The sequence below is a fragment of the Miscanthus floridulus genome, chromosome 19 (assembly GCF_019320115.1).
Source record: "Miscanthus floridulus cultivar M001 chromosome 19, ASM1932011v1, whole genome shotgun sequence".
In the NCBI taxonomy this organism is placed as follows: domain Eukaryota; kingdom Viridiplantae; phylum Streptophyta; class Magnoliopsida; order Poales; family Poaceae; genus Miscanthus; species Miscanthus floridulus.
In genome coordinates this window covers 47765217-47837305 of record NC_089598.1, presented here as the reverse complement: position 1 = coordinate 47837305, position 72089 = coordinate 47765217, and the positions used below count along the sequence as shown (strand labels likewise).

General features: G+C 45.4%; 2 non-coding genes across 2 annotated transcripts; both read right to left on the bottom strand.

Annotated features, from left to right (window-relative positions):
* Positions 1 to 20179: 20179 nt before the first annotated feature.
* Positions 20180 to 20286, bottom strand: LOC136529998 (small nucleolar RNA R71). Its single transcript, XR_010777509.1, has one exon. It is a non-coding gene; the product is annotated as a small nucleolar RNA R71 (small nucleolar RNA).
* Positions 20287 to 32873: 12587 nt separating this feature from the next.
* On the bottom strand, positions 32874 to 32982 carry LOC136530046 (small nucleolar RNA R71). The gene has a single exon (XR_010777554.1). It is a non-coding gene; the product is annotated as a small nucleolar RNA R71 (small nucleolar RNA).
* Between the last annotated feature and the right edge of the window lie 39107 nt (positions 32983 to 72089).

Sequence of the window (72089 nt, the reverse complement as noted above, 5' to 3'; positions counted from 1 at the left end):
AGTTGGACATCCACGTACAAATGGCTAGGTCGAGCGTGCCAATGGCATGGTCCTCTAAGGACTTAAGCCACGCATCTTTGACCGACTCAACAAGTATGCCGGGCAATGTGTTGCAGAGGTCCCAGTGATCCTTTGGAGCCTGAGAATGACCCGAACCAATCCACAGGGTTCACACCCTTCTTCCTGGCCTATGGAGCTAAAGCAGTGCTGCCCTTGAACCTCGATCACAGTGCCCCAAGAGTGAAAGCTTTCAACCGCGACTGGGTTGCAGAGGCTCAGCAAGACACTGTCGACCTGCTCAAGGAGGCCCACAAGACAACCATCATCCACTCCGCTCGCTACCAGTAAACTCTCTACAGGTACCACGAAAGGAAGATTAGAGGAAGAATCCTCAAAGTCGGTGATCTCATACTCTGGAGGACCCAATCAATGAAGGAGAAGCACAAACTATCTCCACCATGGGAATGTCCCTATACGGTTACAGAGGTGATCCAACTGGGCGCCTACCGACTAAAGGATGACAACGGCAACATTCTCACCAACACTTGGAACATTGAACAGCTACGTCATTTTTCTCCTAAATTCGGTCTTACCGCTTTTATTCAACACTTGCTCCTGTAAAGCACCCTAGCCTGCACACTTTCAGCCCGGGTCGCTTGGGGGCTCCATGAGGGTACAATACTACCTCTCTTTTTTACTATCACATGGTAAAAACTTTTTACCCAAATGAAAAGGCATTGCCTGAACGAAAGGGCATTCCATTCCTTTGATTACCGTACGTGACTTTGTTTTTACTCCTAACTGAGTGCACCCCGCCATGACCGAGGGTTACGAGCAGCCGAGCCTCATGGGCCATGCTCGGGTTCTTAAAGTTGCAGCCTACGGAATGAATGGGTAGGTGTGAAAAAGAAAGACTAAAAATAAAGCTATGCTAGGATAAAAAAAGGAATGAATAGTGATTCTATCACAAAGCAGAACTTATGTATTCATTGATACAAAAATTGTTCACATGGGGGCTCCCTCATGAACTTAACAGTTTCATTTGCTGACTACTTCTACTCCAAATGCTGCTGTGGCCACTCGGTGGCATCGGCCAATGCCAAAGGTGAGGCCACGGCACATGCTGTCGGACATAACCACCACTGCAAGGGCCCCACCCAGTTCTGCTCCCTCGACTTTGACAAGCGCAACGGGTACCTCAAGGGTGTCGCACCCATAGATGCTCAGTAGAATTACATGGAGCATCGGACCTTCTCATGTAGTTGAGGCAGCTCCTAGACAGGGATGCTGCCCGCCAAAGTATGGCCGCCATGGTTGAAGGATGTCTCATCAAACTTTATGAACTGGCCAACTTGAGTAGCTGCAAGGGTGAAACCCACCACCAGCGCAGTCTTGAGTGGCTTCCCCTCTAACAAGACTTGCCTAGAGAAGATTCACCAGAAGGAGTCCACGTGCGGCTCCATCCCAATGAAAGCCTCGTAGACGGTGATGAAGCCAACGACATGTAGTACCCTCTAGTACACCACCTCCTCCGGCGAAAGTAGCCCCTTCTCAGCGATAGCGGCCAACACCACCTCATCTATGCTGGATGACCTCTAGCTCGACATTGCACTCCAAAATCACGAATGGATCTTTGAGTTCTCCTTTCCCTCTCCCTTCCCATATTTAAAGAAGAAGTAGAGTAGTTGAGGAAAGGCGAAAGGATTGGGGCGAGAAACCCTCTCCCTTCCCCTGTTCAATGCGGATGGGATACGATGGGATGCGTCCTGACCGATGGGACGCACCCTACCTGACACAATGGCGCCTGGACAAATGAGATGTGGCCTAGGCATGGCCCACCACTACCGCATGCCGGGCGTGAGAAACAAGGTGCCACTCTGCGCAGGCGCCCCCCCCCCACCTTCCTAGGCAGGAACATAGAAAGGCCCAACTGTGGGATTGCTGCCCAGGAGAGACCAATGGGCTTCCTGTGTCGATTGAATGGCTCAGGCAAATGCCGAGAGACAAGTAAGGAGCAGAGGGACACCCCATGTGGGCCATGCCGACTCCATCACGAACAACGAGCGTGGATCCTAATCGGACATATCCTCTAGGAGCTCCTCAAACCCCATCACTCGAGTCATCATGGTCACATTACCAACCCCCACTATTTCTTTATATAAACATTCATTCATCCATGCACACATTCATTCATTCCATACATCCAAAACATCACATATGCAGTTAAATGCATCACAACACTCCATTTTGCATCATGAAGCGGCAGTTGCCTCATTCAACATGAGCAACGACCAACTGGGGTTCGAAGGCCAACAAACAAACGGCTCGAGGCCACCTCGTGTCAAATAGAGCTAGGGGAGAAAATGCAAATGAGCCCCGAGCGGCCATCGCCCAGTCTACCCCAAAGTAGACAGGGTCATCTCAACCTTCTCGTTCAATCCTAACCTCAAGACAAACCCACAGAATCTCCATCGAGGGGGAGGCCAGCAGGCCACCTAGGTCAGTCCCTAGAATGACCCAGGCATCTATCGGGTTGAAGGTTAATGAGCAGTGGAATGCCACATGAGGGCTATGTTGACCCCATCACGAACGACGGACCCAGATTTCCCTCGAACATGCCCATTAGCGAGCTCACCGAGCGTGTCACTTGGGCCATTGAGGCAAGCCACGTTAGCTCAATCCGGTTGTGATAAACCATAGATGGGGTAACGCACAAAAACTCCAACTCAACCTAACCCCTATCGAGCCCAACGGGGCTTAGGGGCTCAAGACGCCCAACGCCTCGACTGCGACCGACGCCAGGATCCGGGACACCGTCTCCCCCAATCCCTAAACTACCTCAGCTGTGACCGATGCCAGGATCCATGACTCCATCTCACCTGATCCCTAAACTGCCTCGGCTGCGACCAACGCTAGGATCCACGACTCCGTCTCGCCTGATCCCAAAAATGCCTTGGCTATGACCGATGCCAGGATCCATGACTCCATCTCGCCTAATCCCTAAACTACCTCAGCTATGACCGATGCTAGGATCCGTGACTCCATCTTGCCTGATCCCTAATTCTACTGATGTATTCATTGATACAAAAATTGTTCACATGGGGGCTCCCCCACGAACTTAACGGTTTCATTTGCAAACTACTTCTACTCCAAATGCTGCTATGGCCACTCGGTGGCATCAGCCAATGCCAAAGGTGAGGCCACGGCACATGCCGCTGGACATAACCACCATCGCAAGGGCCCCACCCAGTTCTGCTCCCTCAACTTTGATGAGCGCAACGGGAACCACAAGGGCATCACACCCATAGATTCTTAGTAGAATTACATGGAGCACCAGACCTTCTCATGCAGTTGAGGTAGCTCCTAGATAGGGACGCTACCCGCCGAAGTATGGCCACCATGGCTAAAGGATGTCTCATCAAACTTTATGAACTGGCCAACCTGAGCAGCTGTAAGGGTGAAACCCACCACCAGCGCAGTCCTGAGCGGCTTCCCCTCTAACAAGACTTGTCCAAAGAAGATTCGCCAGAAGGAGTCCACGTGCGTCTCCATCCCAATGAAAGCCTCATAGACGGTGACGAAGCCAACGATGTGTAGTACCCTCTAGTACACCACCTCCTTCAGTAGAAACAGCCCCTTCTCGACGAAGGTGGCCAGCACCACCTCATCTACGATGGATGACCTCTAGCTCGACATTGCACTCCGAAATCATGAATGGATCTATGAGTTCTCCTTTCCCTCTCCCTTCCCATATTTAAAGAAGAAGTGGAGTAGTTGAGGAAAGGCGAAAGGATTAGGGCGAGAAACCCTCTACCTTCCCCCATTCAATACAGATGGGATATGATGGGATGTGTCCTGACCGATGGGATGCACCCTACCCGACACAATGGCGCCTGGACAAATGAGATGTGGCCTAGGCATGGCCCACCACTACCACATGTCGGGCATGAGAAATAAGGTGCCACTATGCATAGGCGGCCCACCACCCTCCTAGGCAGGAACTTAGAAAGGCCCAACTATGGGATCTCTGCCCAGGAGAGACCAATGGGCTTCCTATGTCGATCGAATGGCTCAGGCGAATGTCGAGAGGCAGGTAAGGTGAGAGGGACACCCCATGTGGGCCATGCCGACTCCGTCATGAACGACGAGTGTGAATCCTGGTCGTACATATCCTCTAGGAGCTCCTCAAACCCCATCACTAGAGTCATCAAGGTAACATTACCAACCCTCACTATTTCTTTATATAAACATTCATTCATCCATGCACACATTCATTCATTCCATACATCCGAAGCATCGCATATGCAGTTAAATGCATCACAACGCTCCATTTTATGTCATGAAGCAGTAGTTGCCTCATTCAACATGAGCAACGACCGACCGGGGTTTGAAGGCCAGCAAATGAAGGGATCAAGGCCACCTTGCATCAAACAAAGCCGAGGGAGAAAACACAGATGAGCCTCGAGCGGCCATCGCCCAGTCCACCCCAAAGCAGATAGGGTCATCTCAAGCTTCTCGTTCGATCCTAACCTCGAGACAAACCCATAGAATCTCCATCGAGGGAAGGCCAGCAGGCCACCCGGGTCAGTCTCCGGAATGACCCAGGCATCTACCGGGTTGCAGGTTAATGAGCAGTGGAATGCCACATGAGGGCTATGTCGACCCCATCATGAGTGATGGACCCGGATTTCCCTCGAACATGCCCGTTAGCGAGCTCACCGAGTGCGTCACTCGGTCCATCGAGGCAAGTCATGTTAGCTTAGCCCCTCTGGTTGTGAGAAACCATGGATGGGGTAATGCACAAAAACTCCAACTCAACCTAACCCCTATCGAGCCCAACGGGGCTCAGGGGCTCAAGACGCCCAACGCCTCGACTACAACCGACACCAGGATCCACGACACCGTCTCCCCTGATCCCTAAACTGCCTTGGCTGTGACCGACGCTAGGATCCGTGACTCCATCTCGCTGATCCCTAAACTACCTCGGCTGTGACCGACGCCAGGATCCACGACTCTATCTTGCCTGATCCCAAAAATGCCTTAGCTATGATCGATGCTAGGATCCACAACTACATCTCGCCTAATCCCTAAACTACCTCAGCTATGACTGACGCTAGGATCCGTGACTCTATCTCGCCCGATCCCTAAACTGCCTCGGCTGCAACCAATGCTAGGATCCGTGACTCTATATCGCCCGATCCCTAAAACTACCACGGCTACGACCGACGTCGAGATCCATGACCATCTCGCCCGATCCCTAAAACTACCTCGGCTACAACCAATGCCAAGATCTGTGACTCCATCTCGCCCAATCCCTAAACTGCCTTGGCTACGACCGACGCTAGGATCCGTGACTCCATCTCGCCCAATCCCTAAACTGCCTTGGCTACAACCGACGCCAGGATCAGTGACTCTATCTTGCCTGATCCCTAAACTACCTCGGCTACGACCGACACTAGGATCCATGACTCTATCTCACCCGATCCCTAAAACTACCTCGGCTATGACCGATGCCAGGATCCACGACTCTGTCTCACCTAATCCCTAAAACTACCTCGGCTATGACCGACGCTAGGATCCGCGACTCTATCTCGCCCAATCCCTAAAATAGCCTTGGCTGCGCCCGACGCCAGGATCCGTCTCACTTGATCCCAAATGCCTACTAACAAAACAAAATATCCCCAGATGATTCTTAGCCAAATCACCCGGGGGCTCAGGGGCTACACCTTCGCGTGCACTCGCGCACACCCGTTGTCAAATAAAAAAACTCCCTCGCTGACAAAATGAAATACCCCCTAGATGATTCTCAACCGAATCGCCAGGGGGCTCAGGGGCTACACCCATGGGTGCGCTCACGCGCACCCGCCGTCACAACAAAAATCCCCTAGATGATTCTACCTGAATCGCCCGGGGCCTCAGGGGCTCATGTCGGGTTCATAAATCTAGGGTCCCTCATGGATCGGCTTCCCAACAAAGGCTTGGCCCAGCAGATGATGTTGCGAATGACACGCAACTCCTAGGCTGGCCCAAATACCTAAACGATAGGCTAGATGGGCGATCCAATCTCTGACCAGAAGGCCTTGCTAAGAAGGAACAGCGCTCGCTTCTGACTCTGGCCTGCCTCTCTGACCAAAAGGCCTGGCCAAACACCGCTACCAACTCTAACCTGCGTCTCCGATCAAGAATGCACCGAACCCCTGCTTATAGCTCTTCTCTGACTGGCATAGTTGGAGCTGACTGGGACCAACCGACCGGGGACGCCCGCTCCGTGAGGACCAAGAAACAGACAGAGCAAGTAAGGAAGGGTACTCAAGTTGACCGTGATATCAAGGACCATACCCTGCACACCTACATGATAGTAACTGACAGAACATGTCAGAAGGGTGCCCTGCAACCTTTCAGGCATGCCAGAACCCAAGCAGTGTTGTGGGCGCTGACATTTGCCCTACAGTGTTGTGTGCACCATCAACTCCCATACCGAACAAACATGGTAAGGCTCCCCCACATGCCTCTAGGCATCAATAGTGTTGTGGGCGCCATCATTTAAGTTACATGGTGAATACAGTAAAACCTCCCACATGTGTCTGACAACAACATTGTTATGGGCACCTACCATCATCTTGTACCCAACGGCGTGAGCAACAAGACTTAGTAGCATATGTACTCTCTCTGTCTCTCTCACTTGTAAGGCCGTCCCCTTCATCTATAAAAGGGGTGCGCTCTCTCCCAACAAAGGGATCCATCAGTTCACTCACACACAATAGCAGAACCACTAGGTTCAAACCTTGAGCACACACTTGAACACTTAGTGCACAGCAGAGTTCCCATCACTCTCGGCCCTTCAAACCAGAGTCCAACCGGACCTCTTGCACCCCCCCATCTTTCTCCCTTCCAATTGTAACCCCACAACAAACTTCGAGCACCTAGGCTCAGGAATAAAGTCACCAACCGACTCAAACTGGACGTAGGGCATGTTGCCAGAACTAGTATAAACCCTTTGTCATTGAGTGCTAGGCCACATTCGATCACAACGTACAACAAAACTATAAATATTTATGTGTTAGTCATTTTCTGCTCCGACAATCTTCTTTTGTCTTTTCCACCATGAAGCCATCTTCAACTTCATACCCTTCCACTTCAAAGGGGGAGTTCCCTAAGCCACCTTCAAAACCAAACCTTTCATCTGGCTGTGAACTCCACCCTAGTTTAAAAGCTATGGTTCAGGCACAACCCTTCTTGGGGCATGAAAATGAAAACCCTTGCAATCACCTGCTATAGTTCGAGGAGATGTGTTTGTGCCTAAGCATTTTAGGCATGACATAGGAAACACTAAGGTGGACATTGTTTCCCTTTTCTCTCACAGAGAAGGCAAAGCAATGGTACACTCAAGCCGTAGAGAGCATGAATGGATATTGGGAAGAACTTAAGGATAAGTTCTGTCTTGCATTCTTCCCTATATCTCATATCATCTCTCTACCAAGGGCAATCCTTGACTTCGAGTGGAATGAGAAGGAGTCTATAGGTGCAGCCTAGGCTAGGTTTTCAAGGTTAATACATGCTGGCCAAAACTTGTCTTTACCTGACGGCGTATTGTTGCATCTCTTTTGTTCGGGTATTGATATAGATGCTGACCTATGTCTAGACATGACTGCCGAAGGTCGATTTACACACAGACCTATGATGGAACAAGTAGACTTCCTTGAGCACTTTATAGCCAAACACACTTCGTCCATCATAAGAACCAGAACCCTTCAGGCAAAAGTCATGTTGAGTGTTGAGGAGTCCTCATTAGTCGAATCCAAACTCATACCATCCCTAGGTTCGACTTATGAGTCCTCACCCGAACCACGAACACCGAAGGAAATAATGCTCCATCCTTTGAAGTTCCCTATCAAATTCAAGGATTATGGCAATACCTCAAAGTTATCATGGCACAAAAAGCACACAAAGGAAGTTTACCCTAGAGCAGAACCGTCAAAGGAATGGTTAATGGAAGTGAAACGTTCTTCTGAAGCAATTTAGATTCTTTCACCTTCAATGGCCATGCCTTGTTCATTAAGGGAAACAAACATAGAAGCCCTACACAACCCCATAGTCGGGACTAGTATCATGTCAGAATTCCTAGAAAAAAAACCTTTTGGGTAACATGCCACTAGTCTCGACCAATAAACTCTTCAAAAGTCCTTTGGGACTATTTTTTGAGTGTTGCGGGATTGCTAGGGCTATGCCAATCATAATAGACAAAATTGAGGTTTTCATAGATTTCCACATCTTTGCCATCCTTGAATTTGAGCTTCTCATAAGCCACCCCTTGGAAAATCTTATTCAAGAAAAACCTTCTTTTAGGAGCCTTGATGAGAAGTTTGGGAAAACTGCTTCCACCATCCCTGTCTTTCATCTAGAATTCTCAATAGCGAAGCATAATCCCAACCATGACCCGTTCGAGGAGGTGAAGTTCATATCCCCGTTTGTTTCACATAGGTTTCCTTGTGAAATAGGGTGTCCTTTGTCACCCTCGCTCGAACTCGAGCCATGTCCCTCTGGCCATCAGGATGTTCTTGATAGTAGTCAAGATTCAACGTTGATCCTACTTGATGTTTCCTTCAAGAGAGGATACTTTTGTGCCATGGACATTGCGCTTAATACCACGTGCAACTATGAGGATCCAACCATCTCTCAATCCTTGTTTCAAAACTTTTCAAGAGGATGGTTGTGGATGCTTTTGTTTATCACAAGTATTGCAAATCCTGTAGTTGCATTGTGATACTAACCTTGCAGCTTGAACATTATTGCTAAATGTTTGGTGGTAAAACTAGGAACTATACCACCATTGATAGCTGCAAGATGAAGTTCCCATAGGTCAAGCTTAAGACCATAAAATAAGCACTGCTGGGAGATACCCTAGATTATCATAAAAAACAAACATATTTTTTCCTTTCAATAAAAGCAAGAACATGTTTTCAAGTTAATATGCACCTTCGGGTATTCTTGGTAGCTAACCCTTTTTAGGTTAAGACCAAGAAGAACATGGGGCATATGATGCCTAGAAACATGGAAGCTGCATTAACTACGCACCTTGGTGATCTTTGGTGATGGAACACGCTCAAAAAGGAGACTCCGACATGACACACTTGACTTTTACATAAAAGTCCAAGTGTGGGGGAGGGTGGTGAAAATCTCACTACAAAAGTTCCATTCACACCAAAGGTCATCTTGGGTTAAAAAATGAATGATGATGTTAGCTCTACCTTGCTATAAAAAAGAATATATATTATAAAAAAAGAAGAAAGAAAAAAAAAGAAAAAGGAGAAGAAGAAGAAGAGAGAAGAGAGAAGAGCATTCTCCTCTCCTAGACCTTTGCTATCATTAGGGCCCATGGCCCACACACACTAGTTGTGTGTATGACCTAGCCATGATGATAACCTAAGATGATCCATATACAAGCCACCGTTGCAACAACTTCAAAATCTTCATCCACATATGTTGTTGGTAAATGCACTCAGGTATGCAAAGGTAATGTTCAGCAACACCTTTACTCAAATTTGTCTCCATGGGAATATCACTTGATCTTTCAAAATCCATGCCACCCTTGTTTATGATATATGCTCTGGTTTGGGTGTATTCAATTGGTACATCCATAGGTCTTTTTAAATTAAGCACGGTGCTTAGGTTAAAATGACCTTCTTTAATCAAACTTAGACATGGTGTTTAATTTTGGTTAATGAACTTGAGTAATTTCTTTCATAAAACAATGGAGGTAATCAATAATGGAGATAAATCAAGGCTAGACTTATTTTGCAAACTTTACAATAGCCTTGCTTGAGTATACAAAGTTTGGTGAACAAATAAATAAAAAAATAAAATAGATTAAGAGATAATAATACTAATAATAAAAAAATATAATAACAATAATAATAAAATGATTTAGGCTCCTTGGTGTTCAAACCGGTAGAGCCCTTGTTTGTTTCCTTCTTTGTTTTTCTTTGTTAAATAAACAGGTACAAGAATAAGTGTGGGGGAGATCTCTCAAGCATAACAACCACACACTCGAGATCTCCCCAACACGTTGCACAACACCGAATGATCCAACTTGTAGAAGGACGAAACAGAAAGTTCCAGAGAGGATTGGTCAAACCTCTGGTTAAGCCAAACCACCTATGATCCCCTTAGCTCCTTCTTCCTCATCAACATTGGTTTGAGCAACATTACCCTTCATCTCTCCTAAATTTTGAAGTTAAAATTAAACAAAATTTAAAAATGCAAAACAATGACGCTTCATCTCCATGCTATCCTTGAATTAAGTTTGCATACTCTTTATTCCTTCCTAAAATTCCTATAACTTGTGAACAACATATCATAGGGACCCCATGTTATCTAAATAATTGGAATATGAGATATACCAGGATGAAAATGAACCTTGCCCTATTATATGAAGAACTTGGGATTTATTTTATAAAATCAAAATTCAAATAGCATGCTCCTCAATGATATTCAAAATTCCTACCAGAGCCATATCTAATGCTTTGAGCTTAAAACCTCCCAAAATATGCTACTTATTCCTACATTGAGTTTTGTCAAGTCTTGTTGACCCTTGTTGAGAAACTTATCATGCCCCAAGATCAAGACCACATACACCCACATACATAAGCTATTCCTACACCAGGAATATGCTAAAACATGCCTCCATCCACCAAAATATCTACTCCTACACTAGGAGTAGACAAAAACATGTCTTAGAAATAAATACACCATGTTCTACAAATAGTGATCTCTCAATATGTGGTTTAAGAGACATGTGCTATGCAAAAGTATTGAGAAAAAAAATAGGGACACATGAAGGTCCCAAAGTATTGAAAAAAATATGGCCACATGAAGGCTCATAAAAAGAAGAAAAAAATGAAAATGATAGCATGTCTCAAAATAAAAAGCTAGAGATAGATCATATCTACAAAAGGAGTATAGTATAGATTTAGAATTGTTTTATCCACACACTCGCACATCATGATCTAAGGGCATGACATCTTTCTCCTTGGATCCAAGATTTGACTTAAGAAAATATGCACAGTAAGTATGCCTTCATATCTTTCCCTACCCAAAGATCCATATAAGCTTTTTAGAAGTAGGAAATAAAGAAGGCAACATTATGATATGCCTTTGTGAGGACCCAAACACATTTTTGAGCGATTCGAGTGAATCATTTGAGGAGCTAAGCTATGTTTACATTTTTAAAATCAAATGAAAACCCAAGTTTCTGAGCTGCTTGATGCAAGGGGATTTGAATCCATGTTGTTCCATTATTCAATTACCCAAGATAATGTGGTAGACACTTCAAAGTTCATGAGTGCAGGTGAAGCTTGGAATAACTTGTATATAGATGTCATATCAAGGAGATGACCCATCTTAGTCCTTACTTGAGGATGAGCAAAGGGCTAAGTGTGGGGAAGTTGTTGGCGGTCCTTAACCCATATTTCTAACTACAAACTCTCACAAAAACATCTGCACAAATGGTCACCAAACTTAGAATTAGGGCTTACAACTCACAAGTTCCACTAGTTTTGGTGAATTATCTTTTGCAGGACGACTTATATGAAAAGCATGGAAATATGACCAAGAATACACAATCACACAAAGCACATTTCCATCCTACACATAGCAAAAGAGAAGAGAGGCCCACAACTAGGCAAAACAGGGCCCAAACAAGTGAAGAACAAGGATAAACTGAAATCAAATCAACTTGTCTTCGCAGAACACCAACACAGGCCCACTCTAGAAGATCAAAGAAGATCCCCTAACAAAGTTAGACTCAAGGTGGCTCAATAGGGGTGCGGCCGCACCCAAGCTGGCCTACCTCGAGCCCAACCTTTTCGGGTCAGTTCATACCACCTCTCCAAAGGCGGTTCACAAGGTGTTGGGCAAATTCAATGTACCTACAAGGCGGTTTGCACTTTCCATGAGGGGATGAGGCATTATTCAAATAGCCCCCTCCTCTCCACCTATAAAAGGGGGCTCCCCTCTCCTCATTTGAAGAACACACAAGAGAAGAAGAGCAAAGCAAGAGCAAGAGCATCACCACTCCATGGGCTTAGGCCCTAGCTAGCTCTAGCAAATTAAAGGGAGAGAAGTGAGGAACAGTTTGGAGAAGAAGTGCTGGACTTGTCGATAACCTTCCCCTGCTTGTACCTCGATGGATACACGCTTTGTACCTTGACAGGTATCTTAGTAAGTGTTTGTAGTTCCTTTAGTTATAAGAGTCTTTTGATTAGCTAAGCAATACTTTTATTTGCTTACGAGTTCATCGTCCGCTCTCATAGCAGATATTCTAGTAGATGGCCTTGATAAAGACAGATAACCCTATGTGGAGTCTAGAGTAGTAGTTGTTAGCGTAGACGTGGTGTCTAGGTTAAAGGCTACCTTTGTTTGCCTCATTCCCCATGGTTGAGGGGTAGGCAGTAGGTGGTGACAACCCTGTCCATCCCTTGTAATCCCCCACATTCAGGATCGATGTAGAGCCATAGGCTGACAACGCTTGGTAGACCAAGTGTTCACCGGTGCCCAAAGTAAGCAAGTAGAAGTAGAGTTTATCTTCTCATAGACCCAAAAGCCGTAGGAATCCATCTCTACCCTTATCAGCTACCCTTGTGTTGTCCTTGGACGAATTAGCTAGAAGAAATACCTCCGTTCCCTATGGAAATATGATACCCTGAATACTTCTAGGTGAAAGCTACAACGGTAATTCCGTGCGCTTGTGGATTCTTTCTATAAACGTTAAGAAATACTAACAATATTGTGGGTCAGCTGGCCCCACCTATAGATCGACCGTCCTATGGGCCCCACCTATCAGCCTCCGCTTCAATGTCGGTTCTCCACCGCCTCTAAGGATCAATCTTACACTGTTCCTAAAGGTTGGTTTGATTTGAGGGCATAGATTTGACGATGCCATGGATTCATGGACCCATAGGACCCCTGGTTCCACCTATATATGGCCACCCATACCCCACCTAAGGCATCAATCCTCCTACATCATCAAGGGATATGATCATCAAGAAGAAGAACCTTAGAATTTCCACAAATATTCATAGCCATCTGCTTGGATTCCTGATCTTGTCAAGAGCTTGGCTTGGTAAAGCCTTTGTATCATTTCTTATGTCTTTCATTATTCATATGTTTGCTACATTTGCTATGACATTGTTCTTAATGTTATTCGTGTTCTTAGTTATCTTGTTCATCGTTTACTTTGATTATATGCTTAGTATAGCTAGATTATCATTATGTTTATGCATAAGTTCTCAAAGAGCTCACTCTAAAGTACATAGGGTGACTGGTCGACATTGTGTAAGCGTGGTGCTTATATGTTGTTTACCTACGGATGCACCCTATATTCTAGGCCATGTGGTAGATCGCAAGTGTGACATTCTCGTTGAGTCCTTTATAGTCCAATACCAAAATATAGGCCAAGTAGGACCTAGTTGCGAAGGAATTTAGGCTCTATTCTTGATCTTCCTTAGTAATGTCGCTTATGTGTAGATATGAAGTTAATTCTTAGCCATGATTATTAAGTATAATTGCACTAATCAATGTATGCTTTGACTTGTAATTAAGATCAACTTAGGAATTAGTTTCTCTATTGTATCTACTTAGTCTTGCTATTGCTATCATAAGGAGAACTCTAAGTGTTCATTTATCATTTATCATTCATTATATCCTATCTCTTGATTTGCCCCTTGCCCAAAGTGGATGGTTGGTTTCTCCATCATAAGTATAAGTTATCAATAATTTTCCTTTGTTAGTCCTTCCCTAAGGTAAAAATATAAATAACGATACCTGGAATACTCCTAGGTGAAGTGCTATAATGGTATATAATCTATGCGCTTGTAGAATTCTTATTATATATATTCTAAGCCACAATTAAATACTAAAGTACTTCTTGAGTGTCTGTTGGCGGTCCTTAATGACCACATCTGACCGCCAATTTATATCCAAAACATGAGAAATAAACAAACTTTTGACACATATGCTTTTACTCTTGACATATTTCCACATGTATTGGATACTTAGTGTTCTGCATGACATATACATGAAATACATGGGAAGTATGGTCAAAATGCACAATCTAGAAAGCATAAGATTCTACATCAAAGAACCAAGCAAAGGCCCATCCAATCATCAAATCTGGGCCAATCACCGACATGGCAGCCATCTAGACCTAGCCAGCAGCCCACCGGAGCAAGGCGGTGGCTAGCGGGGCCAGCCAGGGTGCGCCTACATCCTAGGTGCGCCCACACCCTAGGTGTGCCTGCACCCCTAGCACCTTAGTAGTACAAATAGGGGGGTAGTGCTCACCTTCAATGCACACACCATTTGGAGCTACACACCTCACTACCACCTCTTGTATTTTTACCTTTAGTAGTCTTTTGTGAGCTAGCAAAGCTATCAAGGAGGGCTTGGCTCCTTGGAAGAAGAGAGACATCTTGGTATGCATACTATGAAGAGTTCTTCCAAAGTATTGCTCTCATATTTTCAATACATTAGTGCTTATGGACTAGAGTATAGTTTTGATGTTATATTCATGACACATGAACTAGTATATAGTTTCTAGGCTTTGAGTTTAACATGTAGAACTTTATGCTTAATTATTTATATAACTTATATCAGTAGAATTAGAGCTAAGTTGAGGTGGTGGTTCATCGTGCCTTCGGGTGTGCCCATGTCCTATGCTTGTCGATTCATAGGGTCAGAGTCCAGGGGATGTGGGTAGTTTCTGTGTAATTGGGCATGGTGCTCGGGTACATGGGAGTAGGTGAATACATTTCCTACTCTCTAGTTGAGGGGTAGGCTGATAAGGACATGATACCCATGCATATGACCATGTTTGGCACATAGTATAGAGGGGTACGAGGCCAGCAAGGGTGTCCAAGTCAAGAAGGAGGCCTAAGGCTAATCTGGTGATGATGAGGACAAGACACCCATGCATATGATCATGTTTGGCACATGGTATAGAGGGGTAGGAGGCCAGCAAGGGTGTCCAAGTCAAGAAGGAGGCCCGAGGCTAATTCGGTTCGAGTCCCTGAGGTGGAGGCCCAAAGCAACTCAAGTTCCAGTCTGCCTCGGCCTCTAGGACCAGTCTACCTTAAACTGGTCAACCAGGACGCATCCGGACTCTGTTTTTGATGATCCACATATGGTTGGAAAGCTTATTTGATAACAAAGCCAATCCAAGTGGTCTCACATCAAAAGGCATCAAGAATCAACATGAATCATCAAAACAAGTCAGCATCTAGAATCCGTCAGGGTGCTGCGATATCGTCTTTTGGTCCGATGGACCGTGTATCGTGTTTGGGCCCATTAGGGTCTGTCTAGGGTAGGCAATGACCCTAAGACCTTTATAATCATACGCCACCACCATCATTAGGTTTTGGGTTTTTCTTAGATTAATCTGTCAAGAACAGTTTCGCCGTTCACCGGTTTGTGAGACCCCAACTTCGTGAGATTAATCATTCATCTAGAATTTGGTTGCTTTCTTTCTTGTTCTTGCTTGTGTTCTTCATTGCGCAGGCAGAGATTAGCCTTCTGGGCGAGGTCAACCAGATTCGTGTCTCGGTTGATAACCAGAGGAGTTGTGGTGCTAAGATTGCAGGGTTCAATCTTTCGATCTGAAGCCGGATTGGTGTGTCATTCTCCACCACAATGATAGTTACCTCTACCTGACGGAAGATCGGGACCCCCGTTCCCATTAAGTGGTAATCAGAGCTAAGGTATACCGTTAGGTTCACATTTATTCCCTAGTTTTGAGTGTTTCGTATTCGTCCCATAGTCCAGTGCCATACTTTTATTTCCTGTCCTAGAACCTTCCGCGCCATAGCCTTTGCATATTTCAGTTTCAGAGTCCGTCGTGTTGAGTTTGTGTTTGGGTCGAGGTTTTATTGCTGGTTAGGTCGTGTTAGAGTCCAGTTCGTATGCTTTTCCCCATCGTTTCCATCAAATCTTTGCTGCTGTGACCAATTTTGCGCACATTGTTCCTGTTTTGTCCTCTAATTCGGAGCCAATTCTTAAAACTGGTCTAGTTTTTGCATACGAACTCTGATTTTGACATTCTATATATCAAAATTGATCAGAAAAAAATTTCGGATCCATCCATCCCCCGCATTTGCGGGGTTGGAAAATTTTAAATTGGTCAAAAACTGGTCACAAGATCCTCTTTTCGTGGTCACAAGCTTTTTATCGATTTTGAGCACGTCTTCTGAAATTTCCACAGGCCACGTCTTTCATTTTTTTAGCTCATATTTTCTGTGGTTACTTCTTTTGTGCTCCTAAGTGAAGGAAAATATCAAAAAAATAAAATAAAAAGTCAAAAATTCCCAAAAAAACAACGACAGCCCAAAAAAATAGAAAAAAGAGAGGGGCAAAAGAGGAACAATATCTAGAGGAGCACATAGAGAAGGCCAAAGTGAGCTATGTTAGCGTGTGTTGTCTGGTTTCTTGTTTGTGTTGTTGTTGCCATCCACCATACTTGTTTTTCACACCCCTGTCACCTTGCTATCCACCATACTTGTTTGTTACACACCTGGTACTTGGAACATTTTAGACCAGCAATGAGAACAAGTACTTTGGACTATAATTCAGCATTACTTTCTATTACTGACTTGTGTGCTAGATATATATATATTATTCTTTGTGTGCCTTCCAAGATCCACAAACTCTTCAGATCAGTACAGAAAAAGGGCCTTGCAATCTTGGTACCACTACCTCACAGGTATCACGAACCAGCCGCCAGTTGTATCGCCCATAGCTTGCGTTGGTAAGAACTTTGTAAGAGCTTGGTAAGACGCTTCCACTTGCTGTGAAAAGTGACACCATAGCAACCACGTAGTCATTTGAAAGGGATAATACTTTTGTGTTGTCTTTTGCTGTCTTCTAACAATGACAGGTTGTTTGTATCCACCGACTTATGATGGTATAGGTGCTGATGAGTACATGGAGTGGGAAATTGCCATAGATAACATATTTTCTACTCGCTTTATGTGTCCAAGGAGGAAGGTAAAAAATACAGCTAGTGTTTTGTGACATTCTGCTTTATCTTGGTGAAAGTCTTTAGATCCTTCTGATAAACCTCAAACTTGGAATGATATGAAACTCCTTATGCGAGAAACCTTTGTTAATCCACCTCCTGTTTTGACTTCATATGCTGAGGTGCACCATTTAGAGGAAGAGTCTGTTGTTATTCCTCTTGCTATGACTAACCTTTTGCAGGATAATGTACATAAGTGAGAGGATGACATGGAAGAAAATGAGGAGCACACAACCTCATATGCAAATTCAGAACCATCACTTCACAATGCACCTATTACTCCTACTGAGAACTCAGGTAATGCCCATGGTGCTACACTCAGGAAGGTGAGAATTGTTTTAATATACTAAATTTTTTCACAAACCATGCTATCATAGAGCAATTGTTAGTGGAACCCTCTCTTGATTTATCTCTATCCCATGATAATTTGCTTGAAGTTCCTTGTGATAAAGATGAATTGGTTGATGATGCTTCAGTTTTACATATTTTGGAACCAGTCACTTGTGCTGAAAATAAATGTTATTCATATTGCTACTAAAACTGATGAGTTTAAACTGTTGTCTTTTTTACATACTTTGGGTTACATTGAATTTGATGTTTTATGTAACCTAGATTGTTTGGAGGAGAGCCTTTTTAAATATGCTAATTTGCCTTGGTTTTCTAAACACACATATCATGTTATTGGCAAATATAACAAGGGACAATATATGATACATCGAGTATACATTCATAGTAATACGAATTTTCCTTTTGTTGTACAAGGTTATGATCGTTTAGAGGGCAGCCATAATAATACAAACATTTTCTCATGTTCCTCAAAGAAACAAGTTCACTTCTAAGAAGGGGAGCATTGTTGGTGCCTACCTATGTCTGCTAGACCATCTATTCCTGCATTGTCTTTGGTTAGTTCTAATCTTTTGCAGGATAGTGTTGACATACATCATGTACATTCGGATCATGGAGTTTACATGCTTGCTAAAATTTCTTGGAAACATGGTCACATTCCTTCTCACACTTATTTCAGTTCCCTTTGTCTTCGCAACCCCGTTCTCCTTTATGTTGTGCAGGATTAGTTTCAAGCACAATCGACGCCGAAGATGGCTTTTTGTCAAGGAGGGGAGGATGATGAGGACATAACACCCATGCATATGACCATCTTTGGCACATGGTATAGAGGGGTAGGAGGCCAACAAGGGTGTCCAAGTCAAGAAGGAGGCCCGAGGCTAATTCGGTTCAAGTCCCCGAGGTTTAGGCCCAAAGCAACTCAAGTTCGAGTCTGCCTCGGCCTCCAGGACCAGTCCGCCTTAAACTAGTCACCCAGGACGTATCCGGACTCCATTTTCGACGATCGACATATGGTTGGAAAGCTAATTTGATAAGAAAGCCAATCCAAGTGGTCTCATGTCAAAAGGCCTCCAGAATCAATGGGAATCGTCGAAACAAGTCAGCATCCAGAATCTGCTAGGGTGCTGCGACACCGTCTTTTGGTCCGATGGACCGTGTATCGTATTTGGGCCCATTAGGGTCCATGTCTAGGGTAGGCGACGACCCTAAGACCTTTATAATCATACGCCGCCGCCGTCATTAGATTTTGGGTTTTGCTTTGATTAATCTGTCAAGAACAGTTTTGTCGTTCATCGGTTTGTGAGACCCCAACTTCGTGAGATTAATCATTCATCTGCAATTTGGTTGCTTTCTTTCTTGTTCTTGCTTGTGTTCTTCATTGTGCAGGCAGGGATGAGCCTTCTTGGCGAGGTCAACCGGATTCGTGTCTCGGTTGATAACCAGAGGAGTTGTGGTGCTAAGATTGTAGGGTTCAATCTTTAGATCTGAAGACGGATCGGTGTGTCATTCTTCACCACAACGATAGTTACCTCCACCTGACGGAAGATTGGGACCCCTGTTCCCATTATAGGCAGCTGGTGGTGGTGGCCTGTCCATCCCTCATAATGCCCCATGTTTGGGTAGGGTGTAGGAGTCTAAATCGTCACATGAGGTTGCTGGCAGACCAGTGCTCAGTGGCCTCCCGACCTATCTTACACTTAGTTCTAGCTCTAATCATTTATTTTGTATGATCATCGACTGTTCTTTGCACGGCTATATTAGAACATGCCTGATCTGCTAAGGATCATCTTTTATTCTTTGTTTTCCTTTTATCCTTGAGGTTGGCCCAAGTGTGTTTCCACTATTCTGAATATACCATTTTTACCCCTATCATGAACTTTGGTTTACTATGCAAGTATGTAATCTTGTTTATATACATGCTAGACTCTTATACCTTGCCCTCCTTTGGAAAAATATAAATAACGATACCCTGAATACTTTCGGGTGAAATGCTACAACGATAGATCCGTGCGCTTGTAGATATTAATTCTGTAATCATTAAGAACTATTGTCAATGGTATTTCTTGGCGGCATCGCTAGGAAACTCAAATCTTAGTGGTGTCGCTAAGAAATGCCAACAAGCATTTCTGGCGTCGTTGCCAGGGAGGGCATAGGTTAAAGAATCTAGTAGGACATGATCATGATCACATGCATATAATGGTAGCCATAGTTTATGCATGCTAACTCTGCTTGTTTTCTTCATGTTGTGGACGAAAATAGGATAGTGTATGAGTGGTTTTGACCTGCCAGATAACTACACAGAAAACCCAGAGGAACTCCTAAGGAAGAGCTAGTCTCGTGCCACTTCTTCTTCTGTCACTCCACCAGCAAGTGAACCAGTCACCCCACTCCATTCTCTACTACTGCCATGGCCAAGACACTTCACAACTACCCCACCCCCATTGTTGCCAATGTGCCTGTTGGGCCCGCTATCAACACAGGAGCTGGAAACTTTGAGCTTCACACTGGCCTGATCATGATGGTGCAGGCAAACCAATTCTTTGGTTCGCCTAGTGAGGACGCAAGTGCACACTTGCAACACTTCTAGAGCTATGCGACACTATCATCATCAAAGGAGTCGAACCAGCTAGCATCAGGCTCCTTTTGTTTCCCTTCTCCCTCACGGGGAAGGCGGTACAGTGGTTTTACAAGGAGAAGGAAGCTGTCAAAACATGGGACAAATGTTCCACAACGTTCCTCGTGAAGTTTTTCCCCACAGGCAAAACCAATGCCCTGAGGGGGAAAATTTCAAATTTCCAGCAGACTTCAATGGAATCCATCCCTGAGGCATGGGAGAGGCTACAGGATTACATCCAAGCCTGCCCACACCATGGAATGGAAAACTGGCTAGGGCTCTAAAACTTCTATGAGGGGCTTACGCCCATGTTGAAGGGGCACATAGAAGCCGCTGCTAGAGGCATGTTTCTTTTCCTCATCATCAATGGAGCCATGGCTCTCATTGAAAAGATGATTGTTGGTGCTTCTTAGTGTAAGCAGAAAAGTCCACAAGTATTTAGGGTATCGTATTTTCCCAAAGGAACAGAGGTGAAAGTAATCACTTGGCTAGTATACCAAGGAGAACAAGATGAAGGATAACTTGGGTAGTGAGGTTCTTCTAAGGGCATAAACCTTAAGTGAAGATAACTTTGCTACTATAGACTTCCTTCAGGCAATGGGTTGGACCTGGTCTACCAGTCGATGCCGGTCTATGGCTCTACACTGTATCCGAATGTGGGGGATTACAAAGGACAGATAGGGCTATCATCACTTGCTGCCTACCCCTCAACCATGGGATATGAGGCAAACGAAGGTAACCTATAGCTTAGACACCACGTCTATGCTAACCTCTACTACTCTTGCATTGGCCAAAAACTTCCGTCTTTATTAGGAGTCCTCTACTAGAGCACCCATCACGATGACAGATGATGAACCCGCAGGGAAGTAGTAACAATGATAACTTTTACTTAAGGGATCAAACCAAAAGATGAACACAAATGTCTTACTCCAAGTAGCACGACGTTTGTAGATGTACAAGTATAGAGTGTAGCCAACAAGTCCAGCACTCCTTCCACCTCGATGTACTAGGATCACCGAGTACAAGAAGTAGAGGGCACCGTTACTCTGCTATTCCTCTAACTCTTTCCCTCTCTCACTCCCTAACTAGTCTAGCTAGAAGCTAATAAAATATGTCTAGCCCTTCTTCTTCTCCAAAGTGTATGATGATTTGAATGTGGGGAGGGGATCCTCTTATATAAGCTTAGAGGAGGCTGGTTTGCTTGTATTTTAGGAAAGCACCACACGCAACTGCCTCTCCTAGCATTTAATGCACCGCCAAAGCAAGGTGGGATCGGGCGGAGCTGGGGGTGGTGCGCCCGCACCACGGGTGCGCTCGCACCCTGGCCCAGCCCAGTCACCACTACCTTGCTCTGGTGGGTTGCTGGCGAGGCCTAGATGGTTCCCACGCTGCTGTTCTGGCCCAATTCTGAAGTTTGGTTGGGCTTTGCTTCTATTATGCTTGAATGCGCCTTCTTGATTGCGTATTTCGTTAAATTTTCATACTTGTGCCTACAAAACATGTATATACCAAAACTCATGGAAAATGTGAGTTATAAACCCTAATTCTAAGTTTTGGCATTCATATTTATTTTATTTTGTTTAAATGTTGGCGGTAGAAATGTGAGTTAATAACCGCCAACAAGCTCCCCCACACTTATTCCTTTGCTCGTCCTCGAGTAAAGTTCTAAGGACTAAGCGGGTTGATCTCCTTGATTTCAAAATCTCCATACAGGTTATTCTGAGCTTCAACTGAACCTATGAACTTCCAATTGTCTACCAAAATGTCTTGGGCAATTGAAAAACGGAATAGCTTGGATTCAAATCTTCTTACTCTATCCCTGCTCAGAAAGTTGGGGTTTTGTATGATTTTTAAAACATAAAGATAGCTTTTTGTTCCTTGAATGATTCTCTCAAGTCGCTCAAATTTGTAAGTGGTTCCTTACTAAGGCATATTTTGAAATTTTGCCTTCTCTTTTGATCATCCTACTTCTAAAAAGCTTATATGGAGTTTTTGGGTAGGGATGAACATTGTGAGGCACTATTACCTTCCATTTGTTGTAAAGTCAAATCCTAGACCACGCCGAAGAGAAGCATCATACACTTAGATCAAAATAGTGCAAGTGTGTGGAATTTTTGCTAGAATCATACTCCTCTATTGGATATGATCTCCTTTCCTAACTTTTATTTTGAGACATGGCTAGCTTTTTCATGAGCCTTCATGTTCCCATCATTTTTTTATTCTTTTGGATACTTTTGGGACCTTCATTGTGTCCCTATTTTTTTCTATACTTCGAGACCTTCATGTGTCCCATTCTTTTTCAATCTTTTTTGCATAGCCTTGTTGTCTCTTTCTAGAAATATGCTAGAGAGATCATATTTTAGAGCATGGAGTATATATTTTGGTGGTGATGGAAAACATGTTTTAGTGTATTCCTAGTGTAGGAATAGTTGTTTATATGTGGCGTGTACGTGAGTTTTGATCTTGGGAGCATGAAACATCTCTCAACGGGGTCACAAAATTTGACCAAACTCAACACAAAGTAAGAGGCATATATGGAAGGTTTTGTCATGAATGATCATATATGGCCTTGATAGGTATTTGAATGTCATTCAAGGAACATGCTATTTGAATTTTGTTTTGTAAAATAAATCCCAAGTACTTTGCAAGAAATAAGAAATAATCATGTCATCCTACTATATATCATTCGTCAATCACTTAGATAAAATGGGTTCCCTATAATAAGCGTTTACAAGTTTTTAGGAATTTTAGCAAGGAATAAAAAGTATACAAACTTTTTAATCATAGGAAGACATGGAGATGGAGCATATTATTTTTACTTTATAATTTATTCAATTTTTAAAGCTTCTTTATTTAAGTATGGAATGAGAGAGTGAGAGTTGCACAAACCAAATTTGAATTTGACCGTCTTTTGTGCAACCGAGTTGGGGGTGAGTGTGGTTTCTCCCCCAAACTTGTTTTTGTTCCTGTTTTTATTATGATAACAGAAAGAATAAGAAAACAAGTGCAACAAAATATTTCTAACAATAAAACTTTATTTATAAATTGATAGACGCATTACATGATTGAAATTTAAACATGATAGGAATGAAAGGCTTGAAATATAAAGAAAATGCGCCTAATTTATTCTTGCAGTGGGAGTGACCTAGAAAGGTTGGTTTAGAGTGTGCTCTACTCCCATTGCTTTAGCAACTCTAGCAACCTTTTCTCCAAAGCCATGGCGAAGCTCATTGATCTCATCACCAAGGTCTTGGATTTTTACTAGACTCTCGGCGAGAAGATCATTAGCCTTTTTAACGCTTTCATGTAGACTTCTGTTATTAGCACAAAGGGATGCGAGCGTGGGGCCTTTGGGTAGCTGCTCGCTGTCACTATCGCTAAAGAATCCAGTGGGCTGCCCTCTAATTTGAGGCTTCACCATCCTCTTGAACCTAAGGGGTGCACCCGAGGATTCTGACTATTTTCCCGATGGAGCCGGCTTGCTCACTGACTTTTTAGCCGGCTTGAATATGAGTGCCTTCCCGTACCCTCCTTCAAGTTTGAACACTCCCACCATGGTATAGGAGAGACTAGGCCTAGCAGTATAAAAGGACGAACTAGCCGAGAGACAGTATTGCCCAAAGGCGTTACAACAGAGCGCTTGCTAGGTTTGCTAACGTCGGAAGCCTTTCGCTTGAGGCCAATGGTGCCAGTGGTAGGTCATGTTGGTGACATCTTCTTCTCCTTGGCGCCACCTTGGGGTGCCTTGGAACACACCATGGTCATGAGCCTCGAACCACCGCTCATGTCATAGCTAGGTGGTGCCATGATAGCGAGTGGTGCTTCGGTGATGAGCCTTGCTTCTTCCCTCACAAAGGAGCTCTCAGGCACTAAGTCAATGGACAATGGCACTCCTTCAAGGTCATAGGTGGAGCTAGAGGCCGTGTACAAAGCGAGGGCATGGCTGGCCATTGCAGAGCTTTTAGAACTTGAGTGCTAAGTGGTGGGAGAGGAGAAAGCTTGAGGCTTGGTGTGAGGAGAGGAGAGGCTATGAGGTGGTTCTTATAGGTGCTCGAGCCTCTACCACGAAGGAAACAAACCAAACACTGCAATGGATGTGATACACCGAGGATCAATAGGATGCATGCAAAGATTGGGGGCTAGCAGTGCCAGGGGTGGTGTGGCCACACCATGGGTGCGCCCGCACCCCTAGCTCCTCCCCTTGGTTTGAGATTTCATCTAGGTTCATTTGCGTGCATGGGGATCTTAGTGATGCTGGTGTCGGATTACGATTCAACAGTATCACAACGTGATAGAGCAAAGATGCACTTGATAAAGTTGAATCAAGAGAATATTCATATTTCAAATTTCACATGATTTTGTATTAATGAGTGAATATACATGTGATCAGCAAAAATCAAGCAAGATAGAGCAAGAATCGTGGTTTGTCTAGTTACGGCATAAAGGTCATTTTACCATGATGACTTGCTTAAGAAGATAAAGCAAAATTTTATATGAAAGAATATGTTAGTATAATTAATTTTTAGATTTTCATAAGTTTTGAATAAATTTATCAAAAGCAATTAAGTCTATTCGATCTATTTCTAAGTTAGTGTTATAAGAAGGCTCTAGGAAAACTTTTAAACATTGATCATTAACTTTGAAAATGTTACCGTCATCGTCATGGATGGTGATCGCGCGCGTGTGGCGAAGTGTTGATGATGGTGTACGGTCCTTGCCATTTGCTTCTTAGTTTTCCTTCACCGAAGAGTTTGACTCGAGAGTTGAATAGAAGAACCTTATCTCCCTCCTTGAACTCTTTGTATTGGATTCGGTGATTGTGCCATCTCTTAGTTCTTTCCTTGTAAAGCTTGGCACTCTGGTACCCCTTCTCTCACCATTCTTCAACCTCAGTAATTTGTTTTTGACAATTTCTACCGGCCATCTTCACATCCATGTTCTAGCTCTTTATGGCCTAGTGAGCTCGGTGTTTAAGCTCAACTAGTATATGATAGCTTTTCCCATATACGAGCCAGAATAGCAACATGCCAATGGGAGTTTTATAAGCTATCATGTATGCCCAAAGTGCATCAGGTAGCTTATTTTTTCATCCTTTTCCCATTACATTGACTGTTTTCTATAGGATATTTTTGATTTGTTTATTTGAAGTTTCTGCCTGACCGCTTGTTTGAGGATGGTATGGGGCAGCATGTTGTGCTTTGCCCCCAAGCTCTTTCAGGAAGGCTCTGAAGGTTTTATCGATGAAGTGGGATCCTCCATCGCTTATCACCATTCGTGGTGTTCCAAAGTGAGGGGAGATCACTTCATGAAACATGTTCTTTACATGCCTATCATCAGCAGCTCTATAGGGTAAAACTTCCACCCATTTTGACACGTAGTCAATGGCGATGAGCATGTACTCACTGTCATGGGACTTTTGAAATGGCTCCATGAAGTCAATGCCCCAAACATCGAAGATCTCCACTTGTAGGTTGTAGTGGAGGGGCATTGCATTGTAAGCTGTAATGCCACCTTGCAGGTGGCATTTTTGGCACCTTCAGATGAATTCCTTGGTGTCTTCGTACATCATCAGCCAGAATAACCCACACTGCCAGATTTTGGCTTGTGTGCGGAATACTTCGTAGTGACCTCTATACAGTGCTACATGGCATTTCTCGATGATTTGTAATCCTTCTGCCATTAGCACACATCTCCTCAACAGGTTGTCAGACATACCCTATATAGGTATGGGTCATCCCAAAGGTGACGTCACTCTTCGCTTGCAGCTTTCTTTTGTTTTCACCCGGTGGTACGTATCCTAAAACCATGAAGTTCACAATGTTTGCATACCACAGGTTTGTGTCAGTCACCTTGAGTAGCATGTCATCGCATAGGAAGTCATTTATTGGGAGTTCCTGCATGTTAGTGACTTGCAAACATGATAGATGATCGGCGATAGTGTTCTCTACTCCCTTTTTATCTTTTATCTCAAGGTCAAATTCTTGGAGTAAAAGAACCCATCTTATTAATCTAGGTTTAGCGTCTTTCTTAGTGAGCAGATATTTAAGTGCAGCATGATCGGTATAAATGATAACTTTTGCACCCACTAAGTAAGATCTAAACTTGTCGATAGGAAAAATGACTGCTAAGAGCTCTTTTTCTGTGGTAGCATTGTTAAGTTGTGCTCCTATCAGTGTTTTGCTAGCGTATGCGATTGCGTGATGCTTCTTATATTTTGTTTGGCCAAGGACCGCACCAATAGCATAGTCACTAGCGTCACACATTATCTCGAATGGCAACGACCAATTAGGTGGTTGGATGATTGGTGCTGAGATGAGTGCTTTCATGAGAGTGTGGAAATCAGTTAAGCACTTATCTATGAACTCCAAAGGTGCATCCTTAGCTAGCAGGTTCATGAGGGGTCTAGCGATTTATGAAAAATCTTTGATAAACCACCTATAGAACCCTGCATGTCCTAGGAAATTATGGATCCCTTTGATGTTCATGGGGGTAGTAGCTGCTCAATGACTTCAATCTTGGCCTTGTCTACCTCAATCCCCCTCTCGGACATAAGGTGCCCAAGAATAATTATTTCATAGACCATGAAGCCATACTTTTCCCAATTAAGTACCAGGTCCTTCTCTTGGCATCTCTGCAAAACTTTGTCTAGATTCTCTAGATAGTGATCAAAGGTTTTTCCATAGACCGAAAAATCGTCCATGAAAACCTCCATGCAATGTTTTCCTAAACGGTAAACGGTCTTTACATGGTCACCCTTCGTTTAGCGTTTAGGCTGTTTACATGGTGTTTAAACGAAGTTAAACAGTCTAAACAGTTTTGTACTTTAAAAAAATGCATATAATGATATATGTGTATGTAAAAAATCAAGTATTCTAGCATTTATACATATTTATCTGAGTAAAAATCAATTATTTTGGTATGTATATATATTTATGCATGTGAAAAGAACCAAATATAGATATTTATGCATGTAACATATCAAGTGTACCCATTTATAAATATAATAAACTTAATTATACAAATTTATCCATACAAAATTGAACTAGAATTACCTCGTGTTCACCTAAATAACCGTTTAAACAGTTGTTTAGCCTGTTTAATGCTATTTATCTCCGTTTCATTTAGGCCATTTAGACCGTTTTTTCCTGTTTTCTGACCATTTAAATGGTCAACCATTTAATTTCCGTTTACCCCCTAAACCAAACAGTTTACCACCGTTTATCATTTACTGGCCGTTTAGGCGAACACTGCCTCCATGTTTTCTTCTATCATGTCTGACAAAATAGACATCATGCACCGTTGAAATGACGTGGGTCCATTACACAACCCGAACAACATTCTGTGATAAGCATAGGTTCCATATGAGCAGGTAAACATTGTCTTGCTCTGGTCATCGGGTGGATGGGAATCTGATGATATCCCGAATACCCATCGAAAAAATAGAAGAAAGAATGCTTTGCCAACTACTCTAACATTTCATCAATGAAAGGTAGTGGGAAGTTGTCTTTCTTTGTTGCCACGTTGAGTTCCTGAAAATCAATGCACATTCTCCACCCCGTGATGGTACGTTGTGGGATTAACTTGTTTTTATTGTTTTCAACGACCATCATGCCTCCTTTCTTTGGAACCACTTGGACAGGACTAACCCAGTCGCTATGTGGTATGGGATAAATAATCCTAGCATGAAGAAGTTTGAGGACTTCCTTCTTCATGACTTCCTGCATTGCATTATTGAGCCTATGCTGAGGCTCTCAAGATGGCGTACTTGACGGATCTATCGAAATGTGATGGGTACAGAGAGTTGGGCTAATCCCTTTGAGATCTTGCAAAGAATACCCGAAGACCAACCTATGTTTCTCTAAAATGGTGATGAGTTTGGATGTCTCCTCATCAGAAAGCTTATCGCTAATTATTACAGGAGTTTCTTTGTCGCCATTTAGAAAAGCATAGCGTAGACCGGTGGGTAGGGGTTTTTGCTCAGCCGGAAGTTGTGCCGGTACTTCCTCTGTGGGAAGATCGATGGTTTCTCCTAAGTCGACCTCTTCTTCAATGAAGAGTTTTGCATCTTTTTCTATGGACGAATCAGGAGAATCAAAGGGTAAAACCGACATGACCTCCTTGGGTAGGTTAGGATAGGGGAGAGATTCTACTAGTGAGTTTTTAGCTTGAGTGATAGGAATGGTAAAAGTGTCTCTCCCCAACTTTATGTCCAATGCCCTTGATGGAGGCTCCACGATAACTTTTTCTAAGGGATGCCCTATCAAGATGTCAAAATCCTAGATTTCGAAGACATGGAAATCAAGGGATACTTCAATATCTCTATGATGTAAAATTGTATCATGGAGAATCCCAAGCCCTTTTAGGCTAGTTCTTGGACTAGACCTAAGGGACTTAACTGTTGGAGCCAGAGATTTTTCACCTAGATAAGCAGATGCAAAGACTGTAGACATTAGGTTTGCTCCAACAGATGGGTTATAGAGCACATCCACCCAAGTTCCTCGAATTTTGCAATGAATGGTTGAAGAGGGGGTGAGTATCTGAATTTCTTCAGAAGAATGTTGTCCCTCGTCTGCCCATTCACTGCTCATGATAGCGGTCAACTCCTTGATGGACTCTCTAAGGGATTCTTTATCCATTGGTTCAAGAGGAGTGACAAGAACTGGTGGTCTCTTTTGACATGAGTATTTCGAGGTATTTCCAAAATCTTCAAAAAATTCATTATCAAAATATGGAAGTTCTAAAGGTTGGAAACCTTTCTTTGGATCTTCTGGTTCGGGCGAGGGTCTCTCTAAGGATGTTATGGGTTCAGCCTGAGCTAAAGAGACTTCCTCATGGCTCAGCTCAGGCTCTACACGGAGGGGTTCTAGCAGGGGGAGTGTTCTCTAGAATGCGGTCTAGGAGAGCTTCTCCTTCTTCTGTGGTTTTATGAGTAAATGAACCTCCGGCAGCTATGTTGAGCTATAGGGCAGATTCCTTGCTAAGACATAACCAAAAATGTTGTAAAAGCGCAAGGTTGGGTGTAGACAAGTCTAGGCCAGATCTTGTTAAAATTGAGAATCTGTCCCAAGCTACACCTATGGTCTCCTTCTCTTTTTGTTGGAAGTTGAGTATCTTTTGTCGTAGGGTAGCGATTCGATATATAGGGAAGAACACAAGATAGAATATGTTCCTTACTTCTTCCTAATCACCAGCTACCTTCCCTACGTTGTGGGCTTACCATTGTTTTGCCATCTCATCAAGTGAGAAAGGACACAACTTCTACCGAAGTGTTTCTTATGACATGCCCGAAATGGCCAGGCAAGCACAGAGCTGCTCAAACTCCCTTAAGTGATGGTAGGGGTTTTCGTAATCTAACCCCAAGAAGGCTTTTTCCTAGACCATGGCTATAAAGCCAGGGCGGAGTTCATAACTTGAAGCTATGATTGGCTTTGAGGATTGTGGTAGTTCTACAAACTTGTCCTTGGGAGCAGAAACGTTATAAATGTTAGGTTGCTCCATTAAAAATAGTAAAAAGTAAAGAAAGGTAAAAATAAAGGATACATAGGCAAACTAGGTTTGGGGTTTAAAATGACAACCATTCCTTGGCAATGGCTCCAGAAATGCTTGTTGGTGCTTCTTAGCGTAAACAGAAAAGTTCGCAAGCGCACAGAAGTACCATTGTAGCACTTCACTCGGAAGTATTCAGGGTATCGTGTTTTCCCAAAGGAATAGAGGTGAAAGTAGTCTCTTGGCTAGTTTACCAAGGAGAACAAGATGAAGGATAACTCGGGTAGTGAGGTTCTTCTATGGGTAGAAACCTTAAGTGAAGATAACTTTGCTACTACAAACTTGCTTCGAGCACCAGGTTGTAACTAGTCTGCCAGTCGATGCTGGTCTATGGCTCTACGTCATATCCGAATGTGGTGGATTATAAAGGACGGATAGGGCTATCACCACCTATCGCCTACCCCTCAACCGTGGGATACGAGGCAAACGAAGGACAAAAAACGAAACCACAAGTAGTAACAATGATAACTTATACTTAAGGGATCAAACCAAAAGATGAACACAAATGTCTTACTCCAAGTAGCACGACATTTGTAGAGGTACAAGTGTAGAGTGTAGCCGACAAGTCCGGCACTCCTTCCACCCTGATGTACTAGGCTCGCTGAGTACAAGAAGTACAGGGCACTATTAATCTGCTATTCCTCTAACTCTTTCCCTCTCTCACTCCCTAACAAGTCTAGCTAGAAGCTAATGATATATGTGTAGCCCTTCTTCTTCTTCTCCAAAGTGTATGATGATTTGAATGTGGAGAGGGGGTTTGCTTGTATTTTAGGAAAGCACCACATGCAACCACCTCCCCTAGCATTGAATGCACCACGAGAGCAAGGTGGGACTGAGTAGAGCTAGGGGTGGTGTACCCGCACCATGGGAGCGGGCACAACCTAGGCTATCCTAGTCCCCACCACCTTGCTCTAGTGGGTTGCTAGCTGGGCCTAGATGGCTCCCACGCTGGTGTTCTAGCCCAATTTTGAAGTTTGGTTGGGCTTTGCTTCTGTTCTGCTTGAATGTGCCTTCTTGATTGCGTATTTTGGTAAATTTTCATACTTGTGCCTGCAAAACATGTATATACCAAAACTCATGGAAAATGTGAGTTATAAACCCGAATTCTAAATTTTGGCATTCATATTTATTTTATTTTGTTTAAATGTTGGCGATAGAAATGTGAGTTAAGGACTGCCAACAATGGTGGCAAATCAAAGCTAGGGGAAGAACAAAAACAACAAAAAGGCATGCATACCATGAAGGAGGCAGATATGCTTGCCGCAAAAATGGACTTACTGCTAAAAAGACTGAGCGAAAGGGCCCATGAGAAGGAAGCCATGAAGGCCACCGTTCAAGTCATGGACTCGCAAATGACTTACGAAGTCTGTGGAGAAGTTGGCCACTCAGGGAATGATTGCCCCAAGACCCATGAGGAAGCTACATATCTTAACAATGGGTTTCGCCAACAAAGTAATAATGGGTGGAACAACCAGCCCCACCCACAAGGATGTAATTCTAACTACAATTCAAATTTCAATTCAAACCAAACCTCCTTGAAAGACCTGGTGTTAGGCCAGGCTAAAATTAATGAAAATATCAATAAAAAGTCTTGCTGACGGAATATAAATGTCGAGCCCTTGCCGAAGGTAAATCAGTGGTTATCTTTTAAAAATTAAAAAATTCAAAATTTCAAACTTTCAAAATTCAAAATTTAAAATTTTACTTCAAAATAATTTTTTAGAAAAATAAAATAAAATATTTTTTTGATAGTATAGATTTTTGTCTTATCATTTCTTATTTTTAAAATATTTATGAAAATTCAAAATATAATAAAAGTTTTGTTTCAAAATCAATTTTGTGAGCAAAATTTCGAGACTGACAGAAGCACCAATGACTACATCTTCAAAATGGTCGTTGGGAGCAACTTGCCAAAGGGGGGATTGAGCAGGCCCACCTCTGGTGTGGGCGCACCCTGCCCAGCACCACTGCAGCTACTGCTGCTCCAACGGCTCCTAGCCATTGCCTCCTACCCCTCTCAGTATCGAGAACTCGGGTTGACACCCTCAAACACTCCATTTTTCACTCCCTCTCACTCTCTTTGCTTCACCACTTGCAAAATATTTTTCCACAAAGCTTGAGAGCAAGGAAACTTTGCAGAAAATTCCTAAGCTCAAGACCACCAAGTCAAGCTCATGGGTTGTATGATTTAATTTCGCTAATGTAACCCCGTTTTAGAGCTTGTTGTGTTGCTTTTGCCATGGGCAAGTTTGGTAGGAAGGTCACCGGTACTTTCAAGAAGGCCATGGGAGCAAGCTCAAGTTTCTCCCATGGAAGCACAAGCATGAGCTACAACAAGCCCGAAGACAGCCCAATGCATGAAGATGAAGAAACCGAGCTGATGAAAGAGCAAGAGCAACCGATGGAGAAAGGCAACGATGATCCACACCTGGATTTGGAGGGAGACCGGGAGATGCAAGAATACAACCTCATCACGAATCACGAGTTCATCCACATGCCAACGTATGACCCCAACCTTCTCCAAAAGATAGGTATGGACACTAAATTCACCACCATCTGGAAAGCCATTGGATGGGAGAACGGATGGGAGAATGTTGCTCTCATCGACGAGCTAGGTTCTCACCTCCTAACAATTTAGTTTTTATGCTCTTTGCAAGAAGTTGAGGGTGGGATTATTTTCTGTTTTTTGAGAAAGAATATTATCTTACATGGAGGAATCTCAGTTCTCACTTAGGCTTTAGTACAAAATGCTCATTTGACTTAGATCATGCTCTCAAAGGTTTTAATCGCCATGAATTTTGAAGAGTAATTTCGGGTCAAAATGTAGTTGGCAAGTTTCAACCTTGAAATATGAATATTCATCATCCTACTTTGAGGTTCATGCATCGATGGATTGCCATGACTTTGTTTTCTAGACAAGATATTTGATTTGTTTACCATGCGGAAATGCAAATTCTCTATGCTATGCTTAAAAAGACTAAAATGGCTCTTGTGAAAGAAATTTTTAAACATTGGTTAGAAACATTCAAGGCTTCTACATCTATCTCTTGCATGTCCCTTGTGACTTGTATTGCCACTAGTATTGGTGCATTGGATGGACAAGATGTCACATACATCTCTACTCCACGCATCGATATTGATGAGCACTACTTGATGCAAGGGCATCATTTGAAATATAATGATGTAGGAAACGTTGTGTTTTTCTTCTCGAGGTATATAAACGAGATTCTATTACCTAACCCAGAATTCTCTTTGTATAAGTCCTTGGAGCTAACCTTCACTCTTGTCGAGCAAGAGAAACCAATGCTCTGCGTGGAAGAATTTCAAGCTTTCAGCAGCAACATGATAAATTTGTCCTGGAGGCATGGGAACGCTTTCAAGACTACATATCAGAATGTCCTCGTCATGGGATGGAGAATTGACTACTCATGCAGACTTTCTACCATGAGTTGACAAGCAGTACTCGTGAGAATGTGGATGCTACTACTGGAGGTGCCTTTTATCACATACAATCACACAAGCAACAGCTCTCATAGAGAAGATGGCCTCCAACCAAGGATAGAATGAAGAACATCTTTAACCCCGCAAGAGAGGTGGAGGTATGCATCAACTCAAGGAGGTACATATGCTGTCTGCCAAGATAGATCTACTGATGAAGAGGCTTGAAGACTGAGCCAATGTAAAGCAAGAAGTCATGCACATTTATGACTCGCGCATGACATGTGAAGAATGTGGAAACACTGGGCATTCAAGGAACAACTGTCCCAAAACCCAAGAGGATGTGAATTGCATCAATAACAACAACTATCATCCTCAACAGAATCAAGGGTGGAATCAGCAACAGAGTCCAAACTACCAAGGTAACTATCAAGGTAATAATTTCAATAATTTCAATAACCAACCATCTTTGAAAGATTTAGTATTTGGTCAAGCTAAAATTATGGAGGGTTTATCTAGAAAGCTAGCTTCCAATGATAAAATCTTAGAAAATATAAATAATAGAATGGATAGCTTCTCCTTAGCTATTAAAAATACCATATCTCTAATAAAATGAAAGAATCACAAATAGCTCAATTGGCAGCCGTTGTTCCTTCTACTGACAAAGGTAAGATTCTGGGGCAACCAGAAGACCCCAAAACTATAAATCTGGTCGATATTCGCAATGCAGGATTCTATAGAGAACCATCGATTGGAGGATGGTGAGATGACTCATCGCCCATCAAGAAAGGTGATCTAGGAAGACCTGTCACCCCCATAGCTATTGGACCTCATGTGTTTAAGAAGTTGTTCGCGATTTTGGAGCAAGTTTTAATATTATGCCAAAGGTAATTTATGAGAAAATTCATGGAGATCCTTTGTTATATACAACCATGCGTTTGCAGCTTGCAGATCAATCACTCTACTACCCCAAGAGAATTCTTGAAGATATCTATGTATGAGTTAGATGCTCATACGTACCCATAGCTTCGTGGTTTTGGACATAGGTGGAGATATTAGGGCGCCCATTATCTTGGATCGACCTTTCCTAAGCACCGCAAAAGTCATCATCAACGTGGACAGTGCCAAAATCTGCTTCACTATTAATGATAGAAAGGAGAAATTTACTTTCAAGAATCATATATTGCATTCTCCTAGTCATCCACAAATTCAAGCTCTGCCTGAGGATACAATAGTAAGCAAGAAGAAAAACAACCGAAGAAGGAAGAATTGGGCCAGGCAGCCAAGAGAAGAATTAGTCAAGATGATCAACACACTTTGATTGGAGTACGACCACCTCCTCGCTTCAAGATTCCTTACCAAGAAGGAAGATCCTGGCGTATCGATGATCGAGTGTACAATTGGACAAAAAAACTTCCACAACGCCTTCTGTGATCTTGGATCGGGTGTCAACACAATGTCTAAGGTAACTTATGATTATTTGTTTGGTGAACCTTTGTTTCGTATATATATGCAATTACAGATGGCGGACCAAACAATTCGATTTCTAGAGCGAATAGCAAAAGATATCATGGTTAAAATACAAGATTATTATGTCCCTATCGACTTCATGATTCTTAACATGGGAGAAGAAGAAGATGTACCTATCATCCTTTGAAGACCGTTCCTCAATACTACCAACACGATCATCTATGTCGGATCAGGACAAATTCACTTCCAATTCCTAGGACAAAGGGTACGATGATATTTCAATAGTTATACAACTTATGAACAGCTAATGAAGATCTATCCCAAGAGAAGACATCAATCATCCCAACGCTGAAGGAATCAACTCCCAAATAATGACGATGAAGGAGAAGTTGACAATGACGAACCTGCTACACCGAAGTCAAATTCATAACCGAAAAAGGTCTAGAAAGAAAAGGTGGCATCATCATTAGAGTCACCATCACAGGAGGTGCACCCATTGTCGGTGTTTTGAATAAACACCAACTAGTAAATTTATATTTGTTGCGCGTTAGGCCTGGATGGTGTACTAAATGACACAAGGTTTATACTAGTTTGGACAGAATGTCCCTATGTCCAGTCTATTACTGCTTGTGTTATTAGCACCGAGAAAGGTTTGTAGTAGGGGGTACAAATGGTCAAGAGAGGGATAGGTCCCAAGTCTCTGATGGAAGGGTCGAAAGGATGCCAAGAGCTTGGTTGCTGTTTGGCTATTTATGTGATGTGTTATGTGTGAAATCAATCTGTCCCCTTAGTGGGGGCGCCTTGCACCCCCTTTTATAGACCAAGGGGGAGCAGGGATTACAGATGGAAGAAAGAGAAAAAAAACAGAGGTAGAGAGAGTCCTTCGAAGGTGTCGGGTCTTCCTTTTCCCTTGAGCCTGTCCTGCTACCATGACAGACCATGCCAGGGATAACACGTTCACTGATCCTGATAGGGCCATGCCCTGTCTTTGATTGGCTAGTGGTCGCATCCCATCCTACTTCGGTAGATGATGTGACATGTCAGGGTATCGAGCCATGAACCTATGGGGAGCAGATGGGGAAGTGACCATACGTTTGTTACTTTTGATGATGTGAGTTCCCTCCTAGACTATAGTGGTTGTCATATGCTAGTGTTAGGATCCATGCCTGAGGGCTGATGGTGGCACCCACAACACTATAAGACAAAGGTTGGTGCCTACAACACTATCCGAGCTTTGTCATGCTTGGAAGGGCTAAAAGCGTCCATCCCGTCGTATCCTAACGGTACCTTCCTGCAGGCGGGCAGGGCATGGTCCTCGGTACTATGGTTGACTCAAATGTCCTATCTCACCCTGTGCTCTTCATTATGAAGGAGTAGGGTGCAGTTGTCGGGCGAGGTGGAGCCAGCACTGGAACATCGGGCGAGGCGGAGCTTGCCCTAGGATGTCGGGTAAGGCAGAGCTAGCCCTCAGCCATCGGGTGAGGCGGGGCCAGCCCTCAAACGTCGGGCAAGGCAGAGCCAGTCCTTAGACATTGGGTGAGGCAAAGTCCAGCCCTCAGCCATTGGGCGAGGCGGAGCCAGCCCTCAACCGTTGGGTGAGGTGGAGCCAGCCCTCAGACGTCGGGCGAGGCCAAGTCCAGCCCTTGGGGGTCAAGTGAGGTGGAGCCAAACCTCGGCGATTGGGCGAGGCGGAGCCAGCCCTTAGACATCGGGCGAGGCGGACTCTAGCCCTCGGGGGTCGGGCGAGGCAGAGCCAACCCTATAGGGCTAGGCGAGGCATAGCCAACCTTTGGCTGTATGGGCAAGAAGTGTAGTTGCATTCTTGCCTATTTGGAAGCATCAGCGTTTCTTGGTTATTAGCTCCACCTCATTGGGTACCCTAGTATTAGGTCCCCGATAGTAGCCCCTGAGCCCCTAGGTGATTCGGATAGAATCACCCAGGGGTGATTTCACTTCCTAGAGGGTGCATGCGAGCGCACCCAATGGGTGTAGCCCTCGAGCCCCTGGGTGATTCAGATAGAATCACCTAGGGGGTATTTTGATTCGCTAGAGGGTGCGCGCGAGCACACCTAACGGGTGTAGCCCCCGAGCCCCTGGGTGATTCGGATAGAATCGCTCGGGGGGTATTTTGGACCCTTCGTGGGTATGGTTGTGAGATTTGGTGTTTTTGACAACTGGATAGTTTAAAGGGAACCCCGGTATCCTATTTGTGGGGATTCATCTAGGATCAGCCCGGTTGAGACTCGATTGTGGATCGAGACTCCTTTGAGGCTCGTGCGCCTAAGTTTTGGACACTCGTGGGCCCATCCCTCATTGGGATAGCTGTCAAAACTATTGGGCCAAACCTCAAACTCCTAGGCCTAGGTGGGCCAAAGAAATGCTTCTTAACCCATATTCCCTCTATGGGAAAAGAGTCCTAGTCTACCTAGGATGGCGAAACATCTAGTGCGACTTTGGTGGGAAGGATAGGCATTGCGGGCGCAAATCCTGTGACATGACATGGTGATGTATCATGGCAGGCACAAAGATCTTGGAGGACGGTTGGCCTTCTCACATCTGTCGCCCCTATAAAACCATGGGGTTCGCCCCTAGGGTTCCATACTTTGCCTCCTCGCCCTTGCATCTACAACCTCCGCCACCAATTGCCTGAGTCCTCCCGCACCCGCATCGTAGCCGCCATCAAGCTCGCGTCCACCCCCTCCCAATCATTCAATGGAGCCATGGTGTAGATCCAACATCACCCCTCAGCGCCAGGAGGGCCTCGTTCATCATAGCCTCCTTTGCCCGCTGACCACCGCCGAGGAGTGACGGCTGCCCGATAATGAGGACGTGCCATCGCCGCCCGAAGGCTACATGGTATCCTTCGCTCGCTTTCATGAGCAGGGATTCACCATCCCTTCCCACAAGTTCCTTCGGGGGTTGTTGCATTACTATAAGGTGGAGTTGCAGCACCTCACTCCCAATGGGGTCCAGCACATTGCGGCGTTTGTCGCCCTGTGTGAGGGGTTCTTAGGGATTAGTCCCCACTTTGACCTATGGCGGTATTTCTTTGCCGTTAACCTCTTGAAGAAGAGGGAGAAGAGGCAAGAGCTGAGCATGCCAGTGGGATGTGTCGGCATTCATCTACATAACAGCTGGGTAAACGAATACCCATTGATGCGTCTGTCGACCTCCAACAAGGGGTGGCATTCGCATTGGTTTTACATCAAGGACGATGCAGCCGCCCCCTTGCCAGCGTTCTCCAGGTGCAATATCAAAGAGGTCCTAGAGCCATGGAAGTGGGGTGTACCGGATAAAGACAAGAAGAAAATCTAGGACCATCTCATCGGTATCCGAATTCTAAAGGAGAGGCACATGAAGGGGTCGAGGATCATCGGCGCCTACCATACACGGAGGGTGGCACCACTGATGAGTCACACGCTTCCCCTATACCTAATGGCACCTAGAGCATCACTCGTTGGGATAGTGCTTGCCGATGAAGCACTCCCCCCTCTGAAGTGGCGCAGTGCATCAAGGAGGCGATGGAGCCTTTGAAGGACGACGCTGGTGTCGTCCTTGATTTCGTGTATCTGGTGTCGGGGCACCCTCCAATGCGGCCAAAGCTGGGGTACATTGACTTCGTAAGTTCTCTTTCCCTGTGTCTCCTTTTTCTTTAATTTGAACTTCTGACCCCTTGATGCTAACATTGGGATAGCGGGACCAGCCGAAGAGGCTTCTCTTTATAGATAGCCTGGCTCCACTACCAAAGGACCCGCTCATGGTGATGGTGAATCATACCATGGCTGAGTGGGAGAGGAAGACGAAGGACTTTAAGAGGAAGAAGCAGCTACAGAAGTAGCAGGCATAGGAGCGAGGTGAAGAAACAGATAGTGATGATGACAATGATGATGATGAGGAAGATGACGAGGTAGTGGCAGACATCAAGTGGGGTGACCTAGGAGGCGAGGACGCGCTGACTGGTGCCCACTTGTCAATGCAGGGACCCTTCCCATTCCATGCAAGGGAAGGTGAGGCCGTGAGGCCAGAGGAGGAGGTGGGCTGGACCGTCGGCCCATGCTTAGCACCATTAGGGGTGGGTGGATCTACCATAGTGCCCGAGGTGCTGGTGGGAGCGGGCGGACCCATTGTCGCGCCCCAAGAGCCAGAGGGGGAGGGTAGATCCACCACTGTGCCCGCGGTGCCGAGAGAGGGGGTGGCTCCATCACTGCACCCCCAGATATGAGGGAGGCGAGCCCCTTAGTCCAGGAGTAGGGGATGGGCTCAAAACAGTCCCGCCCCGATGAGGGGGAGCAGGGAACTAGGGGTTCATCCCCCAAAACGTCTCCACTGCCCAACAGCGCCGATGTAAATTGACCATTCCTCTATTTTTCTCTATTTTTCATAGTGACTCATGCCTTTTGTTTTCTTCTGCAGCATCGGGAGACTGGTCAGACGGGGTACTTCCATAGCACTGGTGCCTAAGAAATCCCTCACCCTTTAGGCAAGGCAGGGGCCACCGCCTGATGTCGCACCTATTTCAGGCGGGTGCGGAGCCTGCGTCAGAGCCTTGTTGGTCGGTCTGGTGCCACTCGTGGTGGTGCTTGTGCCCTCGGTGGGTCAAGCTATTGGCAAGGCTGAGGAGGCACCCGCGGAGGTTGCCGCTCAACTGGTGATGGAAGTGATGCCACTGCCGATGTCGGGCCGGGCGGAGCTGTCGGCCGCACCCGTTGCATCGACCGCGGTGGGCGTGGCGCAGCCGGACAAGGTCCCACCGACAGAGGAGGAGGTGATGGTGGCTCCGGTGGCTGGGTTGCAGCCAGAAGCCAGGGTGGCAGCGCCCGAGGTAGCGGCGAGTGTTGTGCCACCGATGGCCCTAGAGACTACGCCTGCCATGGGCGGGATGGATGAGGTCATAGCCAAGGGACCCACGGACACCGTGGCGGTTGTTGAGGAGACCGATAGGGAGTTGTCCCTAGCCCTGCCATTAGAGGACCGCCACTCGCCTGCATGGGATGAGCCCCTATTCTGGTGGATGAGTCTATGGGACCCATCATTAGAACTCTTCACCCTCGATGATGCCGCCAAGGGCATGGAGCGGGAGAAGCTCCGCGAGGGGTTCATGGCTGCGCTGGAGGCTCTGAACCAAGCCAGTGGCATCCTTCAAGACATCAACATTCCCACCAGCTAGGTATTCACTTGGTCGTGCCTCCTGATTTCTTTTTCCTTCATCTATTTCTATTTTCTGACCACCGTCTTCTTTCAGTCACTTATTGCCTGCAGCCGGGAGAAATCCTGGTTCCTCCTTGAGAACAAGGAGGATTAGGATCGCCTCATCAATGAGGCATGGCTGCACAGGGATGTGACCGCCTAGCTCCACCAAAGGGTGGATGAGCTGATTCCCCTTGTCTCAAAGGTGGACAATCTTCGACGACGGGAGGCTAAGGCCCGCCGGGATGCGGATCACGCCGAGAAGACTTTTGATGAACTATCGGAGAGGGCATGGTGGGATCAGGAGGAGGCCACCAGAGTGTGGAAGGAGTTGGACGAGCTGCTCTAGTAGGACACCAAGGCTTGCCAGCGGATCATTGACATTTTGGATGAGGCTGAGAAGGAGCGAGATCTCAAGCTGGTAGCCGAGGAGAGGTCTGTGGCCCTGGAGCAGAGGGCAAAACTAGACGCCAAGACGGCCGCCCGGCTGCGCTCGGAGTGAGATGAGCTATGCCATACTATGGAGAGGTTCCACTTGGAGCATGGCGCAGCCTATGGGGAGCGTGACCGGGCCGTCCGAGAGCGTGATGAGGCGCAACAGAGGATCTGCTCCCTCTAGGGCGAGCTATCCCTATCCACTTCTGAGCGGGGTCGGGCAAGGCCACTGGAGCTCATCTTAGTTTTTCTCCCCTGGCTCTATTTGACGCAAGGCGGCCTCGAGCCCTTTGCGGGCTGGCCTTTGAACCTCAGTCCATTGCCGCTCATATCGAATGAGGCGACTACCGCTTCGTGACATGATACGAAGCATTGAGATGCAGCAATTGCATATGCAACGTTTGGATGTATGGGATTAATGTACGATTTAAGTGAAACGAAAGTGGGGGTCAGTAATGTTACCTTTGTGGCATGAGCGATGAGAAGCTCTTACCAGACATGTCCGTGTGGGGTTTGGGTCCAACATTTGCGATGGGGCCGGCGTGACCTGCACGAGCATCGCAATTTTTCATTTCTATCTCTCAGCGGTGATTTGAGCCGTTCGATTGACTTAGGTGACCTAACAGCTTCTCCTTGAAGAAGATTCTGCAGGTGGACCCCTCCAAACCCTTCTTGAGAAGGCAGATGCTAAGGCATGGGGTGCGGGGAATTGTGAATTCAATTATGTCGGAGAAGAAACACCGTAGCCGCTGGGGCGTAGGGTCTAGTGGTTTGTCTAGTTTTACTCAAAGTTTTACACCCGCACACCGTGCTTCTAGTTTTTTAATGTAAGGAGGGGTTGGATGAAGAGGATGTCTAAACAAGTAGATACTCTCGGTAGCCCCCAAGCGATGTCCGTGCCCCTACCGTTGATGGGGTTGGAGGCTCGGTAGTAGAATTGACACGCAAAGTAAGTAAACAAAGGTGCTTATCTTTCGGCGATCGTTTGTTCGGCGTTCACCTAGGCCATTTGATTGACCCAGGAGACCCATTGGGCTCCCCTTGATGGGGTTCCATCGCTAGGTCCTTCTAGGTCCAGCCTAGGGAAGCAGAGAGTCGCCTATATGCAGGTGCGCCTTGTTTCTCACACCCAACGTGCAGTAGTGGTGGGCCATACCTAGGCCATGCCCCGTTTGACCTGGCGCCATTTCATTGAGCAGAGCACATCCCGTTGGTCCAGACGTGTCCCATCAAATTCCCGTCAGCGTCGATTTCCCATCTGCATTGAATAGGGGAAGGGAGAGGTTTTTTGTCCCTACCTTTTGCCTTTCTTTAGCTGCTACATCTCCTCTTTAAATAGGGGAGGGAGGGGGTTCTCGTCCCCATTCCTTCACCTATTCTTGAGCTGCTACCTCCTCTCCTTCCTTTTCATCGAATGTGTTCGTGCATCGTAGCGGTTCCAAAGTGAGAGAGGGTAATGCCAAGGAGAGAAAAACTCATAGATCCACTCATGAATCCAGAGGGCAATGTCAAGCTGGAGGTCATCCAACATAGATGAGATGGAGTCGGCCACCTTTGTTGAGAAGGGGCCACTTCCGCCGAAGGAGGAGGTGCACTAGAGGGTGCTGAGCGTCGTCGACTTTGTCATCGTCCGTGAGGCCTTTGTTAGGATGGATCCGCATGGGGGCCTCCTCTGGTGAGTCTTCTTTGGACGAGCCTTATTGGTGGGGAAGCCGTGTAGGACTACGTCGATGGGGGGTTTCACCCTTGCAGCCGCTTAGATCAGCCAGTTCATGAAGCTTGATGAGATGTCAGAGACATCCATCAGCCATGGCGGTCTTTCTTGGGTGGGGAGCGCCCCCTGTCCAGGTGCCATTGTTAGGGTTGCATCTGATCATGATGGCATTGTCCCTAGATGCCCCGGCGAAGGAGCCACGGTAATCAGCGTGGTGCTTGATGTTGTAGACGATGGCACCCTCAGGGATCCTATGGAGCGGTAGGACGTTGTTGATGGAGAGCATGGCGCGTCGACCATAGTAGTACTTAGAGTACATCTGGTTAGAAAGTGTAATTGTTTAAGTTGTGGGGGGAGCCCCGTGGGAACAGTCTTTTGTATTCATGAATACATCAGTCCCTTTTTGTGATGAAATCACTTTGTAACTGATGAGTTTGTGCAAAAAATGAACAAGTTCTTAAATTTCATCACGGCAAACAGCTTTTCAGCTCTTCTCCCTCTTTTTGTGAAAGAGGTTCAATGCCTTCCGACCCTTCCCGTAGTTTAAGGTCGCAAAAAATTTAGAGTGTGGGTGAGCCAATTCTGATCACATTGGTGAGCAAGGAGACCATACCCACTGGGGCATGGGTTTCCCACAGTCCTACCAGTTATACTCAGATTTGGTTCCCAAAATCCTAGCCCTTAGGACTTACCATGAGAAAAGAGGGAAGACACAGAGGATGTTTCCAAGATAACACAGAGAGTGTTTGCAAGATAAACGTACTTATATTAGCCCCCGAGTGAGGTCCAACCCCTCGCATTTGCTAGGGTTGGATGTCATGAAAGATCAGGGATTTTGATGACAAAACTAATAAGAGAAAGTATGCATTTATTTAGGGATAAAAATGACATAGCTGCTCAATGTTCTAGGCGTTGGTGAAGACCTTGTTGTCGATGGTTTTCAACTTGTAGGCACCTGGTCGAAGTACTTCTGTGATGACGTATGGCGCCTCCCAGGGCAGGGAGAGCTTGTGGTGGTCCTTGTCGCTCTGCACGAGGTGGAGAACCAGATCCCCGATGCTGAAGGCTTGGTCCCACACCCATCAGTTGTGGCATCGTCGTAGTGCCTTGGCCGAACAGAGGAGGGCGATGTCACGAGCTTCGTCTAGTTGGTCCATGGTGTTTTCGTGGGATGCCTCAACTCCCTGTTCATCGTATGCTCTGATTCTTGGTGCTCCATAGTCGAGGTTGGCTGGGAGGATGGCCTCAGAACCATAGACCATGAAGAAAGGTGTGTAGCTAGTGGCTCGACTAGGAGTTGTCCTTAGGCTCCAGAGTACCACGGGGAGCTCAGTGACCCACCATGCACCAAACTTGTTCAATCGGTTGAAGATCCTGGGCTTGAGGCCCTGTAGGAGCATGTCATTTGCGCACTCGACCTGCCCATTCATTCGGGGGTGCGCGATGGTGGCCCAATCAACTCAGATGTGGTGTTCATCATAGAATCAGAGGAATTTCCTATCGGTGAACTATGTGTCATTGTCCGTGATGATGGAGTTCAGTACTCCAAAGTGATGGATGATGTCGAGGAAGAATAGCACGGCTTGCTCAGATTTGATCACGGAGATCGACTGAGCTTTGATCCATTTTGTGAACTTATCTATGGTGATAAGCAAGTGGGTGTATCCTTCGGGTGCCTTTTTGAGAGGCCCAACCAGATTGAGCCCCTAGACCACGAAAGGCCACATGATGCGAATCATCTAGAGTGCCTAGACTAGGAGGTGAGTTTGTCGAGCATAGTACTGACACCCTTCGTAGGTGTGTATGATCTGCTCGGTGTCAGCTACTACAGTGGGCCAGTAGAAGCCTTGTCGGAATGCGTTCCCAAATAAGGTTCTAGGCGCGGCATGGTGACCGTAGATCCCACCGTGGATATCGCTCAGCAAATGCTTCCCCTGTTCAATGGGGATACAGAGCTACAGGATCCTAGTGTGGCTTCATTTGTAGAGTTCGCCCACTACAAGAACGAAGGACTTGGCGTGACGTGAGAGCCATCGGGCTTCCGTCTTGTCCATCGGCAGCATGTCATGGAAGAGGTAGTCAAGGTAGAGTGTTCTCTAGTCATCTAGAGGGTTGGGCTCTATCGTTGGATCCTCTTCAAGCTCCATGACCTCAAGGCCGGACGAAGCCATCGGTTGGTTAGCCCCCGAGGCTGGATCAGATGGACCATCGTCGGCCCATTCCCATCCTTCGTAGCGTACCGAGGGCTTGTGTTGGTCGCTGGCAAAGACACCCGTTGGCACCTGTTCTCGGCCGAATGCCACTTTTGCAAGCGAGTTGGCCACCTTGTTGAGGCGCCTTGGGATGTGATTGAGTTTGAGGTCATCGAATTTGTCCTCCAACCATCGAACTTCTTGGTAGTACGTAGCCATCTTGGCATCGTGATAGCTCGACTCCTTCATGACTTGGTTGACGACCAGCTAGGAGTCGCCCCAGATGTCGAGGCATCGAATACCCAACTTGATGGCGATGCGTAGGCCGTTGATGAGCACTTTATACTCAGCCACATTATTCGATGAGGGGAAATGGAGACGAACCATGTACCTCATGCAAACCCTGAGGGGTGATACGAAGACTAGCCCTATGCCAGCTCCCTTCTTCATCAGTCATCTATCGAAGTACATCATCTAGTACTCTTGATCGACGACTGCCGGTGGTGTTTGGACCTCAGTCCATTCTGTGATGAAGTCAGCCAACACCTAGGACTTGATCGCCATTCGAGAGGCATATGTGATGCCTTGATCCATCAACTCGAGCGCCCACTTTGCGGTTCTTCCCATGGCATCCTGGCTCTGGACGACCTCGTCGAGGGGGAACGACATCACAACTGTCATGGTGTGTGATTCAAAGTAGTGGCATAGCTTCCTCTTGGTAATGAGGACGGCATATAGGAGCTTCTGGATTTGGGAGTAGCGGGTCTTGGAGTCAGATAGTACCTCGCTGATGAAGTACATAGGGTGCTGTACCTTGAGGGCATGCCCCTCTTCTTCTCGCTCCACTACTAGGACAGCGCTGATCACTTGCATGGTGGCCGCTATGTACAGCAGAAGGGATTCTCCATCGGTCGGAGGAACCAAGATCGGGGCCCTCGTTAGGAGCAGTTTGACCATGTCAAGTGCCACCTGGGCCTCGGATGTCCACTCAAAGCGGTCGGCTTTCTTCAAGAGTCGATAAAGGGGGAGACCTCATTTGCTGAGGCGCGAGATGAATCGGCTGAGTGTGGCGAGGCACCCTGTGATTCACTGAACCCCCTTTATGTTCTAAATAGGGCCCATCCTTGTGATGGCTAAGATTTTCTCCAGGTTGGCTTTGATGCCACGTCCAGAGACGATGAAGCCGAGCAGCATGCCCCTCGAGACCCTAAAAACACATTTCTTGGGATTGAGTTTGATGCCATTCGCTCAGAGTTTTGCAAAGGTTTGCTCAAGATTAGCAATGTGGTGGTTAGCCCATTTGGACTTAACCACGATGTTGTCAACGTAAGCCTCCACGGTCCGCTCAATGAGGTCCCCGAAGCATTTGAGCATACAGCACTGGTACGTAGCCCCAGCATTCTTTAGACTTAACGGCATTAAGATGTAGCAGAATTATCCAAAGGGGGTGATGAAAGATGTCATGAGCTGGTCAGACTCTTTCATCGTGATTTGATGGTAGCCGGAGTATGTATCAAGAAAGCAAAGGGTTTCGCACCCCGAGGTAGAGTCGACTATTTGGTCTATGCGTGGTAAAGGAAATGTATCCTTTGGGCATGCCTTATTGAGATCCATATAGTCAACACACATCCCCTATTTCTCACTCTTCTTTCATACAAGAATGGGATTAGCTAACCACTTTGGGTGGTATACTTCCTTGATGAATCCGACAACTAATAGTTTTGCTATCTCTTCACCAATGGCCCTATGTTTCTCCTTGTCGAAGAGACGCATGCGTTGCTTCACCGGCTTGGAGCCTGGGTGGATCTTCAAGGTATGCTTGGTGACCTCCCTCGAAATGGCTGGCATATCCGAGGGTTTCCACGCAAAGATGTCTTTGTTGCCGTGGAGGAAGTCAACGAGCGTGCTTTCCTATTCGGAGGAAAGCGTGGTACCAATGAGCACCGTTTTACCCTCGGTGCTCTTGAGGTCTATGAGGACGTATTTAGAGCCCTCGGTCGACTCGAACGACCTAGTCAACTTCTTGGCATCGGGCGCCTCTTTGGTGACCTCCTCCATGAGGGTGGCGAGTTCTCCAGAGGCGATGATTGCTATGGCATGGCCACAGCACTCAACCTCGCACTCATAGGACCGCTAGAAGGAGGTGCCGACAGTGATGACCCCATGGAGGCCTGGCATTTTAGCTTGAGATATGTATAGCTAGGGATGGCCATGAACTTTGCATAGTATGGACATCCCAGGATGGCGTGGAAAGTTCTGGGGAACCCAACCACCTCGAAGGTGAGGATCTCAGTCCTATAATTAAACTGATCCCCGAAGGTGATGGGTAGATCGATCTGCCCAAGTGGCATTACCTGCTTCCTGGGCACAATGCCATGGAAAGGTGCTCGGGTTGGGTAGAGGTGTGTCCGGTCGATGCCCATCTCATCGAGCGTCTTTGCGTACATGATGTTGAGGCCGCTGCCCCCATCCATCAGTACTTTGGTGAGTCGCTTTGGGTCGACGATCGGGTCAACCATGATCGGATATCTCCTTAGGTGTGGGATGCTATCCGGATGGTTGGCCTGATCAAAGGTTATGGCGGACTCTGACCACCGAAGGAAGGCAGGCATGGCTGGTTCGGTCGTATAGACCTCATGGTGTGTGACCTTCTAACGCCATTTAGAGTCATAGGCTACTGATCCTCTGAAGATCATAAGGCAATCATCTGGCATCAGAAAGCCATCGTCCTTCTCCTCGGTGTCATCTACAGTGGGGACAGGGTCCTTTCCCTGCTCCCCTTTGTTGGAGCCTCCAGACAAGAACCACCGCTGAAGCGACCTAATTTCCACGAAGGGAAATCCACAGAGTCGAAGTGTAATAAGACCATTGCAGATCATATTACCCAAATTCTAGTCGAATATCACATCCATACAATGTAATATCAGAGTACAAATAGTGCAGAATTACATAAAATTATTACATCGCCGCATTGGTGGAATCAAAAGTAGCATTCATTTAGAACAGCTTGAAGATAAGATCACCAAACTCGAGCGTAGGAATGAACCCCTCAACCGTCAAACTCTTCAGAGCTATACTCCTCAGTAGAACATGTGTGCCAAAATTTATCAGTACAATTTGTACTGGCCACTCCCACCCTATGAGCATTGCTTTGTGGAAATTGGATGCAAGTTGGATATAATCAAAAGGAACCTATAAGGCTGGGGATTCCTATGTTTTAGCATATCAAGTATATAATAGTATAGTCAAGTTTTAACACCATTCCCATACACATTCCACCCCATTCCCGTCCAGAGCTAGGTTTTGATCCAGGGATCGATATACCACCATCTCCATATCATCACCATACCATGTCGACAGGCCAACTCCCTCTCGGCACTGTCTCAAGGCCCGTAGCCCCTGGCTACGTCTGACACTCTCTCATAGGGGTAGAAGAGAAGGACTCATCTCATTATCTAGTTTAAGCGAAACCCAGGAAAGGTCCATAGCCAACAAGTCGGCATATGTATCGATTGATCAACCAAACACTCTACAGAGGTTTTACATAACCACAAGATCTGCCTTCTTCGCTGACCATCGTCAACTGGGCTGATTCCGGCTACTTGCTAGCCTATGATAATGCCACTCTACCATTCAGCCCTGGTACACCCCAAGTCCAGTCTAGGGCGGCTGAAACTGTGAGTCATGAGCTAGGTCCATAAGGTCTCCATGAAGTCTCGGAAGGGTGTGGGGGGAATCCTCCGCGCCCTGTACCTCCTTACACTGTCCGCTATCAACCTAGTAGTAGTGGCAATATCCTACCAAGTAGTTCGGCCATCCCGCACCATATAGGGCGAGTGGTATGTAAGGCTTCCTGGTGAATCTGAGTACTAGTAAGTCCTTAGGGATGACCAAGCCAGAATGTCTTCATCAGGGTTTCCATTTACCGTGCCACCACAGCACCTCCACCCTAGACTCCTCCCATCATAGGTTCACACCTAGGGCCACCTCATATCACCATTTACCCACCACAGGTATCCATTTTCCAGGGGTGCCCAGGTAGCACCCCACGGCAAGACTTGCCCCAGGCTCGTCGTATACTCCAACTTGGTCGACACAACCCTTACCCTCCACGCACCCAAGTCACACATGCAGCACTCTCCCCAAGGTCCAGATAACACTAGTCTCCACCACGCATCAATGTAGTACAAGCATAGTAGAAGTATAAGCAATGAAATATAGCAGCAAGCGTGTGTCTAGCCTAATAGTTAACAATAAAGTAAAGCAATAGCAGCTCTATATTAGCCATGCGTAATAGGTGCTACGAGGTTGGCTGGGATGTGGCACCTTTAGTGAAGTCATCTCTATACTACTCACGGTACTCTCGGTCCTCGTCCGTCTAGTTCTCCTCCGAGTCTGCAAACGATCGCATTATAGTCGCGTTAGCGACGTCTATAGAATAGCACAAAAAGCAATGAAAATTCAACAGAGCCAAATGCACTCAAACATGGGTTCATTGCGTAGAGCTTGATTTTAGATGAATTTTTGTCCTGGTCTTGTATTTTTCTGAGTTCGTATGAATTAGTTATGAATTTCCGAAGTTTCAATCATTTCTGAAAATGGGAAAAGGCTGAATTAATATTGTGCTGACACGTGTCTCATTCCTGTTGGTCCACGTGGCATGCTGACATCAGTATGATGTCATCATGACATCATCGTCTTGGTCCTGGTACTGACAGGCGAGGTCCTACTGATGTCATCATGACGTCATCTACGTCATCAGCTACTGACAGGTGGGACCAGGGGCTCTTGGGTCACTGACATGTGGGTTCGGTCTAAGTCAACGTCAAGTCAACGGGCGAGTCAACGGTCAATGTTGACCGGTCAATGGTCAATACAGGCCAAGCTTTGACTGGGCTGGTTGGGCCTGGATTTAGGCCAGGTTTGGCCCACCACGTGGCGCGCGCTGGTACGGCCACATCGTCTTATTGGGCCACTAATGGGCCATGATCCACAGGCACAGGTGAGGCGCGGTTCATGCTGAACCCACCTGCATTGGTCCATAGACCGTAGAGCCGATCTATGAAGGACTAGGTCCACTTACTCCTTCCTAGGGTTTGGTTCACGTGCATGACGTGGTGTGGTCAGAGCTCGATGGAGTTGCTCAGGATGTGGTCGACGTGGTCGTGGTCGGTGTTCGACGGAGCTACTCGGGACGTGGTCGATGTGGTCGTGGTCAGAGCTCGGTGGAGCTACTCGGGACGTAGTCAATGTGGTCGTGGTCGGAGCTCGGCGGAGCTACTTGGGACATGGTCGACGTGGTGAAAATCCCCTTTCTCTTCCCCGACGGGGCTCCCACCGGCGGTGAGGTCACCGGTGAGCACCCGCGGCGACGCTAGCGTCCGATTAGGGTAGGCAATAGATTCCCCATGTCATGGCGACTGTGACAGTGGGGTTGGGGCGACAGCTAGGGCTTCCTAGGGCTCTGGCTATGGTGAACGGCGGCATGGGTTCGTCGGCGTGCATGGACAGGGTTGTAGTGGTAGCGAGAGCCCAGTTGGAGGAGCGTGTGAGCTCCATGGTGCTTCTACGGCCATGGTGGGTGTGTTGAAGGAGCTCCTGGTGCTCCCAGTGGCTCCGGCCATGGTGGTGGGGGCAAAGCAGAGGCGGTGGCGCTCCGACGAGGTGCGATGCGGCAACACAAAGCTCCGGTGGGCTTCCTCCTCGGCTAAGGTGAACGCGGTGTGACTCTCATCATGGCAGAGCTAGTCGGGGTGTCAACGTTGCCTTTACCGCAACGTAGAAGATGCGGTGGTCTCACCATGGTTGTACTCTCGCCATGGTGAGCGTGCCCGTGCATGTGCACTCCTGCTCCGATGTACAACTTCATGGCTGGGGTCCTCCATTTGGCTGATGGCAGCGCACATGGCGCATCTTGGGTCTTGGCAAGCGTGGCCATGGCGGTCTTCCTAGTTAGCCAGTTGGGCTAGGCCGAAGCTCAAAGCTTCAGCAAGGTTTCGATCATGGCGGTGCACATTCCATTTGGCTAGGGAGGTGGTCTTAGCAAGATGGCTCACCGCGGGGAGCTCGAAGGCGATGGTGGTGGTGTGGTGGCAAGGCGAGGCTGTGATGAGGCGATGCAGTGCCATGCCGAGCAGCTTTCATCGCTGTAGTTGATCGAGGTGGTGCTCCTTGCTCTGGCGAGGTCCTCCCCGCAGCGGCTTCCTTCTCCTCCTTGCTTCTCCCTCCTCCCTCTCTCTTGGCTTGACATTGTGTGGTGCTGTGCCATCAGCGGCGGCGGCAAACAGTCTAAGGGTTAGGGCTCAGGACATTAGCTTTTATAGCCGAGCTCCAAGGGCTCCAATGGTGGACGGTGATCGGGCGATGGTGATGCGTGCGGCGCATCCGATGGCTCGCGTGTGATAGCGTAAGCGCGGCGCAAGGGGGAACAGGGTCATGCGATGTGTGTGACTCTGGGCCCGTGCCTGCTCTGTGGTCGGGGCTCGGTCGGGAGGAGAGGCTGGTGTGGGGAGGAAGAAGACCCTGTTGCTGGGGTGGCTGACGCGTGGGGTCTGGTTGGTAGCTTGTCCTGTTGTGGCGGCGTGCGGTGCGTGATGGCTGACGGGCGGGTCTGGCTAGTCAGCGGCTTGTGTGCGCGTGGGCGGCAGGGTGTTGCTGGGCTAGCTTCATGGGCCACGTGTGCGAGTGGGAGGGTAGGCAGGCTGGCTAGCTGGGCCGGTCGAGGCAGGCTAGGATGCTGCTGTTCCCTCTTCTTTCCTATTTCCTTTTCTTTTTCTTATTCTTTTTCTATTTTGTTCTCCTTTTATTAATCAACACATAAACCCAAATAAAATCCAAATCACTATGTTGAATATAATGCAACTTGATGTATGCTATGTGGTAAAATAAATTCAAGGTGATGAGGTGAGATACCCCCTTAGCATAACATAGTAAGGCAACTACAAAATAGAAAAAGAATCTCGTCCCCGAGATTAAAGCATAACGTACCCTCCGAAGAGATAAGGATATTGTAGCCGGAGGTCAGGCTCTTTCTCCCATGTTGCTTCTCTCTCAGTGTGATTGCTCCATTGGATCTTGCACATAGGAATAGTTTTGCTTCGGGTCTCTTTGGTATCTCTACCCAGAATTCTGATAGGATGCTCTTTATACTCAAGAGTATCTTGAATGTCAAGTGTATCAGTTGGAACTACTTCATCGGGTACTCTCAAACACTTGCGTAGCTGTGAGACATGGAATACGGGATGTACACCCACCAATTCCTCAAGTAGCTCAAGTTGGTAAGCGAGTTTTCCAATCCTCTTGCGGATCTTGTATGGCCCAACAAATCTAGGGGCAAGCTTGCCTTTCACATGGAATCTGACGGTTCCACATAGCGGGGATACCTTGAGATAGACAAAATCTCCCACATTGAACTCAAGTTCTCTTCTTCTTTTGTCAGCATAGCTCTTGTATCGACTTTGAGCAATTCTCAAATTCTCCTTTACTTGAGCAACTCCTTCTTCGGCATCTTGAATCTGAGCAGAGTCAAAGAATGATCTTTCCCCTAGTTGAGACCACATCAAAGGTGTCTTACAAGGTCTGCCATACAGAGCTTCAAATGGCAACATCTTGATACTGGCTTGGTAGCTATTGTTGTAAGAGAACTCTGCATAGGGTAGGCATTTCTCCCAATCAGAGCCATAATTCAGTACACTAGCATGAAGCATGTCGTCTAAGATCTGATTCACTTGTTCAGTCTGTCCATCTGTCTATGGGTGATAAGCGGTACTGAAATCAAGTTTGGTTCTGATGGACTTGTGCAGGGCTTCCTAGATTTGGGACATAAATTGAGGACCACGATCAGATACAATATTAGAGGGAGCTCCATGCAGTCTGAGGATATGCTCAACATATAGATCTACTAATTTTTTGGCATCGGTCCTGGTCTTAATGGGTACAAAGTGAGCAACCTTGGTCAAACGATCTACAATCACCCAAATAGAATCATTGCCTTTCTGTGAACGGGGCAATCCAACTATGAAATCCATGGATATGCTCTCCCATTTCCACTCGGGAATGTCAAGAGGCTTTAACAATCCTGCAGGCCTTTGATGTTCAGCCTTGACTCTATTATAGGTGTCACATCGTGCCACATGTCCCGTGATGTCTATCTTCATGTTTTTCCACCAAAAGTGTTTCTTCAAGTCTTGATACATCTTTGCACCTCCAGGGTGAATACAATACTTAGAATCATGGGCTTCTGACAGAATTTCCTCTCATAGTGCTGGATCAGAAGGTACATAGATTTTGTCCTTGAACCAGATGGTTCCTTGTTCATCTTCATGGTGGTTGGTCTTGTAGCCTAGTTTCATCAGACCACGGAGATATTCGATCTCTTCACAATTTTTCTAGGCTTGACGAATGCGATCTGTGAGATCATACTGTATACGGAGCTCATTTAACAAACCATGCGGTAGCATCTCAAGTTGGAAATCATCAATCTCTTCCTTGAGTTCAGGTGGTACGGATTCTATGATCAAAGTGTGACAGTAACTCTTGCGACTGAGAGCATCTGCGACTACATTAGCTTTTCCTGGATGGTAGTGAATTTCTAGGTCATAGTCCTTGATCAATTCTAGCCATCGGCGTTGCCTCATATTCAGATCTTCCTGAGTGAAAAAGTACTTCAAGCTCTTATGGTGGTGTAGATATCACACTTGTTGCCTATCAAGTAGTGCGTCCAGATCTTCAGAGCATGCACAACTGCTGCTAACTCAAGATCATGAGTGGGGTAACGGTTCTCTTGTTCTTTCAACTGTCGAGAAGCATAAGCTATCACTCTTCCACCTTACATCAATACACAGCCAAGTCCTTGACAGGATGCATCACAATAGACCACGAAATCTTTACTAGTATCAGGCAATGCTAGCATAGGAGTTGTGGTAAGCTTCTGTTTCAATTCCTGGAAGCTTCGCTCGCACTTGGGCGTCCATTCAAACTCCTTGGTTTTCTTTAGAAGGTTGGTCATCGGGCGGGCTATCTTGGAAAAGTTCTCGATGAACCGGCGGTAATATCCAGCTAATCCCAAGAAACTTCTGACTTCTGTCACATTACGGGGTTGATCCCACTCTTTCATAGCTTCAATCTTGGCTAGGTCAACTGCGACACCTTCAGCTGATAGTACATGGCCTAGGAAGGCAACTTTCTGTAGCCAAAACTCGCATTTGCTAAACTTTGCGTAGAGCTGATGTTGGGCTAGTTTCTCAAGCACAGTTCTCAGATGATGTTCATGTTCTTCAGCGGTGGGTGAATAGACAAGGATGTCATCAATGAATACTACCACGAACTTATCCAATTCATTAATGAAAACCTTATTCATCATGTTCATGAAGTATGCGGGAGCATTCGTGAGTCCAAAGGACACCACAGTGAACTCAAACTGCCCATACCTAGTCACAAAAGCTGTCTTCGGGATGTCACTCTCTCGAATCTTCATCTATTGATAGCCAGATCTGAGATCAATCTTGGAGAAATACTTGGCACCTCGAAGCTGATCAAGCAAATCATCGATCCTTGGCAGGGGGTACTTGTTCTTGATGGTGACTACGTTCAAGTTCCGGTAATCAATGCACATTCTCATTGAGCCATCCTTCTTCTTAACAAATAGAATAGGGGATCCCTAGGGTGAAGCACAGGTGTAACACCCTAAAAATTGCTTCTTTTGAAATAGAGTTAAAATGATTTATTTATGAATTTTGTGCACATGAAATATAGGAAATAAAATTTTTCATTAATTTAAAATTCAACATAAGGTAGTAACATGTGTGAGCATACATGTTGTTGCATCTTATTTATTGTCATGGATGGTGTGGATCCAAAACTCCAAAGTAAATTGAATGTTTTTTAAAAGAGTTTGAAAATGGCTTTGAAATAAAAGAAAAGAAAGAAAAGAAAATTAGAAAATAAAAGTATTTTTGAAGTTGTAAAGTTTATCTTGGAAAGCCTAATAAAATTGTCCATTTTTATTGAATGGGAAAGTATTTATGAAACCAAACTCGAATTGGATTTGAATTTAGCTTAGAATTGGAAGATTAGAAAAAGAAAAGGAATTGGAAAATGAAAGAACTTAAAAAGTTATTTTGGAAAACTTACCCAAAATTGGTTCATTTATGTTGAAATTAGAAAGTATATTTTAAATCATATTTATGCTTGATTCGGTTCATATGTGAAATGGTTTTGAATTAAGAAAAGAAATAGAATTTAGAAATAGAAAAGAATTAAATTTGGAAAAAAAACTTCATCTTCTTTCAGCCCAACTCCCGGATTCGACCCAGGCGCACTCCCTCTTTCCTCCCTCACGCGCCGGCCTGCTCTTCCTGACCCCGGCCCACTGCCGTGGGCCGCTTCGGCTTTCTCGCGCAAGCACCCGGCCTGCTCGACCTTCAGTGCCGCGGCCCAGCTGGTGCCCCGTCCTCTCAGCCTACCTCGCTTCGGCCTACGCCCGCATCGCACGTGCCGTCCGCTCCTCTCTCCCCCTCACTGCGCTCATGGCCCCACGCCGTTAGATGCCCGTAGCAAGCGCCCGCACGCGTCGCTTCTCCCTCTCGCTGCAAGCCATCACCATTCGTCAGCGCCCTTGTTTCCCTTCTCCCTCACTACACTGCCGATCCTGCATGTCAGCGCCATGCCTGCCTCCTCTTCCTTTCCTTTCTTCCCCGACGCATTCCTTCCTTCCTCACCGCTGATGGCGGGCCCCGAATGGCAAGCCGCCGCGCTCGTTTGGCAAGCGGCCAATCAGCCCCGCTTCCTTTCCATCCATGCAGCGCCTCTCCCCGCCAATAAGACCCAGCCTGAGCCCACCCCTCTGCCCCTTCCTCTGTTCGCCGTTCCAGTCCTCACCGCCACCGGCAATCTCCCTCACCCGCGCCTCAATCCTCGACGCCGACGTGCCCGTGAGATCCACCACGACCCGACACAGCCGTAGGTGCCTCCCCTTCTCGATTTTGGTTTTGTTTTTCTTGGATTCCGTTCACCCGCGCCCTCTCTCTCTCTCTCTAGCCATTGCCGCCGACGGTGACCCGCCCCATCGAAGCCTCCCGAATGCCACGACCACCCCAGTACGAGTCTCGGTGAGCTCCTCGTCCCTTCTCTGCCCTTCATTCATCAACTAGTGCGCTAGGACGCCGTAACCGCGAGCTCCGAACCACCAGCCATGGCACCACCGTGGGGAATGCCACCCCGACGTACTCCCTATCCCCGCTCGGTATCCCAGTGGTGTCGCAAGGTGATGCGCTTCACGTACGTGCTTTCGGCTTCGACCGGGGAAGTCCAGAATGCCTCTCCGATGCCCGCCGCCGTGCTTGGCTCACCACCGGCCCTGGTGCCCTCGCCGGTGTCACTGTGCAGCCGCCGGTATCACCCCCACGCGCCATGCGCCATCATATTAGGAAGGAATGGCCAAGATTAGAAGTACCGGTTGGATTAAGTGGCTGGTCCACCGTGGGCCGTAGACCCGGTCCACCCCACCGCGTCAGCACTGGTCCACCGCCACGTGGTGAACCGCACCAATCCCTGGCCGCCATGTGTCGCCCAGTCAGCAGCAGGGTCAACCGCAGTCAAAGCCACGCCCGTTTTACAGTTTAGCCCCTAGATTTCCATGTAATCAACCCGCAGTCCGATTTACTTCAAAATAATTTCTTTTAAGCCCTGTTTTTATTCGGTTAGGCCCCTATATTTTCCAGAAATAGTATGCCCAGTCCAAAATGCATTTAAATTCAGAATTTTAATTGTTTTAATTCAAAAATGAGTTCAAATATTTACAGAAATGCCACTGAACCTTATTTTATGCGTAACTTTTGCGTTTTAAGTCCGATTTGACCCGTTCAAATTGCGTTATGATTGTATTTACATTTTCTACATGTTTATACAACTGTTAGGCATGTTTTCAACACTTGAAATTCATGAGTAGACTTAATCTATTAATTAACCAAAGTAAAACTTGTTTAAATCATAACTTACTCATTTCAACTCCGAAATAGTCCGTTCAAGTTGCGTTTGTTTCATATGAGATCTATGTATTAGTAATGATGTTTACTATATTACTATCTCATAAAAATCATAGTTTAAATCATATCTTGATTAAAGATTATGCAACTAGGTTTTATACATAAAATATGATTTCTTTTACTTTTGTTTTATAATTTAAATCTAAAATTGACTTAATTTAATCTATATTGTTTATAAAATATCTTTTGTATATGAATTCATATAGTTAACATAAATGATGCCTATAGTTTATTTTCCACGTATTAAGCAAATCTCTCGGTAGTTGTAACTTTTCAACCGTAGCTTCGATTAGTGTGCTTCTCATGACTGTGTGTTCGTAGTGATGCGTAGAATCGTATATCAATATCTTTTACTTATTTTTCTATGATTGGTGTACTGTTCTGATATAGATGCAACTGTATGCTATGCATGTATGTGTATGGATATTTGTGTGGTGTTCTATGATTGTCCAGTCGGTGAGATACACGTGGTGATCAAGAAGAAGAAGAAGGACATTGAGGATAAAGCTTACCGAAGGATCGGTGTGTAAGGCAAGTATAGCATGGGACTATCCTTGTTACCTATTCACATTTAAACACTTAATTCATATTGCATGTGTCTACCTTGGCAACTATAGTAAATTCCCTAGCTAATTGATATCCTAGATTCCTTGACACCTTTGGGTAATTGCATTGGGTAGTTTTTGCTGGTGCTTAATCAAAACCATGATCTTGTAACTTGACTAATGATATATGCAATAAACATTAAAACATGACTTTTTAGTAACATGGAAACAGGGGGCTAGAGTGTTTATATGCTTCAGATTCCTCTCCCTAAGGACTTATCTATAAGCGATCATCCGGGACTTACAGTACAGCTATGAGGGCCATATGGCTCTGGCTTTAGCTCAGTATGAGGATCTTTTCTAGCTTGTTAGTGGTTACCTTTCAGACGCGGGGTATGTTTCCTTTGCTGCTAGGAAGTGTGTACCGTGCTGCGAAGCCCATGCTTGCCACTCCTAGAGATGGGCCACATACGCCTGGCGGCCCTAACTTGTTAGACGAATTCTTTGAAAGGCTTCATAGTGAACCCTGCTGACCTTCCTTGGAAGTGGGTCAAGAGAATAGCTACCTCGGGCGAAAGGGTAAATCATAATTCACAGTGAACGTGTACAAACTCTGCAGAGTATAAAACTGTTATAACAGCCGTGCTCACGGACACGAGCGGCCTTGGACCCTTATGGAATAGAGATGATCACTAATGGATAATGATTATGCTAATAATTGATTGTTTATGCTATACATTAATCATGTTTACCTGATCATGTGTTTATGGGAATGATAAATCCTTTGCTACTCAATTGCTTAAAAAGATGATCTATTAAAGCTAATCACAGTAAACTAGTGTCAGCCCTTTTTGAGCCTCATGAACCCCATGATATAATTGTTAAGTACGACATGTACTTACACTTGCTTTATTTTCTATATTTGGATAAAAATCCCAGATGGGTACCAGATTGCTGGTTTGGAGGAGTTAGGTTTGTGGTCAACCAGTCAGTCATCCCTGTGGATTTGGAGTCTTCGCCAGAAGATCGGAGTCAACTTTCCAATGTCTATACTCTGAGGGTACTTTTCTTTTACTAATATGTTATGTAATAAGTATTGTCTCTTGATATTACCCTTATTTGTGGCTATATGTGAGATTTGACTTCCTGGGCTCACATATAGTGTGTATCTAGTTTTGTCTTTAAAACCGGGTGCTACAAAGTGGTATTAGAGCAATGCTGACTGTAGGACGCAAGCCTAGATAGAACTAGATGTTTTAGCATGCTTTTATCTTGCTTAGTTCTTGTTTTCTCTCCAACCTTGCTATTTGCTAAAATTTATGCTCACTTCCGCCTCTGTCTGTTATGAAAACTTTGTCTCTATTCTCAATCCTCTATCTTTGTCTATATAAATGGATCATAATGAGGAGACCACTAGCATCAGAGATCTGGAGGACCAAGCTATGTTGTCCTTGACTGCATTCGACAAGGAGAAGCTTGTAGCTATGCAACAACAAGCACCAAAAGGAATGACTCAACCTAGGAGTTTTCAACAGTGCTTGCCACAAGGTCAAACCAACATACCAAAGAGACCAGTGAAGAGACAAGTAGCAGAAGCTTGGAAGAATATGAAGTCCAACAAAGATGTTGGAAGGACGGCACATGAATGCCAGGATCAACCACAATCGAAGCAAGAACAGAAAGTCCAGAAGAAACAGGAGCAAGGAAGTAAAGCAAAGAGAAACTACATCCAAGGAAGATTGAATAATGTGGATATGACTACCGCTCATGGAGCAAAGGAGGTTGTGTATGGTTTCATTTCAGTAAACTCAGCTTCCGCCACAGTGCTGTTTGACCCCAGAGCTTCACATTCGTTTATCTCTAGTGCATACGTAAAGGAACATAAGATAACTATGCTTCCAATGAGGAGACCAGTGATAGTTAAGACCCCAGAAGGAGAAATGAAGACAAACCACAAATGCCCAAGAGTTAGTTTAACATCAAAGGAGTAAAATTTGAAGCAAATTTTATTGTATTAGAGTTAGTGGACATTGATGTCATTCTTAGAATAGGATGGCTATCTGTTTGTAAAGGAGTGATCAAGTATGCCCAGCGTTCGGTGCTTCTAACCGCACCATTAGGAGAAAGAATTGAGTATGAAGGTATTCAGCCTGTACCTGAGGCCAATGTGGATAAGAAGAGAAAGGAGATCTCACCAGAGTCAGAATCAGGAAGAAATCAACATTCAAGTTCTATTACATTGTCACATCCAGCTCCAATCCCTAGTCAGTTAAACTCAGACTCTAAAGAATTGGAGGTTTCTCAAGCTAAGGTTACTCTAGTCTTTCCACATGAGGTATGTATAGATGGGTGGACAATCACCTACACAGAGTTTCAACCCCGAAAGATCAAGCGAGCTAAAAAGCGGTCTAGTCAAACAAAGATGAATTTACAGAGTCAGCAAGCTAACAATACTCTAAGCAACAATTCTATGGAGTATGACATCACTAAAGATCCAGCTAAGAGAAGATGTTATCATTGCCAGCAGGAAGGACATTATGTTAAATCTTGCCCACAGAAGGATCAACAATTATGCCATGGAGGTAGCCAGAGTTAGGTCAATACAGGACTACCACTAGCAATGATGGTGACACACAATACAAAGGAAGCCCATGACAAAATTGATGTAGTGGATGATGCATCACTCCCATGTGAGAGATGTCCCTGTAATCATGCCATTTTTAAGAAATAGGAGTTGTGCCCCTTATGTAATAAAAACGATAGTATCGCAAGTGAGTCGATGAATGAGTTATGCATTTTTAAGTGCTTTGTTGATTTGTCATTATGTTATGCTTGTTTTGCATCTTTGTAATGATTGCAATGATTTTGTTGGGTGTTCCCGCAATTTCATTTAGTTTATAGGTTTAAGGTATAAGGATTAATGAAATAAATAGTTGGGTTATGGTTTTCTTCTCTTTTTCCTATCTCGTCTTTGGAGCTACCTAACTTTATCGGTTCATATCTCTAATTTTGGATGATCAAAAGTCATGAGGAATTTCTGAACAATAGTAGACTTCAATCACAAGAAGATGCAAGCTATACTTTGGTATCCCCTACTTTACCTTATCTTAAGGGGGGTAGCCAAGTGGAGGAATTGCAAAATGAAGTATCACACGTTCGAGTTTGCACAGCAGAAATCAGAGTGCGCAGCGGAAGCGTGGTGGTACTCAAGGATGTAAGAGAGAACTCAGAGTTTCAATGAGTTTTGGTTAGAAGTCCAAGAAAGGTCTATCCAAGACCAGCAAGATGTTGATAAAGTTACCGAAGAAGCTTTTAAGTTAGTTTGGATCAAGAGACTTCAGTCAAGTGTTTGAAGGAGTCCAAGAGGTCAAAGTAAAACCTAAGTATTAGCTTGTTAGATCAGGACAAGAGCTTTGTATCTACAATAATACATCTTGTGAAGGTGTAGGATGTGTTCTTATATGCGTTAGTTGAACTAACAGGTTATATGGAGTTATCCATTGCGATGCATGGAAGTACCCTCTTCTTGAAAGTAAAAGTGACATCTAGGAGGATCATAAGAGTATATAGGACATCTTCACCAAGTTAGTCTTTGAGCTTGTGATAACCTCGTTGGAATGAGATTGATTAGGACTTGGCAAAGTGCTATCACTTCGAGAAGCGAAGTCATGGTCGATACGCTTAGCAACAGAGAATCATGCCTGAAGGTTTGGATGACCCTAAGGATTAAGAGTTGTTTTCCCAGTTCAAGCAACTTCACCAGGATCATTAGTGTTTTGAAGATTGATGGTAGATCATCTTTCGGACCAAGAATATAAGGAAGCCTTGTTGAAAGGTGAACATATGAGAAAAGAGAATTATGGCCTAGTGATTAGGGTTACCTGAGAGTTGTTTAAGGTACATGTCAAAGTTTTGGAATTAGTTAGGCAAATTGCTTGGAGTAAGGGCAACAGTTATGCAAAGTAAAGTGGATCTTTATCAAGATGATGGAACTACACGAGGAAGCAAAGAAGAATCCAAGGATGGAGTATTCCCATCTCTTAGTCAACGTCTTCCGAATCTCGAGGACGAGATTCATCTTAAGGGGGGTAGAATTGTAACACCCTAAAAATTGCTTCTTTTGAAATAGAGTTAAAATGATTTATTTATGAATTTTGTGCACATGAAATATAGGAAATAAAATTTTTCATTAATTTAAAATTCAACATAAGGTAGTAACATGTGTGAGCATACATACTGTTGCATCTTATTTATTGTGATGGATGGTGTGGATCCAAAACTCCAAAGTAAATTGAATGTTTTTTAAAAGAGTTTGAAAATGGCTTTGAAATAAAAGAAAAGAAAATTAGAAAATAAAAGTATTTTTGAAGTTGTAAAGTTTATCTTGGAAAGCCTAATAGAATTGTCCATTTTTATTGAATGGGAAAGTATTTATGAAACCAAACTCGAATTGGATTTGAATTTAGCTTAGAATTGGAAGATTAGAAAAAGAAAAGGAATTGGAAAATGAAAGAACTTAAAAAGTTATTTTGGAAAACTTACCCAAAATTGGTTCATTTATGTTGAAATTAGAAAGTATATTTTAAATCATATTTATGCTTGATTCGGTTCATATGTGAAATGGTTTTGAATTAAGAAAAGAAATAGAATTTAGAAATAGAAAAGAATTGAATTTGGAAAAAAAAACTTCATCTTCTTTCAGCCCAACTCCTGGATTCGGCCCAGGCGCACTCCCTCTTTCCTCCCTCACGCGCCGGCCTACTCTTCCTGACCCCGGCCCACTGCCGCGGGCTGCTTCGGCTTTCTCGCGCAAGCACCCGGCCTGCTCGACCTTCAGCACCGTGGCCCAGCTAGCGCCCCATCCGCTCGGCCTACCTCGCTTCGGCCTACATCCGCATTGCACGCGCCGTCCGCTCCTCTCTCCCCCTCACTGCGCTCCTGGCCCCACGCCGTCAGACGCCCATAGCAAGCGCCTGCACGCGTCGCTTCTCCCTCTCGCTGCAAGCCGTCCCCACTCGTCAGCGCCCTTGTTTCCCTTCTCTCTCACTGCGCTGCCGGTCCCACATGTCAGCGCCGTGCCTGCCTCCTCTTCCTTTCCTTTCTTCCCCGATGCATTCCTTCCTTCCTCACCGCCGATGGCGCGCCCCGAATGGCAAGCCGCCGCGCCCGTTTGGCAAGCGGCCAATCAGCCCTGCTTCCTTTCCATCCACACAGCGCCTCTCCCCGCCTATAAGACCTAGCCCGAGCCCTCCCCTCTACCCCTTCCTCTGTTCGCCGTTCCAGTCGTCACCGCCGCCGGTAATCTCCCTCACCCGCGCCTCAATCCTCGACGCCGACGCGCCCGTGAGATCCGCCACGACCCGACGCAGCCGTAGGTGCCTCCCCTTCTCGATTTCAGTTTTGTTTTTCTTGGATTCCGTTCACCCGCGCCCTCTCTCTCTCCAGCCATCGCCGCCGACGGTGACCCGCCCCATCGAAGCCTCCCAGACACCACGACCACCCCAGTACGAGTCTCGATGAGCTCCTCGTCCCTTCTCTGCCCTCTGTTTGTCAACTAGTGCGTTAGGACGCCGTAACCGAGAGCTCCGAACCACCAGCCATGGCGCCACCATGGGGAACGCCGCCCCGACGTACTCCCTGTCCCGGCTCGGTATCCCAGTGGTGTCGCAAGGTGATGCGCTTCACGTACGTGCTTTCGGCTTCGACCGGGGAAGTCCAGAATGTCTCTCCGACGCCCACCGCCATGCTCGGCTCACCGCCGGCCATGGTGCCCTCAGCGGTGTCACTATGCAGCCACCGGTATCACCCCCACATGCCCTTCGCCGTCAGATTAGAAAGGAATGGCCAAGATTAGAAGTACCGGTTGGATTAAGTGGCCGGTCCACCGTGGGCCGTAGACCCAGTCCACCCCACCGCGTCAGCACTGGTCCACCACCACGTGGTGAACCGCACCAATCCCCGGCCGCCATGTGTCGCCCAGTCAGCAGCAGGGTCAACCGCAGTCAAAGCCGCGCCCGTTTTACAGTTTAGCCCCCGAATTTCCATGTAATCAACCCGCAGTCCGATTTAGTTCAAAATAATTTCTTTTAAGCCCTATTTTTATTCGGTTAGGCCCCTGTATTTTCCAGAAATAGTATGCCCAGTCCAAAATGCATTTAAATTCAGAATTTTAATTGTTTTAATTCAAAAATGAGTTCAAATATTTACAGAAATGCCACTGAACCTTATTTTCTGCGTAACTTTTGTGTTTTAAGTCCGATTTGACCCGTTCAAATTGTGTTATGATCGTATTTACGTTTTCTACATGTTTATACAACTGTTAGGCATGTTTTCAACACTTGAAATTCATGAGTAGACTTAATCTATTAATTAACCAAAGTAAAACTTGTTTAAATCATAACTTACTCATTTCAACTCCGAAATAGTCCGTTCAAGTTGCGTTTGTTTCATATGAGATCTACGTATTAGTAATGTTGTTTACTATATTACTATCTCATAAAAATCATAGTTTAAATCATATCTTGATTAAAGATTATGCAACTAGGTTTTATACATAAAATATGATTTGTTTTACTTTTGTTTTATAATTTAAATCTAAAATTGACTTAATTTAATCTATATTGTTTATAAAATATCTTTTGTATATGAATTCATATAGTTAACATAAATGAAGCCTATAGTTTATTTTCCACGTATTAAGCAAATCTCTCGGTAGTTGTAACTTTTCAACCTTAGCTTCGATTAGCGTGCTTCTCGCGACTGTGTGTTCGTAGTGATGCGTAGAATCGTATATCAATCTCTTTTACTTATTTTTCTATGAATGGTGTACTGTTCTGATATAGATGCAACTGTATGCTATGCATGTATGTGTATGGATATTTCACGTGGTGTTCTACGATTGTCCAGTCGGTGAGATACACGTGGTGATCAAGAAGAAGGATCGGTGTGTAAGGCAAGTATAGCATGGGACTATCCTTGTTACCTATTCACATTTAAACACTTAATTCATATTGCATGTGTCTACCTTGGCAACTGTAGTAAATTCCCTAGCTAATTGATATCCTGGATTCCTTGACACCTTTGGGTAATTGCATTGGGTAGTTTTTGCTAGTGCTTAATCAAAACCATGATCTTGTAACTTGACTAATGATATATGCAATAAACATTAAAACATGACTTTTTAGTAACATGGAAACAGGGGGCTGGAGTGTTTATATGCTTCAGATTCCTCTCCCTAAGGACTTATCTATAAGCGATCATCCGGGACTTACAGTACAGCTATGAGGGCCATATGGCTCTGGCTTTAGCTCAGTATGAGGATCTTTTCTAGCTTGTTAGTGGTTACCTTTCAGGCGCGGGGTGATGAGGACATCACTCCTTTGGATGTACTAGCTGATCCTCCAACCGTCATGCAAGGTCCAATGACCCGGGCTCAAATGCGTCAACTCAATTTACAGGTGAGCTCATTTTTAAGCGATCCTTTTCATACTTTTGAGAATAGACTACTACCTAATGATGTTATCTTGCTTAGGAACATTGGAGAGGGTCAAGAGGGACTAAGAGGACGTGGAGGAGGTGATGATGACCAGCAAGGACGTCCAACACAAGCCGGAGGCCCAGTCCAACACGAATTCGAGTCTGCCTCGGCCTCCAGGACCAGTCTGCCTTAAACTGGTCGCCCAGGACGCATCCGGACTCCGTTTTCGATGATCCACATATGGATGGAAAGCTAATTTGATAAGGAAGCCAATCCAACTGGTTTCACGTCAAAAGCTGTTCAGAATCAACGGGAATCGTCGAAACAAGTCAGCATCCAGAATCTGTCAGGGTGCTGCGACACCGTCTTTTGGTCCGTTGGACCATGTATCGAGTTTGGGCCCATTAGGGGCGCGTCCAGGGGTCTTGCACGACCCTAGAGTCTTCATAAACAGCCGCCGCCCCTCCATTAGGGTTTGGGTTTTGCTTAGATTATTCTGTCAAGAAACAGTTTCGCCGTTCTTCGGTTTGTGAGACCCCAACTCGTGAGATTAATCATACATCTGCAATTTGGTTGCGATCTTTCTTGTTCTTGCTTGTGTTCTTCGTTGCGCAAGCAGGGATTAGCCTTCTTGGCGAGGTCAACCTGGTCCGTGACTCGGTTGATAACCAGAGGAGCTGTGGTGCTAAGATTGCAGGGTTCGATCTTTCGATCTGAAGCCGGATCGGTGTGTCATTCTCCGCCACAACGATAGTTACCATCACCTGACGGAAGATCGGGATCCCCGTCTCCATTAAGTGGTAATCAGAGCTAAGGTATACCGTCAGGTTCACTTTTATTCCCTGGTTTTGAGTGTTTCACATTCGTCCCATAGTCCAGTGCCATACTCGTTTTCCTATCCTAGAACCTTCCGCGCCATAGCCTTTGCATATTTCAGTTTCAGAGTCCGTCGTGTTGAGTTTGTGTCCTGGTCGAGGTCTTGTTGCTGGTTAGGTCGTGTTAGAGTCCAGTTTGTGTGTTTTCCCCCATCGTTTCCATCAAATCTTGGCTGTTGTGACCAATTTTGCACATATTGTTCCCGTTTTGTCCTCTAATTCGGAGCCAATTCTTAAAACTGGTCTAGTTTTCGCATACGAACTCCGTTTTCGACGTTCCATATATGCAAATCGATCAGAAAAAAATTTCGGATCCGTCCATCCCCTGCTTTGCTGGGGTTCGGAATTTTTAGATTGGCCAAAAAGTGGTCACAAGATCCTCGTTTCGTGGTCACAAGGTTTTTATCAATTTTCATCCAGTTTTCTGAAAATTCCATAGGCCACGTCTTACACTTGTTTGAGCTCATATTTTCTGTGGTTACTGCTTTTGTGCTCCTAAGTAAAGAAAAAATATCAAAAAAATAAAATAAAAAAGTCGAAATTTCCCAAAAAAACAACGATAGCCCAAAAAATAGAAAAAAAGAGAGGGGCAAAAGAGGAACAATATCTAGAGGAGCACATAGAGAAGCCCAAAGTGAGCTGTGTTTGCGTGTGCTGTCTGGTTCCTTGTTTGTGTTGCTGTTTGCATCCACCATACTTGTTTTTCTCATACCTATCACCTTGCTATCCACCATACTTTTGTCACAACCTGGTACTTGCAACACTTTAGACCAGCAACGAGAACAAGTACTTTGGACTATAATTCAGCATTACTTTCTGTTACTGACTTGTGTGCCAGATATATATATATTACTCTTTGTTTGCCTTCCAAGCTCCACAAATTCTTCAGATCAGTACAGACAAAGGGCCTTGCAATCTCGGTACCACTACCTCCCAGGTATCACGAACTAGCCGCTGGTTGTATCGCCCACTGCTTGCGTTGGTAAGAACTTGGTAAGAGCTTGGTAAGACGCTTCCACTTGCTGTGAAAAGTGACACCACTACAATCACGTAGTCATTTGATAGGGATAACTTTCACCTGTTTGTTCCTGTTTTTGTGTTTTCAATGGCAGGAGGTGAACAGACTACAGATAACAATCCTAAGGGTTTCAGCGAGTGTGTCAGCCAAGAGCAACTACAAGCTATTGTAGAGGATGCCCAAAAAAGGATGAATGAGGCGGTCAGGAAGGCCGTCACTGACGCACTCATTGAACTCAACATTGGCAATAGCATGGAGAGATTGGACAAGCGAATTTCCACGCTAACCGACAAGGTTACTGAGTTGGAAACCTTTGTGGCGGGCAACAACAACGTTTTCGGTAGCAACACCGATGGTCAAGACACGGTGCATGATGCCACTGGAAACATAGGTCGAGCAGCTATCCAACAAGAGAGATTACGACAACGTCTATGCCGCAACACGATAGGTATGGGTGGTGTCCACCACCACCACCACCGTCAAGGTAATAATCACCGTGTGCCCGATGATCCCTATGCTAAGATTAAGTTCACAATACCATCTTTTTCGGGTCATTATGATGCTGAGGGATATCTTGATTGGGAGATGACGGTAGAACAAAAGTTTAGTGCCCACCTTGTACCTGAGCAGCATAGAGTTAGACAAGCTACTAGTGAGTTTAAGGATTTTGCCATTATTTGGTGGAATGGGCTAGCTGCACAGGATGCTTTACCTGGTACATGGGAAGAACTTAAGGTAGCCATGCGTGATCGTTTTGTTCCTCCTTCTTATCATAGAGACTTGCGTAAGAAATTGATGCGTTTAGAACAAGGAGATAAATCTGTACAGGATTACTATGGTGAGCTCCAAAAGGGATTGATGCGCTGTAGTGTTGTAGAGGGAAACGAAGATGCCATTTGTCGTTTTTATTCTGGTTTGAGGCGTGACATTCAGGACATTGTTGATTATAAAGAATTTAACACTGTCAACCAGTTGTTTCAGTTTGCTATGCTTGCAGAAAAGGAGTTGCAGGGGCGTGAACAGCAGGGCAAGAGCAAGGTCAGCACCGGCACATACACGCCACGCTCAGCACCATCTTCGGGGCTGACCAAGCCAACCACTTTTTGGACGCCTCCACCAGCGAGCAAGCGACCAACAGCCTCTGGAGTTTCTGCTACACCTAAGACACCTCCCGCACGACCTTTAGATTCAGGTAAAAATTCTTTGCAGGTGCCTACCAAGAGTTCCTCATCCGTTGCATCGACGGGACGCACTTCGGGTATTCAGTGCCACCGCTGCCATGGCATTGGCCATGTGCAGAAGGACTGCCCAAGTCAGCGGGCATATATTGCTATAGAAGATGGTTACATCAGCACCTCTGACATTGAGGACGAAGAAGACCAAGATGTAGATGAGGAGGACGGCGAAGTCCTTGGTGACGAGGCCACGGTGTCCTATAGGAGCATTATTGTACAACGGGTGCTCAGCTCACAAGTCCAGCAGCCTGAGAAGCTACAACGCCATAACTTGTTCCAGATTTTCTTCGTCATCAGCGATCGTCGAGCACGTGTCATTATTGATGGAGGTAGCTGCAACAATTTGGTGAGTTCTGATTTGGTCAAGAAGCTTAGCTTGACCACATGCCCACACCCACGTCCATATCATATTCAGTGGCTAAATGATTCTGGTAAAGCAAAGGTAACACAAACTTGCAGAGTTTCATTTTCCATTGGTTCTTATGCTGATTCTGTTGATTGTGATGTGGTACCTATGCAAGCTTGTTCACTTTTATTGGGTCGTCCTTGGGAACATGATAATGATGCTACACACCATGGTAGAAGTAATAAATACACTTTTGTGCATAAGGGCAAGAAAATTACTTTGGTACCTTTGACCCCTGCTCAAATTGTACAAGCTGATAGAGAACGCACTGCTAGTTTGAATGATGTTCAATCTGAAAATCAGCAAGTTGCTAATTCTATTTTCCCACCTAAAAAGGATAAGTCTACATCTATTTCTAAGGCTGAGGGGATTAAATTGAAGGGTGGTGTTATGCTTGCAACAAAATGTGACTTTGCTGAAATTTCTATTGATGATATTTGCTATGCTTTGGTATGCAAACGAGCTATGTTTTCACTTGATGATATTGTTAGCTCGGTACCTCCTGCTATCACTAACCTTTTGCAGGAGTATGAGGACATTTTTCCAGCTGAGATACCCCCGGGGTTGCCACCTATGAGAGGGATAGAGCATCAAATCGATTTGATTCCAGGAGCGACCTTGCCCAACCGAGCTGCATATCGAACCAATCCTGAGGAGACTAAAGAAATTCAGCGGCAAGTCCAAGACCTTTTGGACCGCGGGTATGTACGTGAAAGCCTTAGTCCTTGTGCCGTTCCTGTACTTTTGGTTCCTAAGAAAGATGGAAGTTGGCGTATGTGTGTCGATTGTAGAGCCATCAATAATATTACTATTCGGTATCGTCATCCTATTCCTAGGCTAGACGACATGCTTGATGAGTTGTGTGGTTCTATAATTTTCACTAAGATTGACTTGCGAAGTGGCTACCACCAGATTAGAATGAAACTTGGAGATGAATGGAAAACTGCATTTAAAACCAAATTCGGGTTGTATGAGTGGTTAGTTATGCCTTTTGGTTTGACAAATGCACCTAGCACTTTCATGCGCTTAATGAATGAGGTTTTAAGAGTTTTTATTGGTCATTTTGTGGTAGTTTACTTTGATGATATATTGATTTACAGCAAGTCTTTTGATGAACATGTGGATCACTTACGTGCTGTTTTTAATGCCTTATGTGATGCACGTTTATTTGGTAACCTTGAGAAGTGCATCTTTTGCACGGATCGAGTTTCTTTTCTTGGCTATGTTGTAACTCCACAGGGAATTGAGGTGGACGAGATGAAAATTGAAGCCATAAAGAGCTGGCCGGTTCCCCAAACCGTCACACAGGTGAGGAGTTTTCTTGGTCTTGCAGGATTCTACCGCCGCTTCGTCAAAGATTTCAGCACCATTGCTGCCCCATTGCATGAGTTGACGAAGAAAGGAGTGGTGTTTCATTGGGGAGAGGCACATGAGGAGTCCTTTGACGCTTTGAAGGACAAGCTTACACACGCACCATTGCTGCAACTTCCAAATTTTGGTAAGACTTTTGAGCTAGAATGTGATGCTAGTGGACTTGGCATTGGTGGTGTTTTGATGCAAGATGGTAAACCTGTTGCTTACTTTAGTGAAAAATTACATGGTCCTGTTCTTAATTATTCCACGTATGATAAAGAATTGTATGCACTTGTCCGTTCTTTAGAGACGTGGCATCATTATTTGTGGCCTAAAGAATTTGTTATTCATTCTGATCATGAATCGCTTAAGTATCTTCGCTCTCAAAATAATCTGAATCGTAGGCATGCTAAATGGGTTGAATTTATTGAGTCTTTTCCTTATATTATCAAACATAAGAAAGGGAAGGATAATGTGATTGCTGATGCTTTGTCTAGAAGATATACATTGCTGTCTCAACTTGATTGCCGGATTTTTGGTCTTCAATCCATTAAAGAGCAATATGCGCTTGATCCTGATTTTAAGGATGTGTTGCTTAATTGTAGAGAGGGACGCACATGGAATAAGTTTATGATCAGCGATGGGTTTTTGTTTAGAGCTAACCACCTATGCATTCCAGTTGGTTCCGTTCGTCTTTTGTTGTTGCAGGAGGCACATGGAGGCGGATTGATGGGACATTTTGGTGCCAAGAAGACGGAGGAGGTGCTGTCCACACACTTCTTTTGGCCTAGGATGAGGTGTGATGTGGAGCGGAACGTGGCTCGGTGTGCCACATGTCAAAAAGCTAAGTCGCGTTTGAACCCACATGGTTTGTATATGCCTCTTCCTGTTCCTTCTACTCCTTGGGCAGATATATCTCTGGATTTTGTGTTGGGATTGCCAAGGACTAAGAGGGGGAGGGATAGTATTTTTGTGGTGGTTGATCGTTTTTCTAAGATGGCACATTTTATTCCTTGTCATAAGAGCGACGATGCTGTTCATATTGCTGACCTTTTCTTTCAAGAAATTGTTCGCTTGCATGGTATGCCTTCTACTATTGTTTCAGATCGTGATGCAAAATTCTTGAGTCATTTTTGGCGCACATCGTGGAATAAATTGGGGACCAAGCTGCTGTTTTCTACAACATGTCATCCCCAAACTGATGGGCAAACTGAGGTTGTGAATCGAACATTGTCCACCATGTTGAGAGCCATTTTGAAGCGCAATTTGAAGATGTGGGAAGAGTGTTTGCCGCATGTGGAGTTTGCATATAACAGGGCGGAACATTCCACCACCAAGGTAAGTCCTTTTCAGGTAGTGTATGGTTTTAACCCCCGTGCTCCTATTGATCTTTTGCCTTTACCTACTACTGAGAGAATACATAGTGATGCTAGAGAGCGTGCTGATTTTATTCGTAAGTTGCATGAAACAACTAAAGCAAATATTGAAAGCATGAATGAAAAGTATAGAATTGCTGGTAGTAAAGGTAGAAAAGAGATTAAACTTGAACTGGGTGATTTGGTTTGGTTACATTTAAGAAAAGATAGATTTCCTGAGCTACGTAAGTCTAAATTAATGCCAAGAGCAGCTGGTCCTTATAAGATTATTGAGAAAATAAATGATAATGCATACAAACTTGAGTTGCCACCCGAGTTCGGGGTTAGTCCCACATTTAACATTGCAGATTTGAAACCTTATTTGGGAGAAGAAGATGAGCTTGAGTCGAGGACGACTCCAATTCAAGAGGGGGAGGATGATGAGGACATCACTCCTTTGTATGTACCAGCTGATCCTCCAACCGTCATGCAAGGTCCAATGACCCGGGCTCGAATGCGTCAACTCAATTTACAGGTGAGCTCGTTTTTAAGCGATCCTTTTCATACTTTTGAGAATAGACTACTACCTAATGATGTTATCTTGCTTAGGAACATTGGAGAGGGTCAAGAGGGACTAAGAGGACGTGGAGGAGGTGATGATGACCAGCAAGGACGTCCAACACAAGCATGAGGCCCAGTCCAACACGAATTCGAGTCTGCCTCGGCCTCCAGGACCAGTCTGCCTTAAACTGGTCGCCCAGGACGCATCCGGACTCCGTTTTCGATGATCCACATATGGATGGAAAGCTAATTTGATAAGGAAGCCAATCCAACTGGTTTCACGTCAAAAGCTTTTCGGAATCAACGGGAATCGTCGAAACAAGTCAGCGTCCAGAATCTGCTAGGGTGCTGCGACACCGTCTTTTGGTCCGTTGGACCATGTATCGAGTTTGGGCCCATTAGGGGCGCGTCCAGGGGTCTTGCACGACCCTAGAGTCTTCATAAACAGCCGCCGCCCCTCCATTAGGGTTTGGGTTTTGCTTAGATTATTCTATCAAGAAACAGTTTCGCCGTTCTTCGGTTTGTGAGACCCCAACTCGTGAGATTAATCATACATCTCCAATTTGGTTGCGATCTTTCTTGTTCTTGCTTGTGTTCTTCATTGCGCAAGCAGGGATTAGCCTTCTTGGCGAGGTCAACCTGGTCCGTGACTCGGTTGATAACCAGAGGAGCTGTGGTGCTAAGATTGCAGGGTTCGATCTTTCGATCTGAAGCCGGATCGGTGTGTCATTCTCCGCCACAACGATAGTTACCATCACCTGACGGAAGATCGGGATCCCCGTCTCCATTACGGGGTATGTTTCCTTTGCTGCTAGGAAGTGTGTACCATGCTGCGATGCCCACGCTTGCCACTCCTAGAGATGGGCCACATACGCCTGGCGGCCCTAACTTGTTAGACAAATTCTTTGAAAGGCTTCATAGTGAACCCTATTGACCTTCCTTGGAAGTGGGTCAAGAGAATAGCTACCTCGGGCAAAAGGGTAAATCACAACTCACAGTGAACGTGTACAAACTCTGCAGAGTATAAAACTGTTATAACAGCCGTGCTCACGGACATGAGCGGCCTTGGACCCTTATGGAATAGAGATGATCACTAATGGATAATGATGATGCTAATAATTGATTGTTTATGCTATACATTAATCTTGTTTACCTGATCATGTGTTTATGGGAATGATAAATCCATTGCTACTCAATTGCTTAAAAAGATGATC